This window comes from Primulina huaijiensis, chromosome 11, assembly GCF_012295235.1.
Source record: "Primulina huaijiensis isolate GDHJ02 chromosome 11, ASM1229523v2, whole genome shotgun sequence".
Lineage (NCBI taxonomy): Eukaryota > Viridiplantae > Streptophyta > Magnoliopsida > Lamiales > Gesneriaceae > Primulina > Primulina huaijiensis.
Window position 1 is genome coordinate 17,864,556 of NC_133316.1, and position 72,089 is coordinate 17,936,644.

Below are 72,089 nucleotides of genomic sequence, written 5' to 3' on the forward strand. Positions count from 1 at the left end.
TCGACCTCGGCACTCCGTGCAATCTGACCACTTCTCTGACAAAGATCTCAGCCATCTGGTCATATCTGTATGTCATCTGATATGGAATAAAGCATGCTGATTTGGTCAGTCTGTCAATCACGACCCAAATAGCATCACAACCTCTGGAGGATCTCGGTAACTGCGTCACAAAATCCATGGAAATGTGATCCCATTTCCATTCAGGAATCGACAAACTGTGCAGTAGACCTCCTGGTTTCTTTCTTTCAGCTTTCACTTGTTGGCAATTCAGACACTTTGACACAAATTCTGTGACATCATATTTCATCTGTTTCCACCAAAACTGTATTCAAATCATTGTACATTTTCCTGCCACCAGGATGGATACTGAATCGACTGTTATGCGCTTCTGACAATATCTGTTGTCTCAACTCTGAACCATTCGGCACGACAATACGATTATTCACATACAGTACATCATCACGTACCTGATACTCTGATCGATGACCTGATCTGACCATTTCAATCGAGTTCTGCACATTCTGATCCATTTTCTGAGCCGCTTTAATTCTCAAAATCAGCTCTGGTTCAGCTTGGATAACATATAATCTCAAGGGTTGACAATCTGTTTCAAATGCTAATCCAGACAAACAACAATCTTCTATCAAATTTGAAACACCTATCGTCGATAAGGATAAGGAACATACCTTTCGACTTAGTGCATCAGCTGCTGCATTCGACTTTCCAGGATAGTATTTGATTTCACAATCGAAATCCTTCAATAAATCAAGACATCTTCGCTGTCTCATATTCAGTTCTGATTGTGAAAACAGATATTTTAAGCTTTTGTGATCAGAATAGATCTCAAATTTCTCACCATAGAGGTAGTGTCGCCAAATCTTCAATGCAATCACAATGGTTCCCAATTCAAGATCATGAATCGGGTAGCGAGATTCATGCGGCTTCAACTGTCTCGAGGCATAAGCAATCACATGTCCTCGCTGCATCAAAACACAACCCAGACCTCTGTGAGAAGCATCACAATATACGACAAAATCACCAGTACCTGATGGAATAGTCAATATCGGTGCACTGGTCAATCTCTTCTTCAACTCAACAAAAATGGACTCACCCTCCTCAGACCAGACAAATGGAGCATTCTTCTGAGTCAGCTGCGTAATCGGTTTAGCAATACTGGAAAAGTCTTTAATGAATCGTCGATAATATCCTGTCAAACCCATAAAACTGCGTATTTCCGGCACTGATGTCGGTCTCGGCCAAGAAATAACGGCCTCAACCTTGCTAGGATCAACAGAAATACCATCTCCGGATATGATGTGACCCAGAAATGCAACCTGTCTCAACCAGAATTCACAGTTCGACAGTTTTGCATACAATTTCTCGGTTCTCAATGTTCTCAACACAATTCTCAGATGCTCAGCATGATAAATCAGATTCTTCGAATAAATCAAAATATCATCGATAAAAATAATCACGAAATCATCGAGATACTTCTGAAACACACAGTTCATCAGACCCATAAAAACAGCTGGAGCATTCGTCAGACCAAATGGCATGACAATAAACTCATAATGTCCATACCTGGTTCTGAACGCTGTCTTCGAGATATCAGAATCTCTGACTCTCAACTGATGGTATCCAGATCTCAGATCGATCTTGGAATAAACAGAAGAACCCTGCAACTGATCAAATAAATCATCAATACGAGGCAAATGATATTTATTCTTTACCGTAGCCTTGTTCAGTTGCCGATAGTCAATGCAAAGTCTCATTGACCCATCCTTCTTCCTCACAAACAACACTGGAGCACCCCAAGGAGAAACACTCGGTCTAATGTATCCCTTGGCCAGTAAATCTTCTAACTGCTCCTTCAACTCTTTCAATTCAATAGGTGCCATTCTGTACGGAGCTCTAGAAATCGGAACTGTACCTGGTACCAATTCAATGTTGAAATCTATCTCTCGAATCGGAGGCAATCCCAGAATCTCATCTGGAAAGACGTCAGCAAACTCACACACCACTGGCAAGTCAGCCAATGATGGGCTCGATTTCAGTACATCAACTGAATAGACAAAGAATCCCTCTGCTCTTTTCTGTAATAATCGAGTCATAGATAATGCAGATATCAAAGGAATTCTAGCTCTAGAACCCTTACCGTAGAATTTCCACTCATCAGCCATATCAGGTCTGAATCTCACAATCTTATGGAAACAATCAACGGTAGCTCTGTACTTGGTTAGCATATCAATACCGATAATGCAATCAAAATCAGACAACCCAAGTACAATGCAATCTAACTCAATCTCATGATCATCATACCTCAGCATACAAGATCTAACAGATGTCACTGATATAAGACCTCTCCCTAAAGGTGAAGAGACATATACTACAGTAGATAATGACTGAACAGGCAAGAAATGCATCAATGCAAATCGCTCAGATATGAATGTATGATATGCACCAGTATCTATCAATACATAAGCAGGATAACCAGAAATAAAACAGTTACCTGCAACAACATCGTCTGGTGCTTCTTGAGCCTGCTCTTCTGTCAAAGCAAATACTCTGGCCTGCTGTCTAGGAGACTGGCTAACTGTCTGGCTTCCTCCTGGCCTCTGTTGTGACTGGGTGGATGGTGGTGGCTGGAATGAATGTACAGCTGATGGTCGTCTCCCTGTCTGAGCCACTGATCCAGATGACTCTGCTTCCTGGGATCCTTGAGAACCTCTCTGGGGATATACTCTAGTAAAATGTCCCTGCTGTCCGCAAATACGACAACTGCCAAACACTCCTCGGCACTGCTCTGTGGAATGTCTCCCTCCACACATGCTGCAATAAGCTCCGGTATAACTCTGGCTCTGGGCAGTCTGTCGTGAGCCACTAGAACTGGATGAACTGCTTTAAGATCTCTTGAACTGTTTCCCTCGAGCTTTCAACTGATCTCTCTTCCACTGCTGCTACTGCCACTCTCAAATCTGGGATGAGGTTGTGGAAACTGAGCTGAGGATGGTTGCTGTGGTCTCGGTGCTAATGCGACATACGAAGCTCCTTTCTGTCTAATCAGACCAGCTTCGGCTCCCTTTGCTCTGTTCAGGGCATCAACAAAGTTGTTCGGTCGTCCAGTGTTCACCAGTGTAAAGATTTCAGGATTCAGGCCATTGATGAACTGATCCGCAACAGCTTCGTCATTCTCAGCTACGTGTGGAGCAAATCGTAACAGGGTAGAGAACTTGGCCACATACTCTTCAATATTCAATTGACCATGTCTCAAGTTTGCAAACTCTGCACCCTTGTCCTTTCTGTATGATACTGGAAAGAATCTTTGGTAAAATTCAGTTTTAAACACTTTCCAAGTAATCACCGTACCTCGATGCTCTAAGGCCTTCTTTGTTGTGAGCCACCAATTCTTTGCAACGTCATACAACTGGTACCCGATCAGTTTAACTCTTTGCTCATCAGTATAGTCAAGTGAGTCAAATAACATCTCAATATCATCAAGCCAGCTCTCGCAGTCAACTGAAGTCTCAATACCCTTCAGAGTCGGTGGATGGCATGACTGAAATCTCTTCAGCAATGTTTCCATCGGTGTTGCTGTCACATCCATCGGATTCGCAGAGGTACTGCCCTGTTCTGGGATTCTTCGAGGAGGCATATCTGTTTATGAAAAGGGTTAGCAATTAAATCTGACAAATCTGTCTAAGTCCCCTTCTGATCATCTTACCTACGATCAAGAATCGGTTCTGATTCATTCTCAAATAATACAGGTTACCAATCAACTCAGATAATGAGGTAAACATGTATATTCCAAAGCAGTAAACATGCTAGCACACAGAAGCAGGAAAGAAAACTCAATCTACCCCGCTCAATAGCTTCTATCTCAGGCTAAAGGAACCTACTGCTCTGATACCACCTGTTGCGGGGACCCGGACGCTAATCATCTTCTTAATTGTCATTGGGATAATTGGATCAATTTAATTAATCTGGGTCTAAATTTTTTTTTTAAATGCGGTGCGGAACATAATGGAATCAATCTAATATACATATCAGTAATAACAGTACAATTCTTGTACAACATACATTCATTCAAAACTAAGGTTCAACAGCTATACATCAAGTGCTGAAACCCTATTAACATCAAAGTCCGTAGTCTCCACTCTAATCAATCTCTCATCATCTCCTCGACCCTGATCCTGTCCCACCTGTTGCCTGCACACATACAAACACGACAACAGCCGGATAACTCCGGTGAGAATTACATCCCAGTATAAATCAACAAAACATGCAATCATATAATCGATATAAACGCATGAAATAGATATCAAGAACATGTATCAAATCTGAAAACATGAATCAATATAAACCTGTAAATAAACTCGTGACTCCATATCTCAGACTAGACTCATTCCTAGTCTAGGGATCCCGGTTTTCCAGACATTGGCATACTATATCGAATCTCAGCAATAGAAGTAACTCCACTCCTAAGCAAACATCGATATAAACCAAACATCCAGTGTCTTAACCTATCCGTCAAAGACTTTGGCACATCCGCCAATTACTCCTCTGTGACAATGTGCAATGGGCCAGTGACTACTCTATCACAATCTGGCAACTCTGTCACAAGACCAATCGTCTAAATCATGCTTTCTATAAATCAATAGAACAAGCATATCAATGCAGTAAATTCAAATAACTGAAAACAATAGCAATTAAGTATGTAGTTTAGGGAAATTCAAGTTCTAACTCACTTGAGTCATTCTTCCCGGTTTAACATTGATTTATACCTTTCTTTTCTCAGATTTCGGCTTTGTTCTGTCTTTAAAATCTTCAATACCAATCTGGAATGACATTCGTGAATTACCATATCAATATGCAACTCAAATCACGACATGATTGATCAATCTCAATCTTATCAAATTCCGACGGCATAACGGTACAATCTCGACATATCCTCGGCAACTCAATATCAATAAACAATCTCAGCAACTGATAATCTCAACAAATACAATCATAATTCCACAATCTCAAATCTGTATCATTTCCTTCAAATATAATCTGACAAATAATAACAATCGCATAAACAGTCTGTTTTTCGATCCGGTCTCGTTTCTACGATTACCAGTATTCCCAGGACAAATAATAATAATCAAATCACAATTTCTCCAACATCATATTTTTGAATCAAGGTAAAACTTAATAAAACTTACGTCCTTGTGTAGCTCTTGACGAAGGGATCTCAAAATTGTGCTCGGATTAAAAATCGGATCGCCGGTACATACAAAATCGAATTCTTGAAACAAAATAAAACTTGAGGGATTTCTGAAGGATGAACTCTCGGTACCTGTTGTGGGAATGAATGAAATGACAATATATATATCAAGTTGTATGGTGAGGACAAGTGTCCTCAAATCCCATAATTGCACTTTAGACCTTGAAGTCTTCAATATTTGCAATTTGGTCCTCACAACTCCTTTTAATTTCATTTCAATCCTAATTAATTACAAAAACCGTGGAATCTAATTCATCATTTCAAAATTCATAAATTAAATAATCTCGGATTAAAATGATAAAATCTCGGGCCTTACAATAACCATAACAAAAATTTATACAAAAAGGATTAAACAAATTTAGTTTCAAAATTTCTAGAGAGAACATGACTATCTTTGAATCACAAAAAAATTAAAAATAAAATGAAAAAATATTTTGTATTGTAGACACAACTTATCGGAAATAATGAGACTTGTCTTGGTTGGATCATAACAAGATGACAATGCAAGTAGATTATATTTGGTGGGATGAGAAAATTAATTTACGTAACTTTTTTAATATATTTTAAATTACTTTTATTTATTTATTTATTACATTACAGCAAAATCCAGAGTATGCACATTTTAGATCGAAGAGACCCAAGAATTTAGATTTATTGGAATATATATTCTAGAGTAGGTCTCATGTGAGACCGATCAATCCTTTCGATATTCACAATAAAAAGTAATACTCTTGCATAAAAAGTAATACTTTTTCATGGATAACCCAAATAAGAGATTCGTCTCACAAATACGACCCGTGAGACCGTCTCACACAAGTTTTTGCCTATATTCTATAGAAACTGGATATGATGCAATAACACCATTAGAAGATCAACCGGTTCTTTTATTTGAATGATGTTACAAATGATTGGGGTTGTTGAGTTAGATAGAGAGTTTCGAAATGATATTATACTTATGCTGAAAAACCAAGAAGTTATGAAATAGAGTGAAATAGGGTTCTATTTTCACTAGCTAATGAACTTGATCGTGTGCTCCAAGAATTTTAAGTGATCTAGAAGGTTGATCAAGGTTTGTACTACATCGAGCACCTGAAATACTAAAGGATGGATTCAGTCTTCCTCTCAAAGATGCTAAAGAAATATCATAGGGGGAAGAGGATCAAAGTGTAATAAAGGAGGAGTAATGTGTCTGATTCGATCAAGGTGGACAAGCAAAGTTCGTGCTAACATGGAGAGTAAATCTAGACTTGCGGCAATCTCACAACAAGCATAACGAGGCAATGAGGACGTTGCCGAAATGTGTGAGGAGTATGTCACAGACCGGAATTCGGCATGAGAGTCAACTTGGTTGCTTTTAAGGAAGGTGCTTGCAAGAGGCAAAGTTCAATATGGAAAGATCCATTATGTTCTAGCCCCACGTAAAAAAAAAAAAAAATCCAGAATGTTCCGAAATACTCAAGAGTTTGGTAAAACAAGTGGAATCGTAAGAGTTTGGTAGAAACAAGTGGAATCGTATAGGTTTTTCGTGAAGGGTCGTGAGCATCCTAGAATTGTGTAGGAGGATCCGGAATGTTCTTGAATCATATAGTTATATATAGAAGAAAATATAGTAGAGCACTCTACAATATTCTCACTTGTGCATAATTGTAGAATACTCTAAAAAGTAGGATTAGTGATATAAATAGGCTTATATATCTCATTTGTAAACGACCCCCAATGAAAAAACCCAAAAATTTAAAGCCTTGTGTAACCAGCATCCACTTTTCGAACTAATTTTCAACATAAATATCCACTTATTTCAAGTATGCATTTCGAAATTCATCACCAATTGACCAAGCATTTTTTATATGTGGTATTTATATTTGTAACAACCAATTAAAAGTTCCTTAGTTTCAAATTTAATGGCCAAGTTAAATACATTTTATCGACCAAATCTTAACCACCATTCAACCTTTAGTTCATTTTTAAATAGCCTATTTTACTAGCCATTATGCAGACAATTTATAATGAATTTATTACCATAAAGAGGCTAGTTAATGGAAGAACCTCAAGCTTTCATGCACCCTATCAATATCTCTCTACCTTTTGCATGAGGGCACAACACCAAAGAAGGCTCAAACCTCTCTAAATTTTGAGTCATGTCAACCTTGTACCAAGCCACCTAAATTCGAGTTCTTGAAGCATTTCAGTCATCTTAATGATAGAATTTAATAGTATTATAACAGTCATATTAATAGTTATTACAAACCATTTACAACCCTTAAATTCGATATTGATGGATGATGCCCTTACAGTTCACCTCGTTGCCCTATAAGTAGAGCTCTCAAGCTAGAAACAAATCATACCCAAAGGACATTGTTCATAACATTTTATCGTCGATAAAGAGCTCTGAATCCGATCTCCATCTTTCTGAATATACCAAACCATGTTCTAAATGTTTTGTCCAAATTCATCCCAATCCAATAGTTAGAATTATATTACGTACCTCCGCAAGAAAAGTGCACATATTTTAAGCGAGAAAAACAACAGCTTTTGTTCGTCGCACATACACTGCTTCAAATGATGTCCAAAGCCAATCTTCACTGTTCATAATTTAGTTCACTCCATTTCAAACGTGCTGGCCAAATATTAGATTGATCGAACAATTCAATATGTCTCAAATATTTCTGTAATTTTATTGAAATTTTAGAAAGATCAAGTAAGTTGGTTTTTTTATATATATAAAGTTTGGCACTTGTTCTTCGTAAGTGGGTTTTTCATTTTAAAATAATATGTATGTGTTTTAAATCGATCGATCGTGATATGACCTCTCTTCTCTTTGACCCTTACTTCGATCCGTTTATTGATTTATGATATCGAACCATTGAATTGTTTTAGTATCAAACCGTTGTTTGGTTATGGTATTCTTGAAAAGTTCGATTAAGAATATATGTATTGTTTGTTGAAAATATGAAATAAGTTTCGAGCACGGTTGCGAATTGACTTGAAATGGTAAAAGAAATATTTTTTAAAAAATGTTTATGGCTCTGACACGATGGGTAAAAATAACCTTTATATGACCATGATACAGTGGGTAAGGATAACTGTTATACGGCCCTGATGTGATGAGTAATAATAACACTTAACACCATGGAAAACGAAATGAGTTTCAGTGTTATGTATGTTATATTATGATTTTGAGCTATGTTTGGCATTCTGCCTATTCTTTGTCACGATCCTTGTTGTGATATGTTAATGCGACATTGCACTTCGAACCTCCGCGATTATCTATATGATATATTTAAGTTATGTTTCTGAGCTATGTTTTGCTTTCTGCCTATTTTTAGTCGCAATCCTTATAATGACATGTTTTTGCGACATTGTACCTTCGAATCTTCATATGATATGTATATATGTGTGTGTGTGTGTGCGTAAATTATGTTATTTCTGTGTTCGATCGGTCTCCACTTACGGATTATTTTCTAAAATACTTATCCCTTACATTCTCTCCACATATGAGAATGAGGAACAAGTCGAAAAATAAGAATAAGTGCACTTTTGGAGATAGTGACACAGCCCTTTTCAATGAAAAATAATTTTTCCTTTATACTATCTTTTGATTATCATTGTATGTTTCTACATTTTTGTTTTATCGCTTTTAAAGACAATTATCTATTTTGTTAAATAAAATAGTTATTTAATTTACTACAAGGTTTGTTGTTTTACGATAATGTGATTGTGAAAAAGTCGAATATCTCTCAACCTCGATTTCGGGGCGTTACACCCAAGTTTCTCATGTTATATTTACAATACATTTTATCTCCAAACTTCTCTTGAATTCTCTCGTGATATTGTTTGGTTAAGACTTGAGCATTTTTTGGAAAAGATTGCCCAAGTGTCGCACGATGCTCGAATTTGAAAAATTATCTGGCTTTCTGAGTTAATTGTAAGCAATTAATCTTCCAAGAACTTTGACAGACACTTTTGGATACTATAAATAGAAGTCACATTTTCACAGTCAAAGAAATAGAATCAAATGAAGCAATCAAACACAACACTAACAAAAATCTTTGAAGTTCACATTGGTGCATTTGTCCATATTTATTTCCCATTTAAAGAGTTCAAGAAACTTTCAAAAGTTCGTTAATTATTGTGATTTGAAGTGCTAGTATAACAAGAAAGAAATTGTTGTATCTTGAGGGACAATTATCATATATTATCAACACCGTTTGCTAGGCAAATTTGTCTTAAACACGTAGAGTTTAACTCTATCCTCGATTTCAACCAAAATTGTCCATTTCAGAATCTGTTTCATATTTTGTTGCAACAGAAATTGAGACGAAGTTTCATCCAACAAAGATATCACATCAATACACCCAACAATCGTTCCCTTGAGTAAATAATTGGTCAGTGAAACATAGCTTCAGCATTCAACTCTTTCATCAAAGTTCCCTAGTTTTAACAAAGAACATTCAAGAGGATGCAAATGCGAAGCGAACACGAGAGAGAGCCAATGCACCAAATGAACCTTCACTGAACAATATTTATTGGAAATTATCCAAACTTATATAATATGATGGAAAATGCAATAATGCATATAGATATCTTGAATTGACTTCAAACACATTTGCATCAATAGCAACACTACATATTACAAGAAAAGCCTACACTACATTTTTTTTAAATAGAAACACATGCTTGGTATCCAAATTTTATAATAACTTCGCAACATACAATGTACAAACAGAGACAACAGAAGGGATTTTATATTCGTTTACTTATGGATCAGCTTTTCCAGCTACCTCCTCGTCGCTGGAGGCATATTCATCTTCACTCAGCTCCTCATCACTAGTTTTTTCATCTTGCAAGGCTCCAAAATCTTCAGCCTTTGCATATTTCTCGCAGTACTCTAAAACAACAATAACGTGGCATCGTTGGTGGAACAGAAACTACAGCATGTTATTGAAGAATGCTAAAGTTTAAGCTCAATCTGCACGAACTCCAGAAACACAACATGGCTAGAGACTCGTGACATTTTCACTCATCATAAAAAGGGAACGTTCACATTAAGATGGCAGCGGGACAAGGAGGAGATGACAAGATATCAAGAAATGGCATTAAAAACTTTAGCAGTTTGGTTGAACTCTGGAGTTCATGAACTCCAGAGCTCAGACACAATTTGGATTAAAAATTACCCATTTAAAACATATTCATTGCACAATTATTCTCGTCTCTCTATTTCCTTCTTCTAAAGATTTAACATTTTACCTTCTGGTACAATCATTATACTACATAGACTTTTACGTATCACATCAACTTTCAAAATTTATATCCAAGTAACTTTTCAAAATTATTTAAACATTTTTCTCAAAACTTTCGGTTGAGTTGGATTAAAAGCCCAACGGAACACCACACTACCTTTGTTGTTTTGTATTTAGTTTGTAGATTTTGAATTCAGCGTAACCACCATGCAATGTGCAATGGTTAAATTACAAAGATTATGAAAGAATATATGTGTAGCCAGCCATGTATGACCCCTTGTTGCTCCATACTTGACCACATGTAACTGACAGTGTTTATATAGAAACCTCGATAGCTGTCTTCTTATGTACTTTTCTTTCTTCAAATGAAACATAAATAAGGAAAAAAATTACTTCCTATAAGCCTCTGCTAAGAAGCATTGTGCATACTTATAGAATGTCTCTATTCATCAAAAGGTTTTATAGCTGAACATCACGAGGCACTTATCGGGTTTTGTTATCGGGTTTTGAGGCAATAGTGCTAGAGTGCTAAACATGCTTAAGACCCAGGAGGTTAAAAATCTTCATCACTACATTCACATCAAACCGGTTTCTTCCCTCCTGTTCGATTGCAAAATGACAGCCTCTAACCCAAGTCAACGGATTCTCATCTCCTCCCTCCCTCTATATACCACCACCCAACACTCCTTCACAGTATGAAAACATAAATGTTTCATAAAACCATGTATAGTTTAGATTGATAAGCATGTCCATATATTTTGGTGGTTGATTATTCTCGGGTTCCACAAATTTGACAGTTCGCAAAAACAATTATCCCAGACTGTAAATTTGACAGATCTAATATGGGAACCTTCCGAACTTTTCATGTTTTTTCTTCGAAACTATAACCACTGTCTTTGGAGAACAAAAAGCTATTTTCGGTGAGCAAAACAAGAGAGCGTATGCTTGTGGAAGGAGCAAAAAGGCTAGCAGGTGAATGATGGAAAATTGGTGAAGCTCTTTCCATTAATTTCCAGTTCTGCAACAGGGATAATTACTATTTGACAACATTCCATCTCGAATCCCAAACGACAGACATAATGCATAAATATCAACCAGATATAAACAGTAACTCTAAAGTTAACCTATTTGTCTATTTGCAGCAGTATGCAGTTTAATCGTACCGCAGAAAATTATGATACAATTTCTGCTTGCATATATGGTCTGAACTTTTAGTCCAAAATAAGATCAACACTAGCGTGAGACAGTCCCAAAACAATCTATTCCTGTTTTTTTGTGCTTCTTCAGTTGAAAGAAAATTGTTCATGTATTAAGGCATATTTGACAATTTGCAGCAAGCCATAACACCTTCAGCAGAACAAATTAAATTGACAATGGCATCAACACATGTATAGAAATAATTTATTCATGAATCTTGGACAAGATTAATCTCTAGCACCATGATTTGTCCTCGCAGATTAATTCTTAAAACTGGACATACCAACAAAAAACTTCACCATGTTCCCAATATTTTCAATCTGAATCACCAAAACATAGATCTCAACCCGCAGATGGACGTGCATGTCTGATTTTGAGTTAATTAAAAGGTTCACACTTCTCAGGATGAGACTAAATCTGATTCATCCCTTTCACTCATGTGAAGCTTTTTACCTAAAAGGAATGACAGTGCCTTGTTACTTCTTCTTGAGAATCCTTACATGAAAACTAGCTAAAAATGATGAAAGCCAAATCAATGAGATCTTGACAGATTCAATTATGGAACCAAGGCTAAACAAGACAATAACACTACATATCCTATTCTCACCACTCGACAGAGTTCTAAACTAACAATACATCAGAATAGCGTCATCCACATTTGTTATGGATTCTATCATTAAACAAACCATAAAATAATGACTCTTAAACAGTGTGTTCAATGATTCAATATATTTTGAATAAAAGCATGCTGTCTTGAAGCATAATGTGATAGAAAAGCTTGCACTCAAAATTTTATAAGGAACTAATATTAGGTGAAACCTGACAAATGACAATATTTTATCACAATGACCTGAATTTCCATAGATAAATTCAATCTTAAAACAAGTAACAATAAAATGTCAAAAACTAACTTTAAATAAAGTAGCAGCACTGATTTTTTTTCCAGCATTTCCTAACTAAATAATAACACGTTCCGTGGCACCAGAAATTTTGTCATCAGGGCCAAAGCCCAACAGCCATCTCATTTTCAACACATCCCAACAAGATGAAGCTACTTCACAGACAAAACATGTCACGTTACTTAGAATCTAAGCAAATATTCGGGAAAATTTCATTCAAGTGCAAGTACAACATATGCAACCCTCTAAGATCTTGAACACAACAGGCTTCTATCATCTACAAGAATAGCTCCGTGAGCTTCTGTAGCTCAACTTTATACTAAACAACATCCACAGATTGAAGCAACTTAAATGCTTCAGCAATCCAAGTATAATGTACCAAATAACATAGGAATTTTCATCCAAGAGGAACACCGAACCTCGTCAAAACATTCAAATGACATCAGTCATAAGTGAACTATGAATAGCAGAATCTATCATTCAAAAAACGAAGTGCTTTGCCATAATTGTAGTTATGGTATGAAGAGCTGGGCATAATTTGGTAAGGAACCTCAATTAGGAAGACATATCTATTTTGCTCAATATCAATTAATATATTCTAAAGAAATTTCCACCTTTAACTCTTTGTTCATATGCATTGCGGTCACGCATCATCAGAGCCGCCGCCTCTCCGTTCAGAGGATCTGATGGATTTGGATACAATAAAAGTTGTGGAAGAAACACTTCAAACACATTCACTAGGTCTGAAAATAAGCAAATAAAACCATCATCACCACTTCATTGGGAAAAATTTGAAGTAAAGCATTCATTTTGTTCACCAAAAAGGAAAAACTATCTATTTACCAAACATGGGGCTCCATGTCTGATTGATAACATCTAAGCACACAGACCCTGACCTGGAAAACAAAGAACATAAAACTTCAGAACACTTTAAGTAGTATATTTCTAACAAGTTCTAAGATAATTCATGGGCAACCAGCTGTAGTAAAGAACACCAACTATTATGCAACTGTTGAACTCACATTTCATCAACATTTGGATGATAAATCTTGTTCACAAAACCAATGGAGGGAGATTTATATGGATAAGCATCAGGAAGCTCCACTCTTATCCTCCAAACACCTCCTTGATAAGGACCTGTCATACAAAAACTTCCATCAAGATGAACTTGCACAAGAAAGAATTTCTCATGAAGATAAATTAGTCAACAACTATACAGCAAACACATAATTAAAAAACCAATAGAACAAAACAATCCTGCTGCAGACACTCAAGTCTGGCATCTGATTAGTTAAACTCCACAAGATAAGCAAAATGAGAATGTACAAAATCTTGTAAATTCAACATATAGCTCGAACCAGCTCATCCTAATTTCAAGGAAATCAAGCCCTCAACTCAACATTCAAAAGAAAAGGATGCAGCCCAGTCCAAGTTCCGAATTATCAGAATTTTACTAAGAATACAACCCAATTCAATCGTCATTTTGTATAAACCGCTTTCCTATCTATTATTTCAGTTGAATATACAGTCAGAACAAGTCAAAACACAGCCGAAAAACTATTTTTAAATAAAACAAAATCATCATTCACAAATAACAAAACCCAGAAAAATTTACCCAGCTCCAATATAAGCTAATCGAGCATAAAACAAGGTAAAAAAACAGAGAGAAAGACTGGATTTTTCTGGAAATTCTTACTGTCTTTGGGTCCATGGAATTCGACATTGAACTCCTGCATGCCATCATTGATCATCTCCACCTTATAATCAGTCATCATCCTAGCCGAAACAAATAAAAACCCAAAAATCACAATTAAAAAAAAGGAAAAAAAAAATAAACACACGGGCTCCAAATGAGGTCAGATACTTTCCCGAAAATAAAATAAAATGAGAAGTCCAAAAAACATTCATTACAGTTTCATCAAATCCATTTCCCTGCGTTTGCTGGGGGAAGACATGATTCTTGATTTTTTTTTTCTTTATTACTTTCGATTTTTTCCTGGGATTTCAGACTGACAAAAATGAAATTATATATTCTGGTTCGGTGTACGTATAGTATACGCTAGTTCGCGTGTTTGATAAATAAACAAGCAAAAAAGGGAAGAGTGGTCTAAACTCTTAAGGCGGTTCAGTGGTTCAGTCATCAATGAGCTAAAGACATATGAAGGGAAATATTTCGGTCTACATTGCACCAAAAGGAATGCGATATGATACAGAAATATTTAATAATTTTTTTAAAAAAATATATTATTGTTGTAAATTTTCATTTAAAAAATATAAAAAAAAAACCTCTTCTGTTATTCTATTGGATTATAAAATTATTTCTTTTTTAAAATGATTAAAAATTGTGTTTATAAATCCGATTTTCGACATAAATGCTTCTGTTATGAAACCGAAAATTTATTTTGAAATAACAACTTTTTATTTAGCACCCGAAATGGTAAAGTCTATGGGTACATCACCATAAGTATTTGTATAAAAAAATGTGGTGATTTATTTTTTATTATTAATTTTTGTTGGAAAGATTGTTAACATTGTATAAGTATATACGAGGAATCATATAGTTAATAAGGATATAGCTCTAATTAAAATAAAAAATAATTATATTAATATATTTTTAACTTAAAAATTTTTTGAGGTTATTCTGAAATATATTTTAAATTCATGGTGATCATTGAAAAACAAAATAAATTGACACCCTTCGACCGACTTAATAAATTCTAATATTTTCCTCTTTATTTCTCTTCAAACTCGTATCGAACCGAACCGTCATTTTTTAATCCCCTTTATATATGACAAATCAAACATGTGTCCCTCCACTAACTTGTGCATCTTTTTGTGAGAAATATATCTAGCATGTCATAAAGTGTGCTCGGTTAACTTTATCTTGTTTTTTTTGTTTGTTGTTGAAATCATGTTAACATGAACATTGTTAAATGATATATATTTTATTTTTAAGTTGTATATATCGCTTTTCAATTCGTCCATTCTAAATCTCATATGTGCTCATAGCGTCCAATTCCCTTTTGAAACTTTTAAGTGACTTAAAATCCTTTGAAAAATTTAATAAGCTATTAAACCCTTCATATTTTTTTTTCTAGAAACGTAGCTAGATACTAGTGGTAGACAACTTCTAGAATTTGTCCTGATCTAGAATTTTTTTTTTTCTTTTTAAGTCTTCTAGAAGACTAAAATTTGGTAAACTTTGTATTACAATGAGTAGAATATATCTGTAAAAAAAATAGTTGCTCGGATTATTTAATATATACAAGTTTCATGAGCCGACAACTTTCTAAACAATCTAAAACTTATGCCATACAAGTTAAGTCTAATATGTGGTCATTTATATTAAATTTAGTTTAGTCTATTGAGTAGTATGCGAACTAAAAGAAAGACAAATTTATATCGAAGGTATGTTCAACGTGCTTCAAAGAGCGTCTTCCGCACCGGATTATTCCATCCTACCCCTGCAGGCAGTGTATGCAGGGGTACATCCAAAGGCCAAAATTTTTTCTGACACAATTTTTTTTTGTTAAAATTTTTTTTTTCCCATGAAGTTAAATCTCAACCATTCATATAGGGTGTGGGCACTGCCCCACACCCAGGATCGAACGAACCTTCCGCACCCGCATGGCTTCCTCGCCCCTCCATGATGCGAGGAAGAAAGTGGGCTCTCTCCAACCGTCAGATCATATTTTTTCCAAATTTGTTATTTTATGGTTTTTATATATTTTTTTAATTTTTTTATAAATTTTAAATTTAAAAAAATCTGAAAATTGGGAAAATTGTGGAATTTTTTAAAAAAAATTCTGAAAATACAACGACTATATATTTTTTTTATAAAATTCAAACATTTGTTTATAAATAAACCTTTATTTGTTTTCATTTTCCACGCAATCTTCAATTTCTTTCACATACACATTATCCTATATTTTCTCGGACGTATTTTTCAATATTTCTTATTTCAAATATGGACTCTTCATCATCGGACGATGAAAATATGTCATATTCTGTGATGAACCAATTGTTGTTCTTGTCAAGACGACTACCAACCTAGATATCATTAGCATATATTGATGTAGCACTTGAAGTGAGGGAATCAAGTAGTGTATATGACTACAAAAGCAAATAAAAAAAATCAAGAACACCTTGCTATGATTGAAAGATTTTATCAACATTACTTCTCTGATAATCCCATTTAAAGTTAGAAAAATTTTCGAAGACGGTCCCAAATGAAGAGATTTTTGTTTTTAAGAATTGTGGAAACTTTACAGACCAATGTGTTTTACTTTTTCCAACGAAAGGATGCGACATATGATCTAGGGGTCGTCATCACTTCATAAGGTTTCGTCTGCGACAGGGGCGTAGCTTCACTAGGGGCTAGGGTGGGCTTTAGCCCAACCTAGTCTCGGGATTAATGTGTATATATAGCTATGTATTTTAGGAATTTTAGTCACTGAGCAAAAATTTTATACATGGATTTCTATGAGTTTTAAATAATCTAACATTTGAGCTTATTCTATATCTATGTGGTTATCTTAATTTATATATTTTCTCATTCTAATTCTACACTTCATATATATATTTGTGTATTTCTGATTATAAGTATGTATTTACATAAATATATTGAATAAACTAAAAATATATTAATACTAAATAATAATCAAATTAAATGATAATTATTAGAATACAAAATTGTATAACTAAATTATTTGAATGAATAATGTCATATGTACATTCAATTTTTTTTTACTTACTTTACTATGAATTTATTTAAAAAGTAAATTATTATAAATGATATTTATTATGTATCTTGATATATTAAATTCTTAAGATGATTTTTAAAATTTATCTAGTTCATATTATACAAAATATAACAAAAAAACTAAAAAATACATTAAATAATATTTATATTTTCAATGTCCAGCCCACCCTATTTTAAAATCTTGGCTACGCCCATGGTCTGCGATCCGACTGATTGCATATGATGTTGCAAGCGATGCTGTTGACGAATACCTGAGGACGGGTGCATCGACAAGGTTGGAATTTGAAAACATTTTGCAGGGGATGTATATATGATATATTTTCTGAGCAATATTTGAAGCAACCAACACTAGCGGGCATTGCTTGAATAACTGCTAAAAATGCTGAAAGCGAATTTCTCGAGATGCTTGGAAGCATTGATTGTATGCAATGGGCTTGGAAGAATTGTCTACCAGCTTGGGCATGCCAATATAAAATTTGACTCCAAAAAGAACTTTCAATCATATTCAAAGCAGGTGCATCCATAGATTTATGGGTTTAACATGCATATTTCGACCTAGGATGATGCAACAACGACATCAACGTGCTGGATATGTCCAATTTATTCTTATGACCTTGGAAAGGGTGAAGCCTCTCCAATGTAGTTTGAGATGAACAGAAACAAGTACAACATGGTTTACTACCTCGTCGATTATATTTATCCATCTTTGGCTGCCTTTATGAAAAACATCCATCAATCTCTCTCGCAAAAATGTAGGATTTTTGCATGCTATCAAGAAAGGGTGAGAAAATATATTGAACGCTCATTTGGCATAATCCAAGCACTCTAACATATAGTAAGAGGTTCATCTATCATGCGATATCCAATTGATTTAAATTATATACTCAAAACTTGTATAATTCTACATAACATGATTGTTGATGACGAAATGAATGATATGTTAGAAGATCGTGATTTCCCAGCTCGAGATAACGAATAGGCGCCCCCAGATGTTGTCCCTTTAAGATATCATACCGTAAAGTTCAACTTTTTTCTGGAGCGACGTGTCTGCATTCGAACCGAGAATTGTACCACATGCTTCAAAAGGGCTTAATCCAACATATTTAGAATTCACAGTGGATGCATCGTTGAATTATTCCATTTTTTTAATAATGTTTATTTTAGATTTTTTAATCATGTTTTAAAATTTAATTATATATAAATGTATTTTTTAATTATGTACATTTTTAATTTTTTCCAATTATGTGCAATTTCATTATATTTTTTAAATAAAATAAAAATTAATATTTGAATATCATCTATGTGACATCATCTTACCACTATATGAACATATAATGAAATTATCAACGTTAATATCAACATGACCAACTTCATCTCGCACTTTCTTCATGCCATTGTAGAAATTTCAATCTTTACCTACTATGAAAGTTTTAGCCGACGAACGTAAAAAATTTGAATTTTAAATAATTATATTTAAGAGAGTATTTTGTTGGTAAAAGACAAACTCAAAATCGATTTTTGGAAGATAACAAATTTTTTTTTACTGGATGAATCATGTTAAACAGTGAAGAGGAAATAGAGCTGCGCTATTTTGCAAGTGAAAATTGAGCTGTGCTAAAAAAATGAACGAAATAAATTAAATATCAAAATAAATTATTACATAAAATATATTTTATCTTTATATTTTCATTTCAAGGTGCTTTAAAAAAAACGGTTCCGTGTTCAAATTAATTCTTTATGTAAAACTTTGACTGATATTAATTTATAATTTTTAATAAAATGTCATATTTATATTTCTTATATATATTAATAAATATTCACAGACGGTTCTTCGAAACCTCGGAAAAATCCTGTTGTCTCTCTCACATCCCCAGCTGTATATCTACGCTTTCCGCTTAAATCTCAGTCGATCTTTGGAATTTTCTCTTCTTCTTCCCTAAAAAAAATCAAGATTCAGGTTCAATTTCAGTTTTCTGCGGAGAAGCAGCAGCAGCAGCGGAAATGGGGTCGCAGCAACATTTGGAGAAGATGCAGCAGCGGCAGAACTATCGGAACCTATGGCACACAGATCTTATGCGAACTATTCAGAATGATCCTCCCTGTATGTTTGATTGCATTCAAACTTCTTATATGTATGTATTTGTTTCTGTAATTGATGTTAATTGTTTTACCTTTTTACTAATTTTTTGTTTTGGTTTTTTTTTTTTGGGCAGATTGCTGCTTTGCGCTGTGGTGGTAAGTAATAGAGTTTAGATTATTTGTTGCACTGTGATTGCTTGGTATTTTTGTGGTGATTAAAGTTTCCTTTGCTTTCTGATCTGAGTTTTTGTAAGCGGTTCAGTAGTTTTATATGAAAGTCAATTGCTCTTTTTTGGAGCAAGACATTGCTACAATTTAAAACTTCTTGTGACAAGAGATTCGCTTTGAGCAATTCATTTAAATTTCATGTCTTGAACATTAAATTTCTTTCTTTCGTTTTTTTTGGTTGCCGGGTTTTAGATTGACTTTGACTTGCACACATATTTAAATTTCTTGGTGCACGATTTCACATCACAGAAAATGTATGTATATAGTTCTGCATTGATTTTAATTGATATACACGACTAAGGAGTGAATGAATTTACCATTATTCAAAGGTTGATGTAGAACAATGAGTAATGAAAGTTTCTTACCCCATGGGTATTATTTCTTACTGTGAAATGGATCTCATGATCCCTTATGCTTTAGAGGTATTATTATGATCTAAGTAACTTCATTCCTTTTTATAATTCTCTGTTTGGTTATGATCTTGACTGACAAAATTCTTTTTACAGAATTGATTCCTTTCTAATTTGGCAAAGAGTACATATTGCTTATTGTTTTTGGCCATTGATTATTGCCTTGTTGGAATTAAATGTCAAATGGTACTAACAAATGACTATAACATTGCTTCAAAGTAAACCAAAATTCTGATTCATATCTTTCATAGTTAAATAATCAATGTAAAATTGAATCAAGGCCTGATTATATGATATAAATGAAGCTTTCTATATAATATGTATGTGAAATGGAATTCATGTGTTATGGATCAGTTATACAGACGGAAAGGATTGTTGATTGAACAATATCATAGTTCTTCTGAAAATTTTTGTGTTGTAACTGACATGGTGAAATGGTACTTATTTCGTGATTTCAAATTTCAGTGGACCCTGTGTATCTTACATGCTTCGGAAAAGAGCCCTTTACAATGACATGTCTCGGTAGTTGAAGACTCTCCCTTGTTCTAGCTTGTTATCGGATCCACCTCCTTGATCATTAAAGTGTAATTGTGTGTTCAACAGGTATGTATGCTGTGCTGGCTATATGCCTTGCAGTGGTCGATGTGGAGAAAGTCGTTGCCCGGAATTTTGCCTTGCCACAGAGGTAAAATAAAAGTTGATTTTTATTGTTTTTAAGAATTAGTAGTGTTTTATCCCAAAATGAAACCATTATATATGGTCACTTAATCACCAATTTTTCAAGTATGAATCATAATAGTGCACTGAGACTGATTCTTATTATCTATTTATTGTCTTTCAAAATTTCAGGCGTTTCTGTGCTTTGGAAATTCAGTAGCCTCAACGAGGTTTTTATTGCAAGATGAGTTTAACATACAGACGACACAATGTGATAATTGCATAATTGTACTGTTTCTCTCTGGATCTATTCCTCTATCGATCCTCATCTCCACTACTAAATATGCCAGTATCTTTTGAGGTTTCCATACCCTATTTGATCTAGTCTTGGTTCCTTAATTTTAGGGTTTCATGTTCTGCCTTCAACAAATTGCTTGCATTTTTTCGATCGTTGCTATGATTGTTGGAAGCGAGGAACTTTCAGAGGCTTCTCAGATACTCTCTTGCTTGTCTGATATGGTGTACTGCTCGTAAGAGACTTAGTTTCAGCTCATTTGATTTCTGGTAAAGGTTGTTGAGGTGTAATGATATCTTCTTAGAATAACTATACATTTTTTTTGCAGGGTTTGCGCTTGCATGCAGGTTAGCACAAACTTTATATGATTACTTGGTGGATTATGGTACAGTAAAATGCTTGCTTATAGCCTTTGCGACGAGAAATATGGGCCGACCTTTTCGGTATACGTGGAGGGAAATTGCCCCACTTCAAATGCAAATACGTTCAATAGTAAATATTTGTTATATATTTGTTTAAAAACACAAGTTGTTGACTTCCAAAGCGGAAGACATCCGATGAATTAAATCAAGTTTGGTTTAAAACCAAGCGGAAGACACTCGAAATAATTCTTCGTTAAGAAAGCTGACTAATTTGATAGTCTTTTAACTTGTGTAAACTGAATAACTGAAATAAGTGGAATCGGTTCTTGCATATATCAGTTCAGTTATTGTGAGAACTGAACTGATAACAACTCGAACTGAGTAAATCAGTTTAAAAGTAATAGTTAAACAGTTAAGTACACAATATATATTTATGGATGTTTGGAGAATTCAACTGCTCCTACGTCACCCCTTCTACCACCTCGGGTAGTATCCACTAAAAGACTTTGATTTATACAATGCTTTGTACAAACTCACTCAGCTTAGGACTCACCCTACTACCTAACTGAACTCCTTGTCTAGACTGAAGGCAATACCTTCCAGCCAACACTTGTTTAACATCTATGTGTTAAATACTACATACACAAGTTTAACGTCTTTGTGCAAGACTCACTCAACTTATCGGTACGCTCAATTCTCTGTATATGTGAGTGATGTTGTGTGTGCGTGTGTGAGAACTAATAAGAAAGTGTTCTCACACACTAAGGGAAAAATGCTTTTAATCTAAGCTGATAACACTTTGACGTGTTCCCTCAAATCTGGGCAGATTGCTTCTTGAAAGCTGATATGAGTTGAGGGTGCCTTTTTTCTTTTCTGATCTTCACACACTCCTATATATTTCTTCACACTTCAGTTGATGGTCTTGGTCTTGTATTTATAAAGGCTTCGAGGTCGTTCATCAAGACTCATCAAATTTGTCCGTTGCAGTTTGAATCCGTTCATTGATATTTGTGTCTTGTCCTTTCTGACAGTCATTCTGGAACGTCTTGACTTTAAGCTCTGCTGCAACGTCCATTATTGTTCTTTGACTGGACAATTGCTTTTCTTAAATGCGCACAGCTGGAATCCATTGAGATGAGCTTGTCGTATTCTGCAAACTGGTCGGTTCCTAACTGATGTCCTTAACTGGTTAGTTGAACTGGCCTTAAACTGATTTGGTGAAATCAGTTGGCTCGTCAGCTGAACTGATTTCACTGCTTCAGTTGAACTGGTCAGCTGAGCTCTTCATCAGCTGGCCGGGCTTCTGAGGTCTTCTGCTGAACTACCTATCAGCTGGTCAATTAGTTGAACTGGTTCAGTTTTGGGCGATCAGTTGGCGCTTTCAGTTTGCGTCTCGATAGCTTCAGTTTTGGTTTGGTAGCTTTCTGCGCACTTAGATAAAGTTATTAGAAACAAAATAACAAGTTTTGTTAGCATCAAAATCAAGATTGCGAACATGAAATGTTCCAACAAATTCTTATAGCATTGTTCGTTGTAGACATTGATATTCTCATTTTGGTCCTTGATTCTATGTGGTAAAACTAAGAAAATCGATGTTTTTTTGTTTGGTTTTAAAGACTTGAGTAAAATGTTTGCATTGTTCTGTTTTATATATAATTTTCTAATTTTTACTCTTTTTTAAATATACTTTTCACCCTGTTTGACTAACCTACAGTAAATATATCATAAGAATGTAATCAATTCGACTCTTTGAAAGAAGAAAAGAGTAAAAACAAGTTTTCTTCTTTCTCTACCCTTCTCACTATCTCAACAAAATCATGGATTCAAATGTGGCATAATGTTGTCATTAACTAGCTCATGGTTTCTCCTCTTTGAACACTGCTTGTTTGGTCTTGATTTTTCAGACGCAACACAAGATTGAAATGGACAAGCGAGATGGAAAGTTTGGCCCACAACCAATGATGGCTCCACATGTCCAGCAAATGTCACGTCTCGATCAGCCATATCCCCCGTCTGTTGGATATCCACCTGCGTATGGCCAACCCAATTATCCTCCACCTCCTCAGGCCCCTGGCTACCCTCCTGCCGGCTATCCACCAGCTGGCTATCAGAGGTGGTGATCATTCCAGTTTTTAATGTCTTTCTACTACAAACTCGGGACCATAATTTTCCATTGCGGGCATGATTACCAAATGTATTCTCAATATTTGAAACTTGGAAGAACATGTTAAATGGCTATATAGTTGCACATTTGATAAATGATTGTAAGTTTCTCAATTGATTGGTGCACGTGTGTGATACTCTAGTTTGCAGCACCTGTATTCGAGCTTGTTCATGTTCAGACTTTTGGGATGATCCCAATATTTTGATGCGTTGATATTTTTATGTGAATGGGGTGAATATACTATTCTATTCAGTCAGTCATTTATGCGCCATTCTTTTGTATTTGTTTTGTTCTACCTTGAGTAATAAACACTAACTTGGCCACTTTTATATGTTCATTTCCGCATTTCTTTACTGCTCTCAATTCTAATCCACTTTTAAATTTTTGTGAGACATGTTTTTCTTTTCCATTGCTATTAAAGGTATATTATGGGATAAAAATCATGATGGTGCAAAGTAAAGCATGAAGCTAGTAGCTTTCTTACTATTAAAATATATGTGTCATGTTTAAATAAATAAAATAAAATTGTTCTATGTGCATACCATACCACATTTTGTTTTTAAGGTATCTGCTTTAGTTAAGATTTTACCAAATAAAAATAACTTATGGTTGGTAGTTTATTTGAATAAGATTTGACAAATAGGTAAATTGGATACAACTACGCATTCCAAAATTGAAAATCTATAGGCACATGAATAAAATTTTAGTCCAACATCATCAAAGTCAAATCAGGAGTATGTAAATGAATAAAAATGTAAATATAAAAATTCGATTATTTTTATGGAAGTTGACATATATACTGATGATGTAAGAGTTAACATTTAACCATATTACATGAGGAAAAATACTCCAAATATAACATAAAATAATCCTTCCAAGTGCAAAATTGGATACAACTACTCATTCCAAAATTGAAAATCTATAGCCACACGAATAAAATTTTAGTACAACATCATCGTCGTCAAATAAGGAGTCTTCAAATGAATAAAAATGTAAATATAAAAATTCGATCATTTTTATGGAAGTTGACATGTATGCTGATGATGCAAGAGTTGACATTTGACCATATTACATGAGGAAAAATACTCCAAGTATAACGTAAAATAATCCTTCCAAGTGCAATGCTAATACTATATTTACTAAATGATGCATTTGACATAATATTTCTATGGATAACCAAATCTTATTCAGCTGTTAGCCGAAACATGACTGGCCAACGTTAAATTCCTTTATCTGTATAGAAAACAAAATCTCAATATCATTTATTGATTCAAACGAATCAAGAATTTGGCTCCTATTGGTGTAAATAGTAAGTAGAAACTTTTACTCATTTTTCTTGCAAGGAGAATGTGATTTTCTGAAGCAAATTTTTAGAAATACTCACTCCTCGCAATCCGCTTCTTTAAAGTTTGTGTTATCATTCAAAAACCAATCATCCATAAAATATCATCAAGTGTATGAATTTAATAATTATTATTAGCAATAAGTATATCAACACTATATAAAAATAAAATCTCCAAAATTTTAGTTCGAGCTCATAATCAAAACCCAATCATAACTTATTTATATCCATAGTAGCCTCTCGATCTTCTTCTACATTGCCCTTAATCATAGCAACCTCCATCTCCTGTTAGTAGTCCTCCACACTCCTAATACATTTCCTAAAACTTTGCAACATATTATCTAACTCTCTATAGTAGTGGCTTGGAACAAAATATTTTCTCATCACCATTTCCAGTGGGTTCCTCATTTGGTACGAAGAAGCCTCACAAAACATGAGAAAGAAACGTTTTGCCCCTCAAATGAAAAACGACCCCATCAAGAATCCCATGACCGAAGCACACTCAAGGTTCTCATAAAGTGATAAGTCAGAACAATTTTGTTTCCACTGCAAGGAGCTTTGACATTGGCGAGCAGTTGCATAGAGTATCTGCCCAGAAACATTCTGACAATAGTATGTTCTATATTGATATAAATGTCTATATTGACTCTTCTTGGGTATTTAGATATTATTTCTTTGTTTTCAGAAATATTAATAAGAAAATGTTTTTCTATTAGATAAAAAAGACGGAATGATAGAACACAAAGAGGTTCGAGAAACACCCACAACTGAGATATTATAACCCACACATCAACTGTCAGTAGAAGAGATACAAGTACCTAGGAGATCCGAAAGGATCTTAAGACCACCTGTGAAGTATGGTCTGCTTTTTGAAGATGTTCAGGATGAGTCTGACCATAGATGTGATCCAAGAAACTTCAAAGAAGTATTATCTGGTGGCAATTCGTCTAAATGTCTTCAAATCATGCAGTCTGAGATGGAATCCATGTATTCGAACCAAATTTGGACATTGGTGGATCCTCCCGAGAGAATGGTTCTCATAGTATGCAAATGGATCTTAAATAGGAAACTTAGGGCGAATGAGAATGCATTGACTTTCAAGGTTAGACTGGTAGCTAAAGGCTATAGTCAAAGGAAATGATTGATTATGAGAAAACATTTTTCCTCTGGTAGCAATTTCAAGTCCATTAGGATTCTGCTAGACATAGCAGCATGATATGACTATGAAATATGAAAAATGGATGTGGAGACAACAGTACTTAATTGAGATATTAATGAAGATATTTACATATTTCAGCTAGAAGGGTTACATCAGCGGGAAATGCGCATAAGGTATGCAAACCTTAGATTTCGATCTATGATCTGAAATAGGTATCGAAGAATTGGAACCTCATATTCGATAACAATATCAAGAAGTTTGATTTTGTAACAAATCTTGAGAAACCATGTATGTACAAGAAAGTTAGTGGAAGTGCAGTATAATTCCTAGTACTTTATGTTTATGATATCTACTAATTGTGAATGAATTGTAATCAACTAAAATATCACTAGTAAGTAAATTCGAATATTGGCGGATCATCCTATGTATTGAGAATCAAATATGAGATATATCAAATAAGATGTTAAGGCTCAAACAAGCCACATACATTGATACTATAATTAAAAGATTCTCTAAATAAATATATCTATCAATATATCATGGTGTGACTCAATCCAAATTAATGAGTCCCAAAATTGACTGGGAGAGAGAAATGATGACACACATATTCTCTACTCATCAGCTATTGGTAATATTATGTATGATACAATATCACACACATTGGTGTAAAATAGTGGAAACAATATACATTTTTAAATTTTAATACATATTTTCATTTTTTACAATTTAAACTAAATCGAAAAGAATATACTAAATTTTTTAAAATAATTATTAATTTTTAATCCTTTAATATAAGAGAGGATGTTTGGTAAAAATAAGAATATTTTAGGTAAAATAAAAATCCACGCCAAATTTAATTACTATTTAAAAATCTCTAAAAAAATTAATTATTAATAAATATTAAAAATTATTTATTCCTTAAAGATCTCTCACTTAACAGATAGTAATAGATTATGTTGATTTCAAGTAAAAATGTTGTTATATATATTTTCCCATTCGTAAGTCGATAAGGTTTTTTTGTAACCTGGTAAGGTTCAAATGACATATTTGCCTATGCTTATTAGTTTCGCTTTTGCTGTATTTGGATGCTGGCCGATTATATTTGTACATTTATTTCTTTTTTCATATAAATTATACTGTTGAGATGTTAAAGAACATGGGATTTGAATGGAAAATTGGGCAATGGACTTAAATTTAAAGCTATATATATAAAAACAACATTATTTTATGCCTGTTGGAGGCTCAAACTCGCGAACAAATTAGAATCGAAACCACTCAACAAGCTCATTAGCTGGTTCAATTCATGTGTAAGTTGATGTATGAAACTTGGCAACCACATGGATGAACTAAAAGACACTGCACATTTTAACGTAAGAGGCTAGAGCCAAAGTGCAGTATGTGAAGAAGAATACACCTGGAAAGAAAAATGGCATACACAATTGCTCAAACAATTATCTACACAAGGCAAGACTAAAAGGTACTCTTTCTGTCTGTTTCATGTCTAACATTCGACTTCCCTAATTCGAATAATGGTACAAACATCGAATGACATCACCACATTCACCTAAATTTGACACAATATGTACAATGAATTGATTCAGAGCAAACGACAGATAAAAGTGAATTTACATTATACGAATTCAGCTAACATTCGGGTCGATTCCACTTCATGGGGACGACTTTCCTGAACTTCTGTTGACCAATACCAGGCCTCTCTGCAGCACGTGGCGGTTTCATCATATATGGTTTCTTTACAAGGTGGGGGTTGTAACGATCTATTTCTGGTTTCGACTTCCTGAATAGTTTCATTGGAGGTGATCTAACAGGTTCTGGAGTAGACCAGTCTAATGCTTGTTTTTCTAGGGAATCAGTACGAGTATTGTAGGTGTTTCTTTCGTCTGTTGTGAGCTTGAGCTTCTTTGAAGGAAACCCTTCATCGCCAAGTTTTATGAGATTCATGGTCCCATTTATTGATTTTGGTGGGTCGGAAAATTTATCAGATCTCTCCACGGCTTTAGATTTGCAAGCTTTCATGGACATCTGGGAAGGTTTTCCAAGCAACTTAACGGTTGAATGGTAATTTTTCTTTGAGGAATGAATAGCCAATTCACAAAGGGCTTGAGCGGCAGCATACATGCGGGAGTGCTCATCTGGCATCACCAACCAGCCAACATAAGACAAAAAACAAAATATGTTCACGTGCGGTATTCATTGAAAGGTACTATTTCATGCCAAGGATCTAGCAGTTAGTCTACATCCACGTAATTATTCAAATATCATGCTTGTTTGAACAGGAGTGCCACAAAAAACTTTCATGATCATAGCATAATAAATGACTTTGTTCTCATCAAGTGTATATTAATCTGACTAGTCTCTGTTGTGGGTTAAATTAATCCAAAACAGTATTTTCATGATAAAATAAATAGGGATGAAATGGATAAGACAAACTATCTGGTATTAAGTACCATAATTACCAATTGAAACTAGGGCTTAGATGAGATTTACCTGCTGCAGATATCTTAGAAGTTGAGCATGCTTCCAAGGAGGGAAGAAATTTTTCACTTGGAGCAATTTGATGTTCTGGACGCTCAGGCTTAAGCTTAAGTGAAGGCACTAAACTGTGATCAAATTGTAGTGATTCTAGGTCCATCTGTAAATCAGTAGAACCTCTCCGTAGGGCGGTAGAATTTCTAACTTTTATCCATCTACCTTGACATATTGTCCGACTTGCAGATAACTTACTGGCATCAGCACCCGACTTATTATGTCCAGAAAATGAATTGGACCAAGGAAAAGGCGGTAGGCCAGCTCGGTGAGAAACTGATTTGCCCACACGAGGATCATTGCCTTGTTTCAGAAAAGATGTCGCTGGCTTGGCCACATCAAATAGAAAAGACTCCAAATCCTTTGGTGGAGCAAGCGCGAGACGCTCCATGATTTCTTTCGGCTGATATAGAGGGGAATCGGCAATTAAGGTAGATATATTCATCTTGCCGACAGATTCTTGAACCTTCAAAGATAAGCTTCAGTCAACTCACTATAACAAATTTCAAAAACACTGAGATGCACTTCAAAAGTATGATATAATTCTTAAGTATGACGAGGTATGCCAGAAATAGAATCACATACATTCCTAGGGTTTTGGTCCAAAAATCTAATATTTGTGGTCTACAAAGGCAGAATAATATTGCGAGGAATTGATCAAAGGAATTAAATGCTTTAATCTTAAAATGCATACGATGATATTTTCCAAATTTATAGCCAAGAACAAAACTGTTAGCTATAAAAATACTAGCTCCAAAAGTTAATTGTTCCACTCCATGTGTGAGTGAGTGTATGGAGCCAGGATAAATTCATGGAGTTTCTTTCACTCTCTTAAAACAAGTAAGAAGTTTCTGGACCACATCAAGTATATGATTTCAAACTATACAGAAAATGCTAATTTATTTATCACCACACCATCCCTAGCTACTTAATAAAGTTTAGGCAAAATTCCATAGTCAAGTATCCAGACATACATTGTCAGAGGATGGAAGCTCTGCATCACAACTCTCTCCTTTGTCACTTTCACTTTGGCTTGTCGAGGAACTAGCAGTGACTAAGCTAGTCGAAACCTTTTGGTTGCAACTGTGATCAATTTCAGCACATTTTTCAGCGTGCAAAACCTTCCTAGCTTGAAGAACAGAGTAGGCCTTTCTTACCGACTGCAAAAGACTGCTGTTTGAATTCACTGCTTTCTTTCCCTTGTCTTTGGCAATACTAGCACAGTGATACTTTCCATGCAGAATCTCATCAAGAGGAATCTCATTGAAATTCTTTGTGATGTCAAAAACATCAGCTTTTAAACCATAGATTCCTGAAACTTGTTCATATTCAGCTCACTGATCTAAGAAAATAATATATAAATATAACGCTCAAAAATTAATGAACACTTTCGTTAATCAAACCATACATCTATTCAAGATTCTATGTTTTCATTGTGCACAGAAAAGATAAAACAATGCAGATTATGTAAAAAAGAAATAAATAATTAAGTAAGAGAGAAAAAAAGTTATCACTCCTGGAGATCCATCCCATCTTCCATAAACTTGAAGCTATCAATCCAACATTAGATTTTAAAAATGCAAATATGCATAAATGATCTCGCAGTGATACATCAGAAACATATCGTTTGCCAAGTAAAAACTGAACCGCTGAACCATTTTCCTTTTGACGATAGAAATATCGTAGAACGGAAGACACTGAAATTCCCATTTACGAAAGGTAGAACAACAAAAAGCAAGGGTATTAAAAACAGCTACGCCAGCGAACTACTAAAACTAAGGCATAGAAATAGCAACAGATCCCTATAAATATGGCAATAAACACACTAGGCCACAGTCAATAAACAAACAGAACTAAGAAAGTGATGCTTAAAATTCTACCGTTCCACTCCAGTTATACACCAGATGACAGCCATTGGAGTACAACTTGATAAACATCGTTTTTCTTAGACTCTTTCAAAACTCAAAAACGTGAAATATAAAACATGTTCTGCAGATATAACAGTTAGTCCAAGTTCCAACAAATTCCCAAAAAATGTGCAACTGTTTATCAACACATCTCTTCCAACATACTATTCAATTTTGTAAACGTCAGTACCAATATTTCCAAAAAACTGAAGTTTTCATCACATTTTTTACCACCGAACATTGTTCAAACTTCAAATATCGACTTTCTATCTTGCTACTACACCAACATTTGTGACTCAATTAAATCATCATGGCACTACCACACAGCCCACATAAACGGTTGGAGGAATCAAGTCAATAACCACATAAAAATAAGAGAACAGCAATACCATCCTTTTTCAAGTGGAATTTGCCCCTAATAACAAGATAGTCATATGTGATGGTGAGCCACAGACAAATTTGCCCCAATGAAACATTATTTTCAATGCAAGCATCATAATGTTTCAACTCAAATTAGAAATAATCAACTAACTAATCCTCGAGCTAGAAGTCGGTTGAACTCATGACATGATAAGAAATTTGGCCCATCAATAACAGAAAGATCGGGAATAACCCAATTCATACCGAAAAAGTTATTCCCTCCTGCAGCTGAATTGAAACTAACCAAGCCATTCTTCAAGGAGATTGAATCACATCTATTCTTGTGCGTTTTACCATTTCTTTTATCCCCGCGTTTGACAAGTGAACTTTTCCTTTGCTTAGCCACTTGGGTTTTCTCTGTATAAAGAGTAAAGTGGAGTACTATAAGAGTGGTTTGAGAAAGTTGCAGACTTTTTAATAACACAGAAATGCTCCAGCAGGTCATATGGAATAGAATTTATTTCACAGTCAAGAATAGTTATTATAGTTACTATGTTGATGCTATTTAAAGTCAGAACAGGTGCAATTACATATTCCATTTAATGGTTCGATTACTTTGAAATAGAAATAAGTTGGACGTCAAAATCCGAATATTCAAAGGATGAGACTCCAGAAAAAAGAACATGAAGATGTTACATAACTAGCCTACAAAAATGACACTATGGTAAAAATTTACCATTTCTTTTATCCCCAGGTTTGATAAGAGAACTTTTCCTTTGCTTAACCATTTGGGTTTTCTCTGTATAAAGAGTAAAATGGAATACCATAAGTTAATGGCTTGAAAAAGTTGCAGACTTCTCAATAACAAAGAATGCTCCAGCACGTCACATAAAACAGACTTTATTTCATAGTTACTCAAGAATAGGTATTATAGATACTAAATGCTATTTCAAGCCAGAACAGGTGTAATTACATAACCAATTCATGGTTCAATTAGTTCATCAACCCAGGCTTGCCAGTGATGTTTGGTTGGAGATAATTGATTCAAAAAGAAACAAGTTGGAGGATAAAATCCAAATACTCAAAGAATGAGACTCCAGAATAAAACACTGAAATGTAAACTAACCTACAGACATGACATTTTATGAGGAAAAAGATTTGCAACAAAAGCTAAAAATGTATGTTTTCTTTCATGTAATCACAGCTTTTGACATGGAAAAGGAAATGTGCACAAGAGCAAAAAATCATGGACACAGTTCATTGACTGGAAAAACTAGGCAAAAGTTTATGAAAATGACCAGCTAAAGATAATCACAAACACATTCTGATGGTACCTGCGATACACGTCTGAAAATATATAATATTTTAGCCACCAATCGCCACCTAATTATCCTCCATGCACACACATTTAAGTATATACAAAGCATATACTACAAATAACTATTTTATATTTTTTCACATAAAATTATGTACGTTAATTAGGTGGCGATCGGTGGCTAAAATGATTCCACATAAAATGCAGTACGCATCTGTACATCTAGATGAATCTGGAACCTTATTAAAGATCATTGGCATGAAATGGTACCCACTTCATCCAAAACCAGACGTCAATTGGTACATACATTGTCTTAAGATGGATATCTGATTCTACTCAAACTCATGTGCTTAAACTCTGGCTAAGGAATCCTTTCTTGTAGCCAAGTGTTCTTGTACAATAATATATTCAAAAAGTGGATACAAAATTCAAAGCTTAACCATTATTCCCAAAGACTCCAAAAAGAAAATAGGAGATTGAGTATACAGGTATATTAAACATTAAAATCATCTTTCAGACAATACAATGACCACAATGACAACAATGATGAGTAACACGCCGGTATAAGAAAAGGGAAAAAATTCAAGAGACACGGATATATTGTTAAGAATTTAATATGATGGAACTAGGGTGTCTACTGTCTACGCAGACAAGGGGGGAGCATAGAGCTCGCTATTGTGCTTAGCGAAGCCCCGTGGCCTATCATCGCGATAGCATGAACATTTTTTTTAAAGTAACGCATGTTTTGTAGGCCTATTTTGCACAACTTTTAAGCCCAATTCTATTTCAAATCAAAGCTGCTTCTCATCTTATGTTCAATCTTCTCCGCTTCTCCTGATCAACCCTAACATCAACCCTACAATTCTCCACTGCTTATCCTCTTCAGTTGTTCGTGGTTTGCCATCCTCTTCAGTTGCTCGTGGTTTGCCAGACTTCGGGCTATCGACCGCCGAACTTATGTAAATAAATGTAGCTTCTTCCAAGAAAAGGAATATGTTGGAGCAAAAAACGCCTGAATGATTCGGTGTTCGTTAAGTATAACAGAGCTCTGAGGAGTAGATACGATAGTCGTGATACCATCAATCATATCATATTGAATGAAGTAGATGATGACAATAAATGGTTGGTAGAGATACTGGAAGATGAAAAGCCTGACTTTGTTCATGATGGTGATGATTTAACTTGGTAAGATGTTGCAGATGTTGTTGGAGCAGATGAAGCTCCTTATACATTGAGCAATCCAAAGGGGCCTCGAAGGCGACCCCTACATCTACACGGGCCTCAAAGGCGACAACATCTACACCTACAGGAAGCTCGAAGGCGGCCACATCTAAGTCTAAAGGGAAAAAGCCAATAACATCTGCTGCACATAATCTTGCAGATGAAGATGATAAATTCGACTTTGACAAAGAAAGTGAAGAACAGAACGATGACGAGCGTTATGCAATTTCAAATGAAGAAGATAGTCTCGATCTTGATGAAGAATATGAAGATGAATTTTAGATTATATTTTTCCAGTTCTAGAATGGAGGTTTTGTATCCTTTGAACTTATATGTTTATTACTTAAGCATGAAATGTTGATTTAATGTTACTATATGTTATATATTATATATTTATATACTTGTGGCATTTTACTTTCAAATAGTCCTCGCTACGCTATTCGCTATGCACTATAGCCACGGGAAACCTTTGCGCTATAGAGCGCTACGCGCGATATACAACTATTGGGGGGGCGGGGGGACAAAAATTAAGGAGCAAATTCAAGATTTTCTGCTCAGATAGAAACAAACACCAAGAACAAAGTATTAAACATGAAGGTACTTTCATCTGGGAGATTAATTCACTAACAACACTCCATCAACAAAAAATTATTAGACTGGTACCTGAAGTATTACCGCTTGCGGGACATGATGCAAGCTCAAGAGGCATTACTTCTGCATCTAATAATCCAGATTTACTATTAGAAACTTCCATCGGTACCATCCCTGATCTCTTAGAGCACACACTATTGCTTCTTGGTATTTCACAAGTTCTCCCAATTAAAAGCTTATCCCCTAAATCCAGTTCCCAGGAAGGAGAATTCCTGTTCTCCAAGCAAGAATTATTTGCAAGATCCTTGTTGTGCAATCTAGGGCATTGAGAAGCTTGCCTACAAATTTCAGAAACAGGTATCTTGCCCCATGAATCAGTTACTGACATGTCATCAACCTGAATATCTTCCAATACAATCATATTTAGAAAGAAGGTTGATTGTAGATGAATTGAAGAAACAGCTACATCAAATGCTATGCAGCACAATATGTCAAAATGAAACTAGAAAATACATGTTACATCTCAAATAATCCATAAACTGAATAAAATATTCAATAAAATAAGCATGAAATACCAATTTTATACAATAACTCACCTGTCATTCACTAAAACAAAGCATGAAATAATGGATTAAATTGTTCTTATAGGCGAGGGTAAAACACTTTAAATCTACAATTGTAGTAAGGTTACAACTTGCAACCTTACTAAAGTTCCTTCACACAGGGGTAAGCCCCAACTCGTGGTTTTAAAAGGTGGGTGAGCCTGCTGCAGTTGGGTGTATACCCAGGCGCAATCTTTTTAAAAAAAAATCAGGGAAGTTGCATTTGACACCTCTTTTCTTTAATAAGAATTGGCTGCCTCTTCTTTACCATCAAAAAAGCCCAAAGAGCAAAACCTAAGAAATAAGAAGCAGCACAGCAACGATCAAAACCCCAAACCCCAAGAAATAAGTAGATAAATGTGTCATTAAATATTTTTTTCTTTGCACACCTGAATTATTTCAATAATAACATTCTTTCCATACATAATATAGTAGATAAATATGTTTTTCTAAAAAACCGATAGTGAGTGTTGCTTCGATAAGGCGAACGCCTCAGGCTCCGAGACCCCTTTGTGCCTTGCGTCCATTACAACCATGCTCCAAATGGTATAAAAGCATTGTCGATGCTCAGGAATGCTTTTAATGAAAGAAAACATGTGGGAAAAATGGAGGACATACTGTACATCGTAAAGCACATTTAATGCAAAATTAGTTTTTTTAGGTAACAAGCATCCCCCCTTCGAAAAAGAAGGTAACAAGTATCATAAATGGTGAGGAAAAAAAAAAAGAAACGCTGCTCCTATTATTAATTGTCACTACCACAAATCCATATAACAATTGTTGAAGTAAATAACTGGGAAACAAGCACCATCATTTCATAACTGTTTCGCTATGCCCAGTAAAAGTTCCGCCATTTAGATTCTTTGTAGAGGAATAACTACTGCTGAATTTAACACAGGCAAACGAAACCGAATAGAGAAGCAATACTCCACTGCAGTCATAACCAAACTAACTGATTTTCAGTGACCCTCAGAATAAATTAGCCGAGATTTCGTCAATCAATTCTATTTAAACAATATTGGCTTGGTACTTTGACCATCGAGACTTGTGCGTTGCAGCTTTTGAACCAACTGCACCAATAGTGCCAAAACTTCGAAAGTCTTATAAATGGAAAAACAAAAAATTCAAGTGATTACTATCTCAATACAAACACAACCAAAACCAAATCCTAGAACAAACGTCAATACAGTTACTAGAAGCTCACCTTTTTGAACCCCTGAGCTGCATGCACCCCCAGACAGCCGCCCAACTTCAGTCACCACCACACCTCCTCCAAAACCCTCGGCCGATCCCATGATTCTACCCACGCAACCGCCACTGCAGCTTCAATTCAACCCAGGAACATCATGGCACCATAAGCCCTGACAAATTCAACAATATTTCCATTCAAATAACTAGTCACCCGCAAATCCGACAATGTTTTGAACTAATATATCAAATCTGAGCTGAATTGAAGCCGTTGACCGCAGTGAAAAGACATATGAAGCGGAAAATCTAAGGAAAGAGGGAGGTTTGAATAGTGAAAAGGTAAATTCCAGCGAAGGATCATGTTGCGGCCGAGCGGGGAGAGAGAAATTAGGGCACGAAATGATGATTGGAAGGTGAGAGTATTTATACTTTTCGGGAAAGGCACAAAATTGAGGGATCTATCCAGAGCGCGTGGCGTCACCCGTTATCCACTGAACCTGAACATATATATCGCTGCACGTGCTTTTCAAAGCTTCTCAAATGCGATGCAAAAATCTTGCACGAGTTAACATAGTGAAAATATTCCATTTTAAGAAAATACAAGCATATAACTAGGGGTCGGGATTCCGGTCTCGACCCGAACTCGATCGAGTGCTTTTTTTCGGGTAATTAAGTACCCAATCGGGTATCCGAAACCCGCTTGATTCTGATTTAAGATTGGATTTTCACTCATTTCGAATTTTTGAGTCTGCCAAATAATACATGCACAACTTCCTTCGTTCATTTTTTCATGTGGTTTTCATTTAGAATCAATATTTGAGAAACTCTTCTATTCAACCTTGCATTTGTTTGTATGCTCTTCTCTAGCATTTGTGGAGAAATCAGGTAGTCACCAGAGTCGAGTTGGGTTTGGGTACTAAAAACAGTATCCGAAAAAATCGGGCACCTGAACTGAACTATCCGAAACCCGACCCGTGCCCATAAGTAACAGTAATTACTTTCTTGATTATTTTTATTTCCATTCAAACACAACTTCCATTTAATTCTTGAAGTACTCTAAAAATTCTAAATTAATCCCCCCAGTACTCTTCATAATTCAGATGTCGTTTCCCTTCCCTTTCTCCCTAAAATTCTTGAAAATCTCTTCTTGATTTTCAAGAAATTTAAGTGTCTTTTGTTCGGTTCAAGACTAGAAGTCGATTCCCCTAGTTCGCATATCTCATCTCCGACGAAAAAAGTCAAGTTTAATTCAATTTTTGACATACCATCAAAGAAATAATTATCTACTTTTGTTTTTATGTGTGCGTGTGGATTGAATTATATATATATATTTNCTTTTCTATGAGTATTATGAATATTTTAAATACACAAGTATGATATCTTTTTATAACAAATCAATGAACACAACTTTTTATTGTTGAAGCATGAATAATTTTCATAGCATGAACTGATTTATGAAAAGTATGAAGGATATTTCGATGTCGTATGAGTACTTGTTGTGAAAGCATGGGATTATTACTTCCGATGAGCACTAGAAGGTTTAATCCAAACTTATACGGATGGAGCATATTGTCATTGGTTAATGCGGGTTGTGTAACATGTTAAGGGGTGGTATACCGTACCGTAACCATACCGAAAATTTTATATTATATATCATACCGAAATTACGGTATAAGAAAATTCATACCGATACCGTACCAAAAAATTCTGTATACCAATTTTCGGCATGTCGAAAATTTCGATACATGTAACTAGCATACCGATTATACCGAAATTGAACGATATACCGAGATTTCGGTACAGTATTGGTATATACCGTTTTATACCGAAAAAACCTTACATTTTAAAATTTTTATAAATTTATTGTTTTAAAATATTATATATTTTAAAAATTTTGTATATTTTTTCGGTATTTCGGTATATATACCGAAATTCTCAAATTTCATACTGTTATCGTACCGAAAAATTCGGTATTGTTACCATATCGTACCGAAATCTTCGGTATACCGAAAATTCGGTAAATTCGGAATTGTTTCGGTACGGTAATCTCGATATATCTAAAATTCGATATTTTTTCCCACCCTTAGTTATGATAAGATTGGTCAACTATAAACATGATCATATAGATGATACAAGCGTATATGAATGGTTACCACATTTACATTATATTTCATCTACGAAAAATGATATATGTTTTGAAGTCAAGTCTATGATCATATCATACATTTGTGATATTTTTTTTTATATGTATTTTTTAATATTTGAATATCCTTGTTGAGTCTTTAGAATAACTATGCTTGAATGACGTAGGTGAGAATGATGATAAGGATGTTGATATTGGGAAAGCGACAGAGTAGTTCACAGAAACGAGAGGATTGCATGGCACGACGACACTCATCCGAGAACCTTTCGCTGCCTAAGATTTCTTTATGAGTGGATACATAATTGTTTCTTATGGTTATGTGCACAAACATGTTAGGATGCTTTCATTATATTATTTCATGAGTTATTGTAAGGTTGTCTTTGATTGGTTAAAGTATGAGACATGACAAATGAGATTTGATATTGAAGATCAATATGTTTGAGACGAGTTAATTTATGTTTGAGTTCTTTCGGATGAATTTTTAACAACAATGTTTTAAGTGTTATAGTATGTTTAGGAATGCATGTTGACATTGTAAGTCAATGAAAGCTTGAAAAACATGGTCACTTGCATTTTCATGATCCATGACAGTAACCTAACGTTCGGCATTGATATGTCTTCCTCTATATCTACCTTGTGGTACATAATGTTTTATTTTTAATTGTTCCACATTAATTACATGTACACATGAATATGAGATGTGTGGGTCGTCACAGTTGGTATTAGAGAGGTCGGTTCTGAAGTAAATAGAATATAATTTCTACTTTAATTATATTTTTGTTTTTTCTAATATCGTGCATATTAAATTATAAAGTTTTTCCTTTCTAGACTATTGAGATCTTTAATAAACTCTAGATATGATATATTTATTTAAAAGAATTTATTTCCAAATGAAACTCTTCTTTCCATGTATTATATGATTATATTCAATGAATAAACTCTAGAGCAAAGAAATTGAAGGATCGTGTGCTGGATACCAGAGGTGCTTCAAACACAATATTCTCCAAGAGCTGCAATAGCTCGTGTTCTAAGAATGTTAACACTGATGAATTAAATCGAGTTTGGTTAAAGTACCAAGCGAAAAATACTCGAAGTAATCTTTCGTGAAGAAAGCTGCTATATTTAAAAGTCATTTAACTTGTGTAATCTGAATAACTGAAAAGCAGGATATCAGTTCTATCATATATCAGTTCAGTTATGGTGAAAGTAGAACTGACGGATGCTCTAACTGATCAAATCAGTTTAAAAACAACAGTTAAACAAGAAAATACACAAGATATGTTTATAGATGTTCGGAGACTTCAACTGCTCCTACGTCACCCTTTCTACCTCCTCAGGTAGGATACACTAGAAGACTTTGATTTATACAACACCTTGTACAAACTCACCCAGCTTAGAACTTACCCACTACCTAACTGAACTCCTAGACTAGACTGAAGGCAGCACCTCTCAGCCAACACTTGTTTAACGTCTGTATGTCAAAGACTACATACACAAGTTTAATGTCTTTGTGCAAGACTGTATTTTGGGTGGTGGTGGTGAGTGAGTGTATGTGTGTGAGAACTGAACAATGAATATACCGAAAAGGTGTTCTCACACACTGAGGAAAAAGAGCTTCTAAACTAAGCTGATATGACTTTGTATATTCCTTCTGGGCTGATTGCTTCTTGTAAGCTGATAAGCAGCAAGTGTGCCCTCTCTTTCTTACTCACTTATCCTTTGGTCTTCACTGATCTTTTATTTATAGGTGGGAAGGCTTGATGGTATAGTGATACTCAATTATTGTATCCGTTGCGGCTTGAACGTGTTCCTTGAAATTTGTGTCTCGACTTTTCCGACAGTCTTCTGGAATATTTTGGGTTTATGCTTTGCTGCAACGTCCATTATTGTACTATCAATAGTACAGATGCTTTGTACCTTTGTGCGTAGCTGGAATCCACTTTAGATAAGCTTGTCTTGATCTGCAATTGATTGATTCCTAACTGATGCTCTTAACTGGTCATCTGAACTAATCTTCAGTTGGGCTGGTGAAATCAGTTAACTCGTCAGTTGAACTGATTTCTCTCTTTCAGTTGAATTGATCAGCTGGGCTCTTCATCAGTTGAGCTCTTCATCAGCTGGCCTGGCTTCTGAAGTTCTCCTGCTGAACCACCTATCAACTGGACATCAGCTGAACTGTTTTTTGATATGTCAGTTGAGCTGATTCAGTTTTGGGCAATCAGCTGATACTTTCATTTGTGTCTCGATAGCTTCAGTTTTGGATCAATTAACTGATCAGTTCGAAGCCTGATCAGTTCCAACTTCATGTGCACTACAATAAATCATTAGAAACAAAATAACAATTTTTGTTAACATCAAAATCAAGATTGCTAACATGAAATGTTCCAACATAAAGCTTATAAATAATCAAATATAGATGTTGAGATTGATTAGATGAAGCAGGGATTTTAAGACGCAACAGGAGATCAAGCATGTATATCGGCAATTTAATAAATAGTTCAGAGTCAAGGCGTATTGACGTGTTGTCATTGAGTGTTAAAGATATTCATGCATGACATTTAATCATTGTATTGATTAGAGTGGTGTTTATGAAAGAGGAGTTTATGATCACAAACGTTCCATCCATAGTTTTTGTTATTTGATTTGATAAATGTTTTGGATGCACTTTAATCTCACACTTTGTTAAAAGAGTTAGCTTTTCTTCATTCACTAGTATTAGTTTTGTAAAATGATAAGTTTTTCTAGTGAATCTTTTTCCTTGAGGCAACACACAAGTGTGTATACTTGTGCATGATTAATTTTGTCTTATTTTATTAATCAAAGTTTTAATTGTATGATAAATTATATTATTTTGTTGCATGTTGTGCTAATGTGCTACAACATTGCACACAACATTTTATAAACTAAAAATTTGATTAAATCGGAAATTGCATGGACAATTGATGAAGTCCAAATTTCGAACTTCAAATCAAAGACACTCAATGTCATCTTCACGCCAGTTGACATAAATATGTTCAGTATAATCACTAATTATGTCTCTGCGAAGGATGCATGAAAAATCCTTCAAAAATACTACAGACGATCTGAAAGTGTGTGAAGAACCAAACTGAGAATGTGAAGCACCAAGTTTGAAAATTTGAGAATAGAAGAAACGAAGTCTATTACTGCTTATTTTTGCCAACTGCGTGATATTGCTAATGAAGCATTCAGTCCTCGATTTTTAATGAAAGACAAGTCAGTAAAGAGTTAAGATAACTTCCAGAACGATTTAACATTAAGATATGTGCAATTGATGAAGCCAAAGACACCACCAGCTTGATTTGGATGATCTGATAAGTTCTCTCAAAGCCTTTGAGATGAATATGGATTTACAGAAGAAAGACAAAGGAACGACCATTGCATTCCAAGTCTCAAATGATTTTTACGGTAATCTATTTCAAATGTCTCGGGAAGTCAACGAGTCTGATATATTTGAATACTATCTCACTGATCACAAAGAAATTTGGAGACTACCTAAAGAATATCAGATACAAGAAGAAATCGGGCCAGCATCTTAAACTTCCTAGTATTACTGCTCCCAAAAAATTCAACACAAAAACTCTTGTGAGACGGTCTCACGGATCAATTTCATGGGTCGAATATCTTATTTGGGTCATCCATGAAAAGGTATTACTTTTTATGCTAAGAGTATTACTTTTTATTGTGAATATCGGCAGGATTGACCCGTCTCACAGATAAAAATTCGTGAGACCGTCTCACAAGAGACTTACTTAAAATTCAAAAGATTGCACCTACTAAAGGACAATTTCGACCAAGGAATCATGGGAAGATTAAATCGGATGTCAAAAGACTAGATTTGGTTCAATGCAGAGAGTGTTCAGGCTTTGGGCATTATGCTAATGAATGTGCCAAAAAATTGGCAAAAACAAGAAATTAAATGTTTCCCTAAATGATGAAGATTCAGACATAGTACAAGGATCCAGTGAAGGGGAAAATCACACTTATCTATTTGTACTATTACTGGAGAAACACTCAATGCTAGTTAATTCATTGGTTTTTGCCTTTGGTGTTGCAACACCAAGTAGAAATACCTCTCCAAATTCATCAAGTTATATCTGCTTCAATGTGACAACCTCTACTATTTCAAGTGATTTGGAAACTCAAGATGTAGATGAAGTAACTTTGGAAAGCATACATAAACTCTATGAGGAACTAAATGTTGATTGGATCAAAAGGAACAAATTGAACTCAACTCTCTCGAAAGAGAATATAGAGTTGAAAGGTTGTGTGTCCAGATTTAAAGTATGCCAAGTAAGAAGAACATGGAGTTTTGCTAGACCAAGGATGAACTTGCAAGGCTACAAAGACACTTGCTAAGTTCAACTCTAGCTCAACCAAATTTGACTCCATATTGATGATATAAAAAGACAGTAAAGCCGGTCTGGGTTTAATAATAGTATGTTTACATTTGGATAATCCTCCAACTCAAGACCACATTTGATTGTTTTTGTGAAAGAGAGTTAAGATACTTCAAACTCTCCAAAAGTCAATCATGTGACCAAAATTCTTCCAACAAAGATGCAAAATTCTGCACAGAAGCCTAAACCAAGGAGACGTCATTTTGTCTTTCACTATTATTTTAAACTTATTCATATCAAACATTACCGTTTCAAGCTGAGCAATGACTACATAAGCTGGGAGACTAAACAGATGTTGAATAAGGTGTTGGACAACACAAAATGTAACATCGTCGCCAATAAAACTTCAGTGAAGAAGATTTGAGTACCTAAAGCTGAAATTTGGTGTATTATTGTTTATACCTCTTTAAAAACTAATATTGCAGGTATTTTGTATTTCTATAGTGGGTGCTCGCGCCACATGACAGGTGCAAAGTACGACCTCACTAATTATGTTGAATTAAACAGTGGTTGATAGACTTATGAAGGTGGTGAAAATGAAGGATTGCTAGAAAAGGAACACTGAACGTGAATTGACTCTTTAAAATTCACAATGTGCTTCATTTTGAGAAATTTAACTCAAACTTAACAAGCATTAGTCAATTATGTGATTATGACTTTCATGTTAAGTTTGACAAAAATACTTGTGAAGTCTTTGATAAAGTAAATGCTTGTGGTATGACAGGTACAAGATATGCAGATAATTGCTATCAATTGGGAGATGAACATGCTCTCAGACATACGAAGGTAAGTGAACTAGATTTTTGTCATCAAAAGTTGAGCTATGCAAACTTTAAGACATTGAAGAATCTAGGAAAATACGTTGCTCTGCGAGGTATGCTTAATCTAACCTTTGGAATATTATGTGTGTGGACCATGCCAGAAAGATGAGCAAACTCGTGTGCCGCACAAAGTGTTACAACACTTTTTCATAACACGCCGCCCTGAATTGTTGTATGGATCTGATGGATCTAATTAAAGTGGAAAGCTTGAGAGATAAAAAGTATTCATTTGTTTGTGTAGGTGACTTTTCACATTTTACATGGGTAAGCTTTCTTAGAGAAAAGTCTGATACTTTTGATTCATTGAATAAATTATTTGCTAAGATTACTAATTTGCACAATTTGAGGGTTGGTAAGATCATAACTGATCACGGCAAGGAATTTGGGAACTCGTATTTTAGATCTTTATGTGACAAAAAAAAGTGTAACACACGAGTTCTTTGCATCAAAGACCACTCAACAGAACGCCCTAGTAGAACGGAAAAACCAAACTTTGCAAGAGATTTCTTGGGTTATGTTGAGTTGAAAAAATATTTCAAAATGTTTTTGGACTGAGGCCTTAAACACAACATGCCATATTCCAAATTGTGTATATTTAAGGAATAGTTCGACTATGATATCCTATGAGATCATCATGAGAAATGAGAAAGAGGTCAAACTTAAAATACTTTCATGTTTTTGGTTTTGTATGCTATGTGTTAAATGACCGAGATCACCTAGCCAAGTTTGATTCTAAGAGCGATAAATGTTTGTGCCTCGGATATTCATCTAATATAATAGTCATGCATATCAAATGTTTAACCTAAAAACTAGGATGACTATGGAATGAATTAATGTTGTATTTGATGATTTTGAAGATCTGACAGTAAAGACGATGAAGGATTATGTAGATGGTCTGCTGGAAATATCTGAGCCACTGATCAACACAGATGTTGTGCCTGATGTTACACCCAGGACAACACCTACACTAAGACTAACATAATCCGAGGATGATGTACAAAGCTACAAAATATTGGATAGTGTGCAGTGTGAACAGTCTTGGGAAGGATATTCTTAACAAAAATAAAAAAAAAAATCACCCCTCATCACAAATCATAGTAGCTATACACGTAGAGATTCAAACCCGACGAAAGGATAAATGGACTACCGAAAAATGATTGGGTCAATATGAATGAGTTCCATATACAGTCAGGCAAGACACTCTGGTTTTGTGTTACAGATTGAACCAAAACATATTAATGAAGTGTTGAAAGATAAATTTTGGATAAATGATATGCATGATGAACTTGAACAATTTGTCTGCAATGATATGTGGATTTAGTTTCAAAACCTGAACATCGTAATGCCATTGGATCTAAATGGATTTTTAAGAACAAAACTGATGAGTCAAATAATGTTAAAAATAAAGCTCGGTTGGTTGCTCAATGGTATATGTAGGTTGAGGGCATTGATTTTGATGAAACTTTCGCTCTTGTAGCCCACATTAAGTCAGTCTGACTGTTACTTGCCATTGTCATATGATGATTAAAATTTATCACATGGATGTGAAAAGTACATTTTTGAATGACATTTTGAATGAAGAATCTTATGTGAGTCAACTGAAAGGATTTGAAGATATACACCACTTGGACTATGTCTACAAGCTAAAGAATACATTGTATGGACTAAAGCAGGCTCCATGTAGATGATATGGTAGGCTGACTGAATATCTGTTTAATATAGATTATTGGGTGAACTTGAAATTCATTCTAATTAACATAAAACAATATACAAACATGCAAATAATGAATTTGAAGTTTATGATTTTGCTTATATAAAACTACAAAAATACATTTAAAATTCATCAATCCAAACACACATAAAATATTTCATTTCAATTTTTTGTAACTTTTTTAGTCGAGGATTTATTGTAATTAGAAATTGATTCTCGAATCTTACACTTCATTTTAAATTTAAGGGTTTGATATTAAATAAATAATATGTCATCAATAAAAAAATTTATATTGGATAAGTATTAATAGAGAGCTGGTCAATATTTATATCGTACAATGATAATAAAAATGAAATATGGTAAAATTACAATGTCACGAGTGTTATTTTTTCACGAGTTAAGAAAATGATCATAAAAATGAAATCTGGTGAAATATCTGCTTCAACAACAATTTTTTTTAAAAAAATTCCATCTCATATAACAAATTCTTTCAAAGGAAAATCATCATCACTTTCACTCAAAAACCAGGGAAAACTTTTTATCAATGTTGGGATAGATATTAAGAATTATTTAATCTTTGTCCATATCATGATTTTAAATGTGGAGAGTTGTTTCTCAATTTTATGAAGGTCTGACATTTAAAGATAGACAAATGGTTAAATTTATGTATTATATAACATTTGAAAATAAAGACCCAACTGAGGCAATTGAATATCTCTAATCATTAGCTAAAAATGCTCAAAATTTCAGTTCTACTTCACTAATTCAGTTATTGAAAGTTACTATAGATTATGATATATGTTTATTTATAATACTTTTCATTTTCAAAATTTCAACAATATATAATAATATGCCAGCAATTATCAGGACGACATTAATAATATTTGACTTCATATTATTCCTCCAATAAAATATAATAAAAGTGAAAAATATTAATTTATTAAATTGAAACCAAATTGTATAAATTTATAGGATTAAAGTCAAAACAAACCAACTTTGAAAATAAATTTGCTAATTTTCTCAAATTTGTTTACACGTTGTGAGTGGCAAGGGCATTATATAAATAAAGAAATATAAAACTACCTAGAACTAGACCTAGCCACAAGTCGGGTTCAGTCTCGGTCTTCCCGACCATTAACCAGCTCACTCGTGGCTAGTTACGGTCCAGGTTGTGAACCCGGTGATTTGGGTCTAGTTCAGCGTTTATTATTTTTTAAAAAAATATTATTTGTTAATACACATTTAAAGAATAAAAAATATAAATTAATAAAAGAGGGCATGCACTTATAAAAATATATGAAATACTTCCTAAAATAAAAATCATATATATCAATAAAAAAAAATTATCTCTCCAAAAGTCTTTAATGAATCAAACTACAAATAATACTCCTAAAATATGGAATTATCAATAATTTATCATCATAAATCTTGAGCGTTAATCATCATAATTTTCGCTAATATTTCGCATCTACAGTCACAGGGCGTCGTGCCAACGCTTTTCTATAGATTTGTTCAATTGTGTTCATTCTTTCAAGGCTCCGTCTTGCTCAATCACTCGCATTTCTTCCTGTCGTTCCGGATGTTCTCTCAATTTCATCTTGATCTTCTTCATCTCTTTTAATATGTTGTGTTTGGATAACGACTTTTGACAAATCATTTAGCAAATATTGAGCTTCCAAATTTTCCGACCTTAAGCTAGAACGTCTCTCAAACAATGTTATTCTCCGATACTAAAAACTTGCTTCACTGCATCCGTTGAAACAAAACAAGCTAGAATTTTTTTGCCATTATAGACAAAATTAGATATATTTCGTTTTTTTTGTGTGCATATACCATCGCAATATGCCGAAAGTTTCCTTATCTGCATCACTAAACTCAAAAGTAGTGATAAAATAATTCTGTCTGGAACTTGAGGATCCACATTGACGTTTCGTCTATTCCCTTAATAAAAGTTGTGTTTTAATAAGTTTAGAAGTAATTTTATTAGTGGTAGTAGATTGTGCTTCATGTGCAACAATTTATCCACCATATTTGGTGTTATATTCATTACAAATATCATATAAATGAGTTCTAATATTAAACAATTAAGTCATCGAGATAGATGAAACCATTTTCGTAATAGGGTCTAAAGAATCTAATATAATGTTAGCATTTCTTGTAATCCGTCTAATTTAAGTTTAGGATCTAAAATAAAAGCACATAAAAATATTTCAGGAATATAATTTCTAAAAAAAAAATTTCTCATTTTCTTTTCATGTCATAAATACATTGAAGTAAAACATCATCGCTAGATTTAATATTTCACTAAAAATACGTTCAATATTGCAACATCATATTAAAATTAAATTAAAAATAGGATATGAACACCAGATAATTGTTCACAAGCATAATTAAATTTTTTAAAATTTCACAAATAACAGTGCATATGTTCCATTGATTCGAAAACAAATAAATATCACGAGCTTGACCATGATGATTAAAAAATATACATAATAAATCATTATATTCAAAAGAAGATAATAACCATATATATGTTGAATTCCAACGAGTTGTAACGTCTCGTGCAAACCATTTAGGCCTTATACCATTTATTTTGCAAACAATTTCCCATTATTTCATAACTTGGAGATACATTCATATATAATGAATTGCGGTCCTTATTGATTGACTATGTGATTCTAATTTTTTAGTTCATCTTGAGCACATAAATATAAAATATGACATAATATGAAAAAATTTACTAGATAGTGATGGTTTGTATGTTTGAATAAGCTCACTAATAGTAGATGTACTTGAACTAGAATTATCAAAAAAAATTGAAAAAACTTAAGAAGTTATATCACATTCTTCTAAAATAAAAAATATAAGTTGAGAAATATTTTGTGTCGTGTGTACTTCGTTAAAACATCTATATGCAAGCAATCTTTTTTTAATATTCCAAGAACTATCAATCCAATGTCATGTAATACTCATATATGAACAACTTTTCCAATGATCATTCCAAATATGCGAACACAAAGAAACTTTATTATTTAAACTAACAAATTCTTTTTCTTTGTTTAATGACTAGTTTTTTAAGTGTGCATTTGAGGATATTTCGTGGGATACGTCTAATAGAAAAATTTGCACTAGTAAAAATTCAATTTTCAAAAGATAATTTATAACTAAAACTAAAATAAAGTTGATCAACCGCACAAAATTTAGCCATTTCTTCCTTAAATTTAGCTTCGAAAAAATTTAAAAGTTCAGATTCGTTACCCTATTGAGAAGATAATGTCAGAATTTGAGTATGAGAACGATCAATGCCAATTTTCACATGATAATGTTTTGTCGACGTTCCACTTTAAAGTTCCATAACCACATCCTTGTTGAAATTTGTAACTTTCTTTAACAATATTTGCATTTGACTTGCAAATAACTGGAGGGAAGCGTCACATTTTCGAAATGTCTGATGAAGATATTGGATGTGGGACGAGACACCGCTTGAGTTGTACTTTTAAGCAACGTCAAATTGCTCATACTTTCTTGAATTCAATAATGATGTATTTGTTGAGCCACTTGTTATCGTTCTTGATGTTCTTTATCGGAAGAATCAATATCATAGTCATCGACATTGAATGAAGGAAAATCATGATGCTCGAACTCGATTGACATGATTGCCTTTTCTTTTCCTTTGTCACCCCTACGACTTGATCTGGATCCGACCATTTGTATAAATATGAAATTGAAGTAATTATGAAAATAAATCAACAATTGACAATAAATGAATTATTGAAACTTGATATTTTGAGAATAAAGAAAGAATTAAAAAACAGAAATTGAAAGAAAATTGTGTGAAAAAAAAGAATATGTTGGGCGGTATTTATATGGGCAAAATCAGACCTAAAAGAATTCAACGATCGACCAGCCGGTCCAGGTCCGGATCGACCCACCGTTAGACAACGACCACGTCATCAATCAATGGCCACAAAATCGTGGTCATTGAGTTCAAAGTCAATAAAAGAACTAATTATCAAACTTTCGACCCTACGGGTCGACAAACGGTCACTAAATCATGATCGTTGATTTTCAACGATATTGTTAATTTAAAATTAAAAAAATGTCAGCTCTGTCGGGTCGAACCCGTCCAGCCCAATGGATCGACGAGTTTTCTATCCTTTAAACTGTAACCAGACATCCTTAGACAGTTAAGATCAAGGTATCCATTCACAGTTTCATATCAAACCTGTCTACCTAGACCAGGTCTACCTAGACCAGATGCAAAGGAAACGACAAACGGTCATGCTCCCCTTAACCACCAATAGTGGTCAACGTAATAACTGCCACACCCCTGTTTTCCATCAATTCCTTGTCATTATCCCAATCCAATTTCTCTTTCATTACTGAATTAAAAATGCCGACCACCGATAATCAAGGATCCTTCCTTAATCTTATCAGCATCCGCCGCAACCAGGTCACCGCCATGGATAACGACCAAGAGCTTGAAGACCTCGAACTATTCCAAAAGAACGTCGCTGATCTGTTTTCCGGCTTTCTCGCCTCCGCGGAAGAACCTTCGTCAGCCAAGTCTGGTGTAGAAACCATAGACTCACCTGTGACTGCAAGAGATAATTACATCCCGCCGCCGCCTCTCCTCTCTATTTCCTGGTTCCGAAACCTTCTTGACGCGTTCCTCTGCTGCGAGGCTGAATTCAAAGCGGTTCTTGTATCAGGTCGTGACCCGAGTCAGTTCACCCGGCCTCCGCTGGATCGCTTGATTCCTGATCTCCTGGAACGATCGATCAAAGCGCTCGATGTTTGCAACGCCGTCACTCACGGCGTGGAGCTTGTTCGCCATTGGCAGAAACTGGCGCAGATTGCGGTGACAGCCTTGCAGCAGAATCCGATCGGCGAAGGACAGGTGAGGCGCGCACGAAAGGCGCTAACTGCTTTGTTGGCATCAACTGTTTTCGACGTCAAGGAGAATTCCAACGGAAACGTTCATGGAAAATCGGCAGAACGATCATGGTCATTCGGCCGCCGAGGCGGAGGTGGCGGTGCAACCATGAATAACAAGGATCCGAATGGGAGGAACTTAAGCTCCTTCTCCTGGTCTGTGGCTAAGTCTTGGTCATCCGCGAAACAGATTCAGGCCATGTCGGCCAACCTCGCCGCCCCTCGGGGCGGTGAATCAACCGGTTTGGCTCTCCCGGTTTACATCATCAGCACGATCCTTGTGTTCGTGATGTGGGCTTTGGTGGCAGCCATTCCTTGTCAAGAACGAACCGGGTTGGCGACACATTTACCTCTTCCAAAACAGCTGGCATGGGCGCAACCCCTGGTTTCTCTGCAAGAGAAAATCGGCGAGGAATGGAAGAAGAAGGAGAAGAAAGGGAATGCCGGATTGTTGGAGGAGGTCCACAGAATGGAGAAGCTGGCGCAGTCCCTGGTTGAGTTTGCTGATTCTTTCGTTTTTCCGATGGAGGAGGAGAAGGCTACGGCGGTGGCGGCACAGGTGAAGGAGCTGGCGGAGATATGCGAGAAGATGGAGGAAGGGCTGGGGCCGCTGCAGCAGCAAGTGAGAGAAGTGTTTCATAGGATTGTGAGGAGTAGAGCAGAAGTTCTTGATGTTCTTGATCCAGTTACTAAATTACCCACACCCGTTCCATATTGATGCATTTTAGTGTGTTTGAAGTAATTTCACTTGGGGTGTTTATTGTTTTTCGACTTTAGTTTAAAAGTTTAGAGGTATTCAGTGTAAGTTTTTATATATTTTATAAAAGTTCAGTGGTATTCAATATAAACTTTTATAGAATTTTAAAAGTAATGTGATATTCAAACTTGACTTTTAAAAACTTTACAAAGTCTATAGATATTCAAAATGTCAATAGACTTTTAATGACTTTATGAAAATCTGTTAAATACAAGAATTAAAGACTACGATAGCACAATAAAATGTCAAAAAATGTATTAGATTCAACCCAAAGACTTTGATGTACATTTAATTGAGAAATCTCCCAAACTCATATACTCAATACAAACGCTAAAATTTTCATTCTTTTCTCATCCATATATTTTTCTTTTTATTTGTACTTTTTAAAAACATATGTTTTTTAAATTTCTAACAATAATTTTAAATCAAAATTATCAACATTGTTCATTTTATTTTTGGAGTTTCAGTCACAAAAACTCATAAAATTTAAAATTAAATTTATTAAAAAATTATTACACTACATAACAAAAAATTTTAAATATTTTATTGACCTATAAATTAAAAATAATAAATATTTGTAATTAGTAAAATTTAAATTTTTTTCAAATTATTATATAACATTTGATGTTTAATTATTTTCTATAATTTTAGTTGATCTATATCTTGATTTTGATTATAACTCAAAATTCTTGCACATTATATTTTTTCATTAGCTTGAATATGTGTGTGTGATTGATACATAATTTTAGAAGTTTATCAACACACATATATAAAAATAACTATAATAAATTACATATATTAAAATTTTATAAATTTACACTAATTACAAATATTTTAACATACTTATTATTTATTTTCAGGTACAAATAATTGTCATGTTTATTTTTTTTTGTTTGACATATTGTCAAAAACAAATTTGATATATTTTTTATACAAAATTAAAATTTATTTTAAGTTTGATTATTTATTACTATTGAAACTTATTATTATGTTTTTAAAAATATTAAATATTTAAATAAATATGTTGAATTGACTTAAATAATCGGAGTTTAACTACAATAAATTTAGTACTAAATTATTTATTGTCTTTCGTAAAATCAATATGTAAAAAATATTATGTTGAGAAAGAGAAATATTTGAAATAAGTAAAAGTTATTAACGTTCAATTGTTAGTTCAAATGAATTTAAAAAAAAAACACAAAAAGTGCATAGGGCTTTATGAAAAAAATTTACAAATGTCAATAAAAGTAATGAAAAATAAATCTACAATATTATGTGAAAATCTTTAGAAATCTGTGAGATTCTGTTAAAGTCGATAGAAATCTATCAACTTCACAAAAGTCTGTTATTTAAAAAAAGTCAGCAAATCTCTGTAACGAATACACCTCCTTGAGATTTTGAATTTGTTTGTCCAAATGTGTTAAGAGTTTAGAAATATGTTTTTGATTAAGGTTGATTTGCTTCATTTAAGTTTTTTTTAAAAGTATTTAGTCTTAAATAATTCACATAATACAGGATTTAAAATATCTTGATTTTGCTTGAAAAATGATTTGATCATGAAGTTCAATTATTTAAAAAAAATGAATTTGAAAAGCACCCAAATAATTAAAATAAATTTGAATTAGAGGTTTCAAAAAAAAAAAAAATCCGTTAAACTTTTAGATCTTTACTCCAAGAAAATTTTAGCATATTTAAACTTCCACAATATTTATAAAAGCAAAATCTGCTAAAAAAAATAATACACAATACATTCTCCGATTCGATTGAGAACAAATCTCACAAATTTTCCTGTCAACAAAATAATTAAAATAAATTTAAAGTAGAGATTTCAAATAAAAAAATCACCAATATTCATATTTTTTTATTTATGTAGTTTACATGAGATACATATAAATTAAATGTCATAATGAATAAAATATAAAATATTATTATTAAAATAAAAATTATTTATAACATAAAAATCAATAAAACTCAACATATCGGTTAATTGGCTTGCAGAACACTACTTTAACAGTTGGAACATCTCTACGTTCATACCAATGAAACGTGATACACATCATCACAAATATTAGTTTCAAACTCAAACGACTATCATTCTTTTATTTTCAACTCTATGTCTCCACTTCCGTCAATCTCTCTGATAATGTAAAACTTCCTTAGTCAATATCTGGATCGCTGATGAGACATTGGTTCTTTTGCTTGCGCAACAACATCAATTTTTTTATAATACATCAGGGCTGAATTAACTCCAATGGGGGATTATGTCCAAATTTTGCCGAAATTCTTCATCCAAACAGCCTCATTTGCAGTAGTTGATGCTGCAATGTATTCTTTCTTAGCGGTAGAATCCGCTTCTCCATTAACATGAATACGAATATAGAAGTCGACTTTGAATCCCCATGTCACATTGAAAGCTATCCAAGTGGAACTTCTGGGAAATTAGATATAAGTAGTAGTTCATACATAATATAATGTAGGCTACCTCTTTTGGATCAAGCATATCTAGGAAAACATTCACATTCACATTCCTTTTACAGTTGAAGCGAAATCCTAGCTACATATATTCAAGAATCATAACCATTTCTGCTAGATCTTTAACCAGGTTTCGGATCATGCACAGTAACTTTTTGTTTCTAAAACTGTAAGTGATCAAACCCTCCTTTCTCCCTAGTAATATGTTATGTTCGATCGGACTGGACGGACTTAATAGCGGTGTTTTTCGCATTTACTTATTATTTATGACTTGTTAATAGACTATCCAAGTGAATATACACTAGCTCGCTAGTACTAACTGACATTTTGCACTTTAAAAACATTTTTCCGGTTGACAGTTGTCTTTAGATGGCTGAGAAATATGCATTAACAGCTAACAACTATTAACATTATCTCGAGTTCAAAATAAATTTTAAAATTGTTTATTGATCTCTTTTAAATTTTATCTTCAATCCTAAGAATAATTAATACATGAGGCGTGAATACAAAATCCATATAATATCTTATTATTAACATAATATTTTAAAAAGTAATATGCTATTAAATTAAACATGTCGAACGACATTCTCAATTAGGATCAGAGATCTTATTCCAAACTTTTGATTTATCATAGTAAATATCCACATCTAAATTACTAAAAATAATGTACTAATCATAATAAAATACTAATATTTCGGTTTACATTACACAAAAACTCCTATTAGCGCATTTCATGGGTTAATTTTTTAGACGAATCTCTTACCCACTAGACTCATGAAAAGTATTTATTTTTATACCAAAAGTATTACTTTTTGTTCCAAATATAGATCGGATATACCCATCACCTATATAGATTCGTGAGATAATCTCAAAAGAAACATACTCCATATATATATATATATATATATTCTATTTTATTAAAGTTGTGGACATTATAGTAACCACCCAGTAAAGATACCAACGTTTTCTTATAACTTTATCTTTATATTATACTAATATTACACTTTTGTTTTTGGTTTTTTAAATTTCAACACACACTTTTATTTTTATTTTTTATTTCAACAATTCAAATATCAATTTAGTCTCTCCATAATTTGTCAAATTTCACTTTAGTTCATCGATAATGATAAAAAAAAATTGTAAACACACATCACGTAGAGTAGGTCTCTTGAAACGATCTCACATATTTATATTTGTGAGATGAGTCTATCTCATTCTTATCTACCATGATCTCTCAAGATTTTTTTTTCAAAATAAATAGTTTTCAAAATAAATAAATAAAATAATTATAAAAGATACGTGTCCCTTAGCCCTTAGTTCTAGCAGTGTCCATTTCCACAAGACAGCCACCTTAAATTAATTCATCAAGAAAATAAATTAAAAACATAAAACCCAACACATCCGGCAAAATCTAGGCCGATCATTCACCTGCCCATATAAATCAACAGCCAAGATTCGACCTCCCTTCCACCCCCCTCTCTCACGCATAAAGGTCCCTAACCAGATTCCCCTTCACAATTCAAGATTCATTCAGCTGACTGTTGCTCGAATCCTCGACACACACTTGGTCTGTAAATCTATAGATTCGCTTTGCTGTATCTATACCTCTGCTGATGGCGGATCATATCAAGGAAGATGTGAAAAAGGAGGAATCTTTTATGGAAAAGATTGCTGACAAAATCCGTGGTGGTGATTCTTCGTCGTCGTCTGATTCTGAGAGTGAGAAGCCGGCGGCGTTTAAGGATAAGGCGTACCGTCTCTTTGGGAGGGAGAAGCCTGTTCACAACGTCTTCGGCGGTGGCAAAGGTGAGTCAGAATAGAGAAGAAAGAAGAAAAAATTCGTTTAAAGTTTTAGTTAATTTTGCGTGCGTGTGTGGATATATGTATGTATATTTTGGAATTTTTTGCTATATTATGCGATCTAAAAAATGGTAGAAACTTGTCAAATCTAGGGTTTTTTTGTTTTTTCTTTTTTTTTTGTTGGGGGGGGGGGGGTTGCTGTCATTAATTTCTGAAATATTGAACCTGTGAAGTTTTTGAAATTTTTGTGTTCTTTTATTTTTAGGGTGTTCTTTCTATTTTTTGAAATTTTATGCCATCGACGTAAGATTTTTTAGATGAAATTTTTTATTTTTATCAAGATTTTGAATTGATCGTTTTCGATGCGGGGAATTTTGCTTGTTGTACGAATTTGGTTAGTTTTCATCTCTGCTTTTTTTTTTTGGTTCTTATTCCTGAAGTTGGATCCAGATCTAGTTAGTGAAATTGAAGGGATGGTACTGATTAATTTTCTAATTTCGTGTTAAAGCCTTGAAGTGGAAATCCACTCGAGATGTTGTATGAACTCTAGGAACGTTAATCATATATGTTCCGATTAGTCAGTTGAGATATTTGAAGCTAAACATGTAATCTAAATGAAACGTCCTTGAAATATTCTGCTGTAGCATGTATCTGAAATTGATCTTTAATGTTCTTGATTCTTAGCGGCTGACTTGTTCCTATGGAAGGACAAGAAACTTTCGGCCGGAGTGCTTGCTGGGGCAACGGCGATCTGGGTTTTGTTCGATGTCATTGAATACCATCTGCTCACATTGGTCTGCCATACTTTGATTCTTGTGTTGGCTCTCTTGTTCTTGTGGTCAAATGCTACCACTTTTATCAATAAGTAAGATGTCTTATCTATTTACTTTAATGTCTTGCGTAAATGGGATGCTAATGATTCGTGTTCTGCTTTTCGTTTAGGTCTCCACCACGAATCCCAAAAGTCGAGATTCCCGAAGATTCGACTAGGCAATTTGCATCTGATCTGAGGGTTGAGATCAATCGGGCATTTGCTGTTCTCAGGGACATTGCGATGGGAAGGAATTTGAAGAAGTTTCTCTTGGTATGTTGTTCCTTCACTTGAATATTGACTTGTTCCTATGGCTCTCTTGGCTAATGAAATAAGTTCTTTTGTAATATTTCGAAATTTGATTTAGCTGTAAATGGATCTATTACTGAAGATCTTACCACTTTCATTCCATGCAAGTTTCTAAAAGTAGATTACATTATTAAATCAAATTTCAGTTCATGGTTTCTATTTCCTCTAATCTACTAGTGTGTGGCGATGAGTGAAACTGGGTGGTACTATGTAGTAATTTATATTCTATATCTTTGTTGCATTTTGAACTCATTCTTCTACACCAAATGCTGTTACTAAGCAGGTGATTGCTGGCTTGTGGGTCGCGTCACTTGTCGGAAGTTGTTGTGATTTCTTGACCCTACTATACATTAGTACGTCTGAGAATCAATATGACATTAACTAAATTGTCATTATTTATCTAAATGATCATGTTCTAACACAATCTTTATTTTATAAACAGTTGTTGTGTTGATGTTCACCGTGCCTGTGTTTTACAATAAGTATGAGCGCCAGGTGGACTCTTTTGCTGAGAAGGCAAATGCCGAGTTTAATAAACAGTACGCAGTGTTCGATGCTAAAGTTCTGAGGAAGATTCCAAGAGGGCCATTGAAAGACAAGAAGGCAGCTTGAGCACATGTCATGTACGCATTTTGTGTAGGTTTGACATGTTCATCTGCTATTCAGGTTTCGTGAGGGTGTCGTAATGTTTACATATGTTTGGATGATATGCTATCTTTTTTCGATTTCGTTTAGGAGCCTAAGTACCTCGTCAGGATGAAATTTGGAATGTTACATGTTCAACAGTGGTGTGAATTTCTGTGGTTGATTGTACTTGGCATGGCTCATCATAATGTTATTACATTTCGATCTTGCTTTTCATGTCGGTTTCATAATATCTGTGCTGGTAAATTTAAGTGCAAAATAACGTACGTAAAAAAGGAGAAAACTTAATATCTCCAGCTTGGTACGTTTTGGCATGATGGATCCTTGCGAATGCTTCCTTCATCTTTGAGTCAACTAAGTCTGTCTGGTATTACGTCCGCTTCTGATTCTATTATTATGAAAATTATGTCGTGACATTATCGTCTTGGTCACTCTAGTTTTACTTGTTTGAAATGATTTTTTTCCTTATTTGATAATAAAATTCTCAATATACTCGTGAATCATGTCAATTGGCTGGGCATAGTCGTACTACTTTTGCTCCAAAACCATATACACCATTTACATCGTTCGCTTTGATTCACGGTGATATGTGGGTCTTTCCCCACTTAGTCTTATGGTCGACTATGGTTCATAATGTTCATTGATAATCACACATCGGTTACATAAGTTTATCTCTACCATAATAAATCCGAGTCTGCAAATTTTTTTCGAAGTTCCATAAGATGATCCAAACTTAATTTCACTCTTAGATCCATTGTATTGATAACGATAAATAATACTTCTTGGTGACTATCTTGTAAACAATGAAATCTTGCATAAGAGCTCTCGTGTCGATAATCCACAACAAAATGGGGGTGTGAAAGAAAAAATTGACATTTTTTTGGAGGTAGCTCATGTTCATCAACCATATTCATGAGTATTTGTGGGGGGAATTCCATTTTAATAGCCATCTATCTCAGAAACCGATTACTCAGTCGACACTTCAGCTTTAAGACATTCATATATACTCTCACTCGCCGTTTACCTCGTATGTGCCATTCTCAGCAACTTCCGCTTCGAACCTTTGTACGCACCATCTTTGTCCATAGTCATAATCCCAACCGCTGTAAGCTTGATCTTCGGGCAGTCGAAAATGTTTTTGTTGGGTACTCTCTTGCTCATAAGTGTTATCGGTGTTTGGTCAAAAATGTTTTTGTTGGGTACTCTCTTGCTCATAAGTGTTATCGGTGTTATTGTCTTTTGACCAAACGTTTCTTTGTCTCTCAAGATGTTACTTCTTTTGTTGGATACTCTCCTGCTCATAAGTGTTATCGGTGTTATTGTCTTCCGATCAAACATCTCTTTGTTTCTCAAGATGTTACTTTCTTTGAACATACTTTTTATTCATCTCCCACTATGCTTCATGGGGAACTATGATAAAAGCTTTTTAGTAGGGATGACAATGAGAGCATGGCAGAAGCGAGTTTTTCATCCCCATCCTCAATTCGATTACCCATTTGAGATAGACAAATATTTCATCAATTTTATTTAAACTATACTGATACAAAATCCAATTATATATTTAAATATTAATATTACTTAAACAATACACATAAAATAACATCAATAATCCATTATTTAATAAACAAAAAAGTAATAATAATAATATTATTACTCTTAGTATTATCATTGGAACGAGTTCAGGGATGAGATAGCATCCCTATACCCACCCCGGATTTGTTGCAAGATTTGAAAAAAATCCTAGAAACCAAACTCAAATCCGATAACGCATTCTGGAACTCACGTGGAAAATTGTTATATCTACTTGTTGGAATATTCCACATCTCCTTAGCATTAACTTTGACATTCACTACAAGAATTTCTGCATACAACAACGTACATACGACAACGGTTTTTCACAAAAACCGTTGTCGTATGCTTTTTAACAACGGTTTTATCGAAAACCGTTGTCTTTTGGGGGTCAAAGACAACGGTTTTTGTGATCAAAGACAACGGTTCAATAGAACCGTTGTCTTTGATCGTTTTTTTTTGCGTCAACGACAACGGTTCTATGAGCTGTTGTCGATTAGCGTGTTTTTTTAGACAAACAACAACGGTTTTGGAAAACGTTGCAATATTTAGCGACGGTTAATTCAAAAACCGTCGCTACGTTTAAATTCGCGACGGTTTTAATATAACCGTCGCTAATTTTACCGTTTTTTTTTGAAAAACAACAACGGTTTTGGAAAACGATGCAATATTTAGCGACGGTTATTTCAAAACCGTCGCTAATTTTAGCGACGGTGTGTGAAAACCGTCGCTACGTTTAAATTTGCGACGGTTTTAACATAACTGTCGCTAATTTTAGCGTGGTTTTTTTGACAAACAACAACGGTTTTGGAAAACGTTGCAATATATAACGACGGTTATTTCAAAAACCGTCGCTAATTTTGGCGACAGTTTAATCCAAACCGTTGCCAAATCAAAATATGCGACGGTTTATTATATACCGTCGCCAATAGCGACGGTTTAACCAAAACCCGTCGCAAACTGTCTATAAATATCTCCATTTTCGTTCTATTTTCCTCCACAACACTTAAAATTTTTCTCTTTTACACGACTTTACTACTTCACAACACTTAAAATTTTTTTCTTTTACACGATTTTGTTTGGATTATTAGTTTCTTTTAGATTTATTAAATTATTAAAAGTACTATTTTTTTATTTTTCGAAACAAATTAACGACGGAACTCTTGAAAGATTAGCGACGGTCGTGATTACCCCCGTCGCTAATTTTAAATTAGCGACAGTTTATATAACCGTCGCTGATTTAACTAGCGACGGTTGATTTAACTAGCGACGGTTTATTTAACCGTCGCTAATTTAAAATTAGCGACGGGTAGAAATAACGACCGTCGCTATTTTTATTTGCGACGGTTTCAAATTTGATCTGCCACAACGGATAAAAACCGTTGTCGTTGAACGGACTTTCAACAACACCCTCAGTTACAACAGTTTTTAAATGGCTACGACAACGAATAAAATCCGTTGTCGTTTGCCGTTTTTGTAGTAGTGATTGGTGACATTCTTCTTCACAATCCTGTTTCTGAACAAATATTCGACATTGGGGAGAATCGATACTTCAACCAAAGCTACAAATCTAATCAAGACGAAAAAAATCTCAAGCAAATATCTATTTCGTCAAATCTTACCAACTATCATGAACCTGAACCGATGGTGGATGATCAGTGAAGTACCATCCTCTTGAGTTCCGTATAGCAGATGAGAAAGGTCTGAGATGTCTTACTTAAAATCTCATACATAATTTTGTTTCCTACTCACATCTTTCCTCATCATTTCATGTTTCTACCTCTAGTTTGTCAAGTGTCATAATTCTCAGGTCTATCCAAGAAGCTCCAAGTATTATTCTCGTCTCCCTTTCTTTCTAAAACTAACGAAGATATCACTAACAAACATTCAAACACATAGCAGGATGAATTACAATTTTAAATAACTCCAGTTCACGTCTAGTTAACTTAGCTAGAATAATTACAGAGAGGACACCAAACAACACATATGATGTTAAAAATAAATTAGCGAAGGCTATTGAATGCTCTTGAATACTGAGAGAATTAAGTGTCGATCGCCATGTTAGTTCCATGAACATCATAAATGACCCAATGATGGGTATTTATACCACTTAGTCCAATGGTAAGAAAACAATCTCTACTTTTTAAATCCGTAGCAGAGTATGGACGGTTAGAGTAGTTGTCCAGCAAGTTAACTTATGGCTTGAGTTTTATTAACTCTAACGTATAAATGAGATATATTTTAATAATTTTTTTTTACGGATTTTATATATTTATGTCATTTATTTTATTTGTATATCCATGCAAGTTGTATGAATGAAGACATTGAATATACTTAAGTACCACGAGGTCAATTTCGCAATGTTGATAATGAAATTCATCACGCGTGTACTGTATATTTTAAATATGTTCTTAGTCGATTCAGCCGCTTAAAATAAAGATAAAGATCGCTTGAGCTCGATACTAACCTATGTGATGTAAACAACACGTTTCATTGGCAATGTCATGAAGATGTCCATTCATACAAATGAATGATAATGACATGTATCACTGAATAACCCATAATCGGAGTTTCCAAGTAGTTATTACTTATCGAGTGGAATAGTACGCGTTTATGATTGTGCACCATTAATACTTAGTTCAAAACAGCATGGAGGCTCTACGTATACTAGCACTACACTTTGACTCATTTAGCGAATCCAGGTGGGTCATCAAGTGGCGAGATTGGGTGTAGCTCCGAAATACGTGGGAACCAATGCTTTGTAATCGGGGATTCACCGTTCACCTGCAGGTGTAGATATTCGATGTGATATGTTAGAACATTTCATGTTCGCAATCTTAATTTTGATGTTAACAAAACTTGTTATTTTGTTTCTGATGAAGTTACCTAAGTACGCAGAAAGCTACTGAGCCTAAACTGAAGCTATCGAGATGCAAACTGAAATCGCCAATTGATTGCCCAAAATTGAACCAGTTCAAATGATTGACCAGCTGATAGGAAGTTCAGCAAGCCCGGCCACCAGTTCAAATAAAGCAATGAAATCAGTTCAGCTGACGAGTCAACTGATTTCACCAAACAAGTTCAAGATATCAGTTAGGAACTAACCAGTTTGCAGAACACAACAAGCTTATCTAAGTGGAAACCAGCTGTGCGCATTTAAGAAAAGCATTTGTTCAGTCAAAGGACAATATTGGACGTTGCAGCAGAGCTTAAAGTCAAGACGTTCCAGAATGACTGTCAGAAATGACAAGAAACAAATATCGATGAACATATTCAAATTACAACGAACATATCTGATGAGTCTCGATGAACGGTCTCAAAGCTTCTATAAATACAAGACCAAGACCATCAACAAAAAGGTGGAAAAAAAGAGAAATATATACTAGTGTGTGAAGAAGAAGGGCACGCTCAACTCATGTCATCTTTCAAGAAGCAATCGGCCCAGATTTGAGAGAACACTTAAAAGTATTATCAGCTAAGATTAGAAGCATTTTTTCCTCAGTGTGTGAGAACACTTTTGTATCAGTTCTCACACATTCACACACACAATCACTCACATATACATATAATTGAGCATATTGATACGTTGAATGAGTCTGGCATAAAGACGTTAAAGTTGTGTATGTAGTCTTTAACACATAGACGTTAAATAAGTGTTGGCTGGAAGGTGTTGCCTTCAGTCTAGACTAGGAGTTCAGTTAGGCATTAGGGTAAGTCTTAAGTTGAGTGGGTTTGTACAAAATGTTGTATAAATCAAAGTTTTCTAGTGTATCCTACCCGACGTAGTAAAAAAGGTGACGTAGGAGCAGTTGAAATCTCTGAACATCTATGAACATATCTTGTGTACTTAACTGTTTAACTATTGTTTTCAAACTGATTTGATCAGTTCGAGCTGTTATCAGTTCAGTTCTCACCATAACTGAACTGATATATGCGAGAAATGATCCTCCTCATTTTAGTTATTCAGTTTACACAAGTTAAAAGGTTTTCAAATTAGTCAGCTTTCTTAACAAATGATTATTTCAAGTGTCTTCCGCTTGGTTTAAAACTAAACTCGATTTAATTCATCGGTGTTTACATTCTTAGAGCACGAGCTATTGAAGCTCATTGAGAATATTGTGTTTAAAGCACCCTTGCAGGTGTTAGAACCTATCCATCATGATATAATGAGTTAATAATGTATAGAATATCTAGCAGAGTAAGATATATGCTTTAAGGAATGTGGTTCTCTAGTTGTATATCTGATGCCATTATTATTGCTCAAAGATACATCACATTATTATTGAATTTATTTGCAACTCTCAATGTACTAATGATTGCAGATTCAATCGAGATTTATGAGTGAAATGACCGTTCTGTAAGCTAACCATAACCTGTTGGTTTTTCTAGGCACTATCAATGATACCTATAGGTCATGAGATGATGCTACTAGACGCTTTTAACATGATCCGATAGGTGCTATCAGCTTGTGTTCCGACATTCTTGTATTAAAGATTTGATGCACATAATGGGGCAAACAAGGATAAGATCGAATACGAAACAAATGTTGTTTCAAATCACCTTAGTTGAGTGAACCTGCGGTTAGATGTATCTCTGAACTATTGAGGGTCACACAAGTATTGGATTTTGTGTTCTCGTTGAGAGTTAAATTCAATAATTTGAATTTGACGACTGTAGTTTGATGAAGGTCAAACATATTGCACAAAAAGAGTTTGAGTATATTCCAATATTGGAAGTTGACTACTAATTAAGTGAAGAGTGCAACCGCCAAATTTAGTGAATAAGTTCACAAAATAGGAAGTTGTCAAAAATGAATAAGTGAAAAATTTTGTCCTTCGAAATTTCGTTTTTAGTTATATGAACGAGATTTGTACCATCGATACATCACTATTGTCTGATTATCGATCAAGATTATAATAAGTTCACAATTATTTAATTAGTGAATTTAGAATACACTAATTAAATAATAATTGAGTAATAGTGACTACCATATATAAAATTCCGATGAAATATTCTAGAGAAGTACATAATTAATTAATTACTTGGTTATTTAATTATAATGTATTATGTATTATCAAGAGTTTTTAATTATTTAATTATACCAAGTATTTTCAAGAATGAAAAACACATAAGAATTTTAAAGAATGAAAATCATAGAATCCTTATTCAAATAGGGATTCAAGTTGAATCATGATTTATGCATGGATAATGGTTCATTAATTTTGTAAGATTTATATTTTTTTATAATAATGTATGTATTTTAAAAAAAAATTGATAAATTTTTTTAATATTTGACGGGTTGTCCTACTTAATAGGGATGTCAATTTCCTCCGAACCCGTTAGAGGATTCGATACCCGACCCGAATAGAAGAGGGTATGGGGGGATTTTTACACCCGATTAAATAATTGGGTAATCGGGTATGGGGATTTTCGGGTTCNTTGATAAATTTTTTTAATATTTGACGGGTTGTCCTACCTAATAGGGATGTAAATTTCCTCCGAACCCGTTAGATGATCCGATACCCGACCCGAATAGAAGAGGGTATGGGAGGATTTTTAGACCCGATTAAATAATTGGGTAATCGGGTATCGGGATTTTCGGGTTCGGGTATGGAGGCGGGTTTGATATAATCCGACTCACACCCGACCCGAATACCCGTTTAAATTAATATATATATATATATGTATGTATGTATATTTGTATATGTATGTATATATGTATATATATAGAATTATATTTATTTATATTAAAGATTCATCAGTCAATCCACCGATTTTCGGATTTTTCAATACATATAATCATAAATTTGAAAATTAAAGAAAACGATGTTTTGTATATTAAAATAGAAGAAAATATATAAAACTTCATTATATATATATATATACAAAGCGTGAATAATTTTTCTTATTGTTCATTTAAATAATTTTATAAATATTCATTGAAACAATTTAAATCTGAAAAAATTCAATTGTATATGATAATTGGGTATTTGAATAGGGTATGGGTATCCAATAATCCGATGGGTATGGGGATGAGGATGAAATTCAATGCCCGATGGGTATGGGTATGAGTATGAGAATGAATTTAATAAATGGGTATGAGGATGGATGTATGAAATCCGACCCATACCCTATCCATTGCCATCCCTACTGCCTAATCCGCAAATATTTGTAGATTGGGTTGGGTTAGGGTTTTCCTAACCCACCAAGATGGCTGCCCGAGGCAGGACGGGCTGGCCCGTTAGACAGCTCATAATTTGATTATCGGACAGGTGGAGTTCCCATCTGGATTGAACTATATTTAGGCTTGGTTTTACTCCATTTAGATATATTGAATGTAATCTACTAGACACACACAATATATATATATATATATAATATAATATATATATATATATATATATGTTAAAAAAGAAATGTGAAAATAAGAATAGCAGAAGGCATAATTATAAAGTTCCAACAACACGGCAAGCTCGTGTTTTATTCTCACAACAGAATCCATCTTTAACAGCACATGAGCCAGAAAAACGAGAGTGAACAAAGATGAACTATTTACACGAAGAGAGGCACACTTAAATGGTACAGATATCATTTATTATTTTCCCTTCGACTAACACGAAGAGAGGGGTTTTATGCTTAACACACTAACAAACACAGCAAACGCAACAATACAAATTACATGCCCAATATTGTTCTTATTAAAAATTATAGAACATGGTGTAAGATAATCTTACGTTTAGGTTTGATGTGTGATGGAAGATTTAGCTGGTTCTGATGGACCAGTTATGTCTCTGCTACTAATAAAGTTGAAACCAAGATTGTTCGCATATGCTGCCACTAGATTCCCACCATGCACCCTTCGTTCTGCGGCTGAGCTTGCAATAGATAGAGGAGTTGATGGGCAACCAAAATAATTCCAACTGCTGTTGGAAGTTAAGATACTATTCTCCATCATTGTTATGTCAGCAGATGTACGTTCGATCATGAAGACTCGTTTCAGCTTAGCAGTATGATTGGGCTTAGAATCCTGAACAGTTCGTACAGTTGCACCACCGTGAACCCTTTTGTCTTGAACCAGAGTACTGTGAGCTGCACACAGTCCAGCCTTCCCCCTAATGAATGAGTCACAAGGGACTTCTCCGTTGCCAAATTCAGAGTTAAGGCGGCCCCAGGAGCATCTCTTCCCTTCACCATGGGACTTGCAGAAATCAGTGCTGCCCTGGGCACTTTTTCCGCACCCCACAATTTTACATCTCTTGCCTCCACCATGACGGACACAAAAGTTAGTTCGTCCCCTGGCACTTCTTGTGCACTCAATTACAGCACATCTCTTTCCACCTCCATGTGCAACACAATAAAGGGTCCCTCCATGCACACTCTTTGGGCAAAATCCACCTCCTTGGAAGGAGCAACGTTTGCCTCCCCCATGGCCCTTGCAGAAAGAGGTGCTTCCTTCTGCACCCTTGCCGCACCCTGGATGTGTGCAGCGTTTGCCACCTCCATGTGCCTTGCAAAACAACGTGCTTCCTTGAGCACCTTTGCCACATTTAGGATGCTGACATCGGCGACCACCTCCATGTGAGAAGCAGAGACCAGAAAGACCTTCTGCACTCTTTGTGCAATTCTCTTTCTGGCATCTCTTTCCACCACCATGTCGAATGCATAATCCTGATTTTCCTCTGGCAGCTCTCGTGCAGTTATCAGCAATGCAACGCCGACCACCGCCATGAGCAATGCAGAAATCAGTACGTCCTTCCGCACTCTTTGTGCAACCAAAAAACTCACAGCGTCGACCACCACCATGAGCCTTGCAGAATGCAGTCCGGCCTTCAGCTCCCTTGAGGCAGTCAGGACGCTGACACCTGCGACCACCGCCATGAGCAATACAACGACCAGAAGCACCTCTTGCTCCCTTCAAACATCCCACAACTTGACACTGTTTAATATTGCCATTACGATGATGTAGTGACTGTGAAATCCCGGAAGTACAGGCGACTGAACTTTTTGGTGCTGTCATTATATTTGAGAAAAGATCAGGAGATACCAATTTTTGCTTCCTTCCCACCAGAGGCTGGTTCGGATAGTTAAGGTCTTCCATGTTCACCGGCAACAGAAAAGGGGGAGTTCCTGTTGATCCTTCATCAGTGTTCAAACCTCCAGGACTGGCAACCATCTCGGCCACTGCCCTCAGGGCACAGGAGCTTGGTTGTGAAGCTGCAATATCAGACACAGCTGGCATGCTAGAAAGGCTTAACTGCAGATCAACATTGGGTAACATATTCAGGGACTTCAAATTATAGCTGCCTGATTTCTCTGGGCATGATGATTTTTCGCCACCGAGAAGAATGGTGAAGTTCAAATCTAGATCCGTCGATGATTCTTCTTCGCTTCCCTTTGCTGAAGACGTTGGGGTGCATGCAGTAACTGTAATCTCCTTGCTGTCTGATGAGCTTGATGAATTGCAAAGGTTGAGATCTAGAGAAGCTTCGACTAGTTGATTAGCAAGACCATCTACTAAACTCCACTTTCGTTTGACTCCTTTAACAGAGGCACAGGGGGTTTTGAAACTAGGCGAAACAAGTTTTAATGTTATGTCCGCATCGCCCGCAACTTCAGTTCCATCTCCTCCAACTTGAATGGAGTTAAGCAGATTCTTGAACATGATAGGTGTGGGATTAGCAGCAAAACTCAGATTGTGTCTGGAATCCATTAACAAGTAGCTAACGATGCAATTCTCTTATAACAGTCTGCCTAACTTCCGGGGTTAAAGTTAATAGCTACAATACTAGGGGTTAGATGTCTCTATAAGAGTACACCCATCCCCCACTCACAAATCCTGAAGTGTCACGTCGATCCATCGGAAGTAAAAGGTGATCAGAAGTATCCCTATTTAACAGTTGCGACACATGATACCTTCACAAAAATTCAAGTGTTCCAAAACAATCCAGTAGTAGGCCGTCCTGCATAAGGGTAGAAACAAAATATCAACCAAAATAAACACTAAAGCACATTAATTTTTACACTTTTCCAGCACCTAATTTTATATACCACCAACTATAACTAAAAGGAAGCCGTGCCGCAACACAAATTACGGAACAAGAGTCAGCTTTAAAAAGATCTGTAAAGTTTGATGAAGATAAAATCATCAAGAACAACAAAGCTCTATAGGTCGAAAAAACCATTTTAGGCCTTACATTCTATTATTGGGTGGATAAATTTAAAAGAGCTGGCGACAAAAGAGCTCCATCTGTCGAAAATATACTGTTGATCTTGCCAGTAGTACAAATTTAAAGAAAGGAGAGAAAATCTATTTTTTTTCCAACAGATAAATTTATCATTAAACTTGTTTCAGATGATGAGAAGTAGATTCACATGAGTGAAGGCATTGACATTTCACTAATGGGATATGCAAGAAAGCAAATTTTTTTCAAAAAATAAAATAAAAATAAAAAAATACAGGAGGAAATTACTTTTCTAATCATTACTCTTAAGATCTTTTCCTTACACATAAAAAAAACAAAAAACAAAAAACAAAAACAAACAGCAATCGTATAAAGTATAAACAGAACTCAGCTTGAATTTGTAAATTAAAATAGAGCGATAACTCCAATTCCCCCGACCATTTTATTTCATAGTCTCCGTCAATAAGAAAACAAATGAAGAAACACTTCAGCTTAAATTTGCAAAATCGATTATTCAATAAACTAATAGCGGAGATAAGAAGCATGCCGCAAAAGGCAGAGGCATATATACTGAAATCTAACACACGTAGCACAAGGTCCGATAAGAGCAACGCGAATATATAACAGAAGAAATGCCGAACAAAATAAATATTTAGTAATGAACTAATTTCGCCGAAATAGAATCAGCTCAAATCTCCCAAAAAAAAAATTTCTGGACCAAAACCAAGAAATTACATAATCATAGAACGATTCAAAGCTCATTTTTTTTTTAAAAAAAAAATATCCATCTCAAAGATTTTTTAAACATGTGATGGTGAAGTCAAAAACACCTAATTCACGGCTCAAGATCACTTATATTCGATCAGCAATCCAACGCATCATCAAACATATTCAGCGGTAGATACATACATGATTTAGAGAGACGGCGACACGAGCTGTGAACGATGAATCTAGGGCTTCGTGAGCGCCGCCAACTCACAAAAGTGTCGTGAGAAATTTATCGACCTCCAAGTGTGCCCGTAAGATTAACTGAAACCGACCAGAAATCGTACGTTAACTAAAAACGGCGTATGATAGCATCTCCATCAAGACAGTAGTAATAATATCGGGAAATTGGTCTTCAGTCCCGCCGTCGTTTTTTTTTTTCAGTCCTTGAGTACTTTTTTAATACCACATTTTCACATGAAGTGTACAACAATTTGTATGACATAATACCATAATTTTGTGGGTAGGGAGTGAACCCAAAGAAATGTTTTGATTGAGGATTTTTCACCAACTTCTCCTAGAAATATATTCATTGATGACCAAATATGAGGTTATTACCGCAACCTCAAAAAATAAAAATATTATTTATCATTTAAAATATAAATCAGATTGATTCGTCACACATAAATAAAAAAATTTTAAATTTTAATATCTTATAAATTATAAATCATCGAACAAAATTTTTTTCATATGTTAAATAGTATGTATGATGAGTGTTTAAGATAAAATATACATTTTTAAGGTTTATTTAGATACAAGTATTATTAATTGAATTTTTTTTTGTTTTTCTATTTATTAATCTATTATTATATATGAAAATCTTAGTTACACTATGCTAATTATCAAGATTGAAGTTTGAAAAAAAAAATATTTTGAAGTTAAAATAATACTGCTTGAACTGATCATCCTAAATATTTATAAAAAATTTTAAAATTTCTTAATTTTAACATAATTTTAAATTATTTATATATTAATGGATAATTGATTTAAATTATAAATATTATATAAAGGAAGATTCTAATTTTAAAAAAAGTATAATAAATAGTAAATACACAGCAGCATATGCACAGGACCACTCCTATAAATATCTTGGGATACCGTCGACTAGTTTTCCTTTGAAACTTAGTGTTTTTTTTTTTGGTTAAAACTTTCTTTCTCTTAAGAATTAAGCATTAATTAAAGAATTTATTGTTTTGCAAATCATAATTTTTTTTCCGTTTGGATATATTAAGAAATTATANATTTTTTTTTTCCGTTTGGATATATTAAGAAATTATAATTAAATAAATAAATTATTGTTTTTAGTATTGCAAAATTTATTTCTGTTGGATTTAGTAGAATTTTCAATAGAAAAATCTTGGTTTTTATCAATTATTTTTTAGCAATTTTTTTTTTATTTTTGAAAAATTATATTTTTAATAGACATAAAAAATCATATTCAATTTAGTAAGAAAATTAAAATATGAGTAGGTCTCTTGTGAGATGGTCTCACTAATCTTTATCTGTGAGACGAGTCAACCCTACCGATATTCAAAATAAAAAGCAATACTCTTAGTATAAAAAATAATACTTTTTAATGGATCACCCAAATAAAAAATTCGATCCACGAAATTGATCCGTGAGATCGTTTCATAAGAATTTTTGTGTTAAAATTTTCGGTCATATTCTTATTTTATATGTGTTAGAAAAAAAATAGTTAAATTTACATAATTTAATAATAATTAAATTGCACCATTTGATTTTTTATTATTGCGGCGACAGGACATAGGAGTGAGACTCTAATTTCTGCTAGCGAAAAACCGCAAGCGCGTGGGCGTTTCTCAAAAGTAAAAGTTTTTTTTTTAGTTTTTTACATTTGTATTTATATTTTAATTAATTAATATTATGATGATGATTATTATATTCTTTTTGTAATTATTTGCGGCACATTGTCACCGCTGATGCTGCGATCTGGCATTGACTTTGTTAAATGGGTGGACTTAAATACGTGTGGGGACTTCATCCTTTTATAATTATCGGGCGAAGTGAGGTGAGGGGACCTAACCAAAGCTCAAAGATATTGAATATTTATTATTGTTTGATTTTTTAATATAGCGATTAGGGGTGTAAACAAATTAAGTTGAGTCGAATATTATAAAAAATTCAATGCTTGAATAAAATATATTTGAGTTCGAGTTCGAGTTCGATTCGATTTTTTTTTTTTATAGATTTTTTGACTCGAGTTCGGCTCGAAATGAAATTCGAGTTCGCATTCGACCCGATATGTTCGAACCTATTTGCGAGTTATTCGAATTATTGCTTGGATATTAATAGGGCATAATGAAGGTTTGAAAGCTCGAAATGTATATATTTTAAATATATAAAAATATTATATTAATAAAATATTAAGGCTCACATAGTATCGAACAGACTAATTTTGGCTCGAAAAAAGTTCGACCATGTCTTGTTCGACTCGAGTTCGATATTTTCAAATACAAATCAAATATTTATCGAGTCAACTCGAAAAGTTCGTGAACCGGCTCGATTCATTACAATCATAATATAGAATTAATAATGTATCTCACATGTTTGGCCAAATAGTGATAATTAGAATTACTATTGGGATAATATCCACATTGTAGCTAGGGATGTCTATATATATATANGTTCGATTCGATTTTTTTTTTTTATAGATTTTTTGACTCGAGTTCGGCTCGAAATGAAATTCGAGTTCGCATTCGACCCGATATGTTCGAACCTATTTGCGAGTTATTCGAATTATTGCTTGGATATTAAGGTTCGAGAATGAAGGTTTGTGTGGGGGGGACCCGAACTTAATTCAATTCTTAATCACTTTCTGGGAATAATTAATCAATTATAATAAATAGGGTCTAAATTTTTTTTTAAATTACGAGAATACGCAGCATAAGAAATAAGTCTTATCTTATTTACAAGATCACTATCCAGATCTAAATACAAGTCCTGTCCAACAGTAAATCATAATAACTACCGTCTCTTCNTAATAATTTTTTGTCACTAAATATTATTAATATAACGTTGGAAGGTAATTTTGACGGTTTATGAATTTTTAAATATTTTTATAGTGACAAAAATAAAAAAATTTGTTGGGATCGCAATAGAGTTTAGAGAGATAATTAATAAATTATTTTAAATTATTTTGCAAAACTTGAGTTGTCATTAACAGTTTTTAGGTTGTTAAGACGAATTCTTGAACGACTAACTTAGCTAGACCACTGAAATTAAATAAGTGTGATTGACAGTGTGATATGTTATATATTTGTTGCAAAAATTATTTAAAAAGAAACGACTAGATATGCAAACAGATAGCATAATGTGCGTAAGGTAAAGAAGACAGTTATTTATAGATGTTCAGAGATGAATAAACCACGTCACTACTTCTTTCACTTAAGAAATATTTCACTAAAAAAACTTCGATTTTATAACATTTTGTAACAACTCACATCAACTAGGTCATTTGTAGTGATGATGTACTTTGATCTGTAAACATCGATAGACTTTTCGTTTAGTACCTTGTGAACATGCATATTAGTTGACGGTCCAAGTTGATATTCATTCATTTCCATTAGTCAGTAGATTGGAACAACAAATCCTTGGTGATGTCTGTCCGGATAAGAAATCATTGCTACCAAAATATTTTAGAAGACAACAGACTAGTTGATTTTAATACTTGCAATTATAATAGTCAGCATTTCCAATTTTTCTACTATGAAGGCATCAAAAGAGCTTGTCTTTGGTGTTAGGGGTTTGACCGCTATATCATTCAACAGTCTGAATTCAATCTTCATATCTTTCTTATTTCCAAATGATTTGAGAGGAGCACCCGACAATCTTCATATCTTTCTTATTTCCAAATAAATTCAATCTTCTTATATTTCTTATTTCCAAATGATTTGCGAGGAGCACCCGACAATGAAAACTTTATTTTCATTTCTTCAATGGTTG

The 72,089-nt window shown here is 34.3% G+C and overlaps 6 protein-coding genes across 11 annotated transcripts; 3 read left to right on the forward strand and 3 right to left on the reverse strand.

Moving 5' to 3' along the window:
- Positions 1-9,759: 9,759 nt before the first annotated feature.
- Positions 9,760-14,719, reverse strand: LOC140988836 (ubiquitin-conjugating enzyme E2-23 kDa-like). The gene is made up of 6 exons (XM_073457917.1): positions 14,514-14,719; positions 14,299-14,378; positions 13,625-13,739; positions 13,446-13,498; positions 13,217-13,345; positions 9,760-10,154 (listed from the first exon to the last, which is right to left on the reverse strand). Exons 1-6 carry the CDS (start codon positions 14,555-14,557, stop codon positions 10,024-10,026), a joined length of 552 nt encoding a protein of 183 aa, XP_073314018.1. The 5' UTR covers positions 14,558-14,719; the 3' UTR covers positions 9,760-10,023.
- Positions 14,720-19,190: 4,471 nt separating this feature from the next.
- LOC140988723 (uncharacterized) lies at positions 19,191-23,830 on the forward strand. The gene is made up of 8 exons (XM_073457775.1): positions 19,191-19,465; positions 19,578-19,599; positions 20,547-20,603; positions 20,685-20,766; positions 20,931-21,026; positions 21,144-21,268; positions 21,362-21,380; positions 23,300-23,830. The coding sequence occupies exons 1-8, from the start codon at positions 19,366-19,368 to the stop codon at positions 23,513-23,515; spliced, it is 717 nt and encodes a 238-aa protein (XP_073313876.1). The 5' UTR covers positions 19,191-19,365; the 3' UTR covers positions 23,516-23,830.
- Positions 23,831-27,467: 3,637 nt separating this feature from the next.
- LOC140987845 (uncharacterized) lies at positions 27,468-36,238 on the reverse strand. 5 transcript variants are annotated; one of them, XM_073456534.1, is made up of 7 exons: positions 35,805-36,238; positions 34,083-34,403; positions 31,608-31,670; positions 31,136-31,288; positions 29,579-29,916; positions 28,566-29,070; positions 27,468-28,210 (listed from the first exon to the last, which is right to left on the reverse strand). In XM_073456534.1, the coding sequence occupies exons 1-7, from the start codon at positions 35,893-35,895 to the stop codon at positions 27,705-27,707; spliced, it is 1,977 nt and encodes a 658-aa protein (XP_073312635.1). In that variant the 5' UTR covers positions 35,896-36,238; the 3' UTR covers positions 27,468-27,704. The 5 variants fall into 5 exon arrangements, with proteins under 5 accessions (XP_073312635.1, XP_073312638.1, XP_073312633.1 ...); XM_073456537.1 differs by having other exon boundaries at positions 34,071-34,395; positions 35,805-36,236; XM_073456532.1 differs by having other exon boundaries at positions 34,071-34,403; positions 35,805-36,235.
- Positions 36,239-49,149: 12,911 nt separating this feature from the next.
- On the forward strand, positions 49,150-52,028 carry LOC140987508 (protein ROH1A-like). Its single transcript, XM_073456029.1, has 2 exons — positions 49,150-50,569; positions 51,968-52,028. Exon 1 carries the CDS (start codon positions 49,275-49,277, stop codon positions 50,532-50,534), a length of 1,260 nt encoding a protein of 419 aa, XP_073312130.1. The 5' UTR covers positions 49,150-49,274; the 3' UTR covers positions 50,535-50,569; positions 51,968-52,028.
- A 2,476-nt stretch (positions 52,029-54,504) lies between these two features.
- Positions 54,505-56,826, forward strand: LOC140988735 (reticulon-like protein B4). Its single transcript, XM_073457791.1, has 5 exons — positions 54,505-54,851; positions 55,530-55,710; positions 55,788-55,929; positions 56,249-56,318; positions 56,408-56,826. Exons 1-5 carry the CDS (start codon positions 54,659-54,661, stop codon positions 56,575-56,577), a joined length of 756 nt encoding a protein of 251 aa, XP_073313892.1. The 5' UTR covers positions 54,505-54,658; the 3' UTR covers positions 56,578-56,826.
- A 7,868-nt stretch (positions 56,827-64,694) lies between these two features.
- LOC140987867 (uncharacterized) lies at positions 64,695-68,451 on the reverse strand. Of its 2 annotated transcripts, none has more exons than XM_073456582.1 (2): positions 68,271-68,451; positions 64,695-67,139 (listed from the first exon to the last, which is right to left on the reverse strand). In XM_073456582.1, exon 2 carries the CDS (start codon positions 66,887-66,889, stop codon positions 64,916-64,918), a length of 1,974 nt encoding a protein of 657 aa, XP_073312683.1. In that variant the 5' UTR covers positions 66,890-67,139; positions 68,271-68,451; the 3' UTR covers positions 64,695-64,915. The 2 variants fall into 2 exon arrangements, with proteins under 2 accessions (XP_073312683.1, XP_073312684.1); XM_073456583.1 differs by having other exon boundaries at positions 68,192-68,451.
- Between the last annotated feature and the right edge of the window lie 3,638 nt (positions 68,452-72,089).

What these genes read in the sequence shown, in the direction of transcription:
- LOC140988836 (XM_073457917.1), bottom strand. Translation starts at nt 14,557, where the DNA reads ATGTCTTCCCCCAGCAAACGCAGGGAAATGGATTTGATGAAACT. An exon ending in GAAATGGATTTGATGAAACT is followed by an intron (nt 14,379 to 14,513) that starts GTAATGAATGTT and finishes TGTTTCGGCTAG; the next exon opens with GATGATGACTGATTATAAGG. An exon ending in ATTCCATGGACCCAAAGACA is followed by an intron (nt 13,740 to 14,298) that starts GTAAGAATTTCC and finishes TTTGTATGACAG; the next exon opens with GTCCTTATCAAGGAGGTGTT.
- LOC140988723 (XM_073457775.1), top strand. Translation starts at nt 19,366, where the DNA reads ATGGGGTCGCAGCAACATTTGGAGAAGATGCAGCAGCGGCAGAACTAT. An exon ending in TATTCAGAATGATCCTCCCT is followed by an intron (nt 19,466 to 19,577) that starts GTATGTTTGATT and finishes TTTTTTGGGCAG; the next exon opens with ATTGCTGCTTTGCGCTGTGG. An exon ending in TGCTGCTTTGCGCTGTGGTG is followed by an intron (nt 19,600 to 20,546) that starts GTAAGTAATAGA and finishes TTCAAATTTCAG; the next exon opens with TGGACCCTGTGTATCTTACA.
- LOC140987845 (XM_073456532.1), bottom strand. Translation starts at nt 35,895, where the DNA reads ATGGGATCGGCCGAGGGTTTTGGAGGAGGTGTGGTGGTGACTGAAGTT. An exon ending in CAGCTCAGGGGTTCAAAAAG is followed by an intron (nt 34,404 to 35,804) that starts GTGAGCTTCTAG and finishes TTGTATTGGAAG; the next exon opens with ATATTCAGGTTGATGACATG. An exon ending in CGCAAGCGGTAATACTTCAG is followed by an intron (nt 31,671 to 34,070) that starts GTACCAGTCTAA and finishes CTCTTTATACAG; the next exon opens with AGAAAACCCAAATGGTTAAG.
- LOC140987508 (XM_073456029.1), top strand. Translation starts at nt 49,275, where the DNA reads ATGCCGACCACCGATAATCAAGGATCCTTCCTTAATCTTATCAGCATC.
- LOC140988735 (XM_073457791.1), top strand. Translation starts at nt 54,659, where the DNA reads ATGGCGGATCATATCAAGGAAGATGTGAAAAAGGAGGAATCTTTTATG. An exon ending in ATTTGAAGAAGTTTCTCTTG is followed by an intron (nt 55,930 to 56,248) that starts GTATGTTGTTCC and finishes GTTACTAAGCAG; the next exon opens with GTGATTGCTGGCTTGTGGGT. An exon ending in CTTGACCCTACTATACATTA is followed by an intron (nt 56,319 to 56,407) that starts GTACGTCTGAGA and finishes TTTTATAAACAG; the next exon opens with TTGTTGTGTTGATGTTCACC.
- LOC140987867 (XM_073456582.1), bottom strand. Translation starts at nt 66,889, where the DNA reads ATGGATTCCAGACACAATCTGAGTTTTGCTGCTAATCCCACACCTATC.